The 72089-nt window shown below is 43.6% G+C and overlaps 2 protein-coding genes across 2 annotated transcripts; both read left to right on the forward strand.

The window, feature by feature from the left end:
* Positions 1–4494: 4494 nt before the first annotated feature.
* Positions 4495–18041, forward strand: LOC308135581 (oxygen-regulated protein 1; the record flags this gene model as incomplete). Its single annotated transcript, XM_080503632.1, has 5 exons — positions 4495–5151; positions 11049–11208; positions 12490–13624; positions 16817–17008; positions 17408–18041. 5 exons carry the CDS (start codon positions 4495–4497, stop codon positions 18039–18041), a joined length of 2778 nt encoding a protein of 925 aa, XP_080359758.1.
* An 8162-nt stretch (positions 18042–26203) lies between these two features.
* LOC308135606 (vimentin-like) lies at positions 26204–38605 on the forward strand. The gene is made up of 9 exons (XM_080503678.1): positions 26204–26768; positions 27025–27085; positions 35498–35593; positions 35816–35986; positions 36338–36463; positions 37644–37864; positions 37947–37990; positions 38072–38157; positions 38236–38605. The coding sequence occupies exons 1-9, from the start codon at positions 26233–26235 to the stop codon at positions 38275–38277; spliced, it is 1383 nt and encodes a 460-aa protein (XP_080359804.1). The 5' UTR covers positions 26204–26232; the 3' UTR covers positions 38278–38605.
* Positions 38606–72089: the final 33484 nt, after the last annotated feature.

Consider the following 72089-nt stretch of genomic DNA (forward strand, 5'->3'; position numbering starts at 1 on the left):
CACCATACAGAGTAATACTTTATATAAAATCGGTAATTAAATTGTTTACACAATAAAGAAAATGATTTGTAAAGTTTGATGAAGATCTCCTTGGAGCAGAGCTCGAATTACGGGGGAGCTAAGGGGAGCTGGGCTCCCCTGAAAGCCTAATTTGAAAAATTTAGGGGGAGCTCTAAAAACACTGGCAATACCTATTCTACAAACTTGAGAGGTCTGATCTGAAAATAGGGCTCCCCCGAAAGCCACGTTGTAATTCGAACCCTGCCTTGGAGTCTGTGGTTGTTTCAGGTGGGAGAACTCTTTATCTGAAGGTGCTGCTGCTGTGCTACATACCAATGATTTAGGTGATAGAAAATACCTTTAATGTTACCTTTTCATACACATTTTAACATGCGTTTAAAATATTTTGCTAACATCTCAAATGTGAGCCAGACATCAGCCCGCCAAGTGTTGAGACAAATTTCGCCCTTGAACCCCCAAGGCTTTTTTAAATCTATCAAACAATTTTTTTGAAAACATAATTAATTAAAAATCATAAAATACTTTAAACATGAATAACTTTATGTACTGTGTGTATGTTTAAGCACAGTTTCTCATTTTTTGTAAACATCAGCTGCACTGTCGGGGATCAAAAGATGTTTCTTTTTTCTTTTTCCTTAAGGAAATATACCAATTTCAGTAATAAAAAAAAAAAAAGAAAAACACCATTTTTCTTTATTAAGCCTTTGTGGAGCCTTCATTGAAATTGTTTGAAATTTAAAGTTTCTACTCTTCAACGGCTGTACAATATTTTGTTCACTTACTATATTGTACTTTGTACTGCAGTTATTATTTAATAGACTCATTAAGCGTCTGCCTTTTTGTACAATGAACAATCATTTTAATAAATCTAATTCATCACCAATGAATTCATCAGCCAAAATGTGGTTTATTAAATGTCATGCACTCAAGACAAATATTTAGTGAAATACATTCAGTGCTGTGGGTGTTCAATTCCTTGATGCTTTCAAGCTTGCTGTTGTTAAACCTTTTCCTTGAAATCCTTCTATCGAGCCAAGTGTTTAAGTTACAAGCCAACATCCACAATGCGAAGCATGATGAATCACTCGGCCATGAAAAACCAAAGTGTGTGAAACGGCTTCTGTTTGGCTAAGTACGTCCCTATGAGAAGTTCTGAAGGCTGTTGGAAAGAATCAAGGAGTGACCTTTGAGTGTCACGTTCTGGTCGCATTCTATTCATGTGGCAATGACTGACTGTTATTTTGGCTAATCCAGACAGATCAGCGTGTGAAGAAACCACCTGAAGACTGAAGGTCACACTCACTCCCAGTGATTTCAATCATTTAAAATCAACTGTAACACCTCAAAATAATTGAATTACAAGACATAAAATAAACAACAGAAACATTTTAAATGCCGAAATAATATTCACATTTTTCCACCATCTAATGAGAAAGCATCAACATTGCAGGTGTTTCTTACCTCATAAGGATCACTAGGAACCATTTATGTTATGGTTGGCTATCGATAATGATTAATAATGATCAAAGATAGTTATTAATTATGTTATTGAAAATTTAATCTGGTCTGTACCAGATACCTCGGAGCACCACCTGTCTAAACAGGAAATGATAGCCAATTCAGTTCTATCAGTCTCATAAGATACACTAAACATTTCATCAGGAATTTTAATTAAGGTCTGACCCTCGTGGTCGGATCAGCAGAGGAGTTGAGGAGTGAAGGCCCCTTGTTGCAGGCCTCTGGTGTTAGCTGTCTGCTAACGCTGGGTGAGCTGAGCTGCTCTGAATGCAGCTCCTCCCGGGTGTTCACAGGGGAAGACTCAGGGTAAGAGTCTCTGCAAGGCTGCTTTTGCAGGCTTTTTGTTGAAAGTTTGTGGATTTGAAGGCGTCAAATCCTGAGAGCTTCAACAAATCAGTGACGAGCTGAGTGCATGGGGGAAGTGTCTTGTGAGCAGAAAGTGGGGGAGGATTTGCATGGGTCTGCTGTGGAAAAAGGTCCCCCCACTGGGTGTGATGGTCAATCACATTCCTGGGTCCAAATTCATTTGTCATGACTGTGAATCATGACAAATGAAAATTGTCTTTCCCTAGAAGTGAACAAACTTTCTGTGATCTTGTGAGATGCCAACCACTTGCTGTACATGATACCAACATGGATGTTAACAGAGTGTAAGAATCAAATGAAACAGTGAACAGGGTTGACTTTAAAACCCTCCACAGAACTGTTGCACCGTGAAACAATGAAAGTACTTACTTTCACTGTTTCACTTTCATATTGTCACTTGGCAATTTGAGACTGAAGAGGAGTCGTGTCCTTCCAGGCTATCGCGGCAGTCGGGTGTTGGCACAGTGTCTGCTGCCTGCACTGACACAGCTCTAACCTCTTGATGCTATTTAGCCTTTTGTCTCTGTGTGTTCAGCCAAGATTCAAAATCTATCCACAATGCATCCAAACCTGGAGCAATCCTGTTCACTTCCCAGGATTTTCTCAGCATCAGTGTCTGGACAGAACCTCAAACTCTGACTGTGCCCTTGTGAAAACTGTTTTCCAGCCCTGCAAAGGGGTAAAAGTGCTGTATAAATCCTTTATTCCTCCTCCCGCTGTCAGCTCACAGAATCTTTAACCTAATCCCTATTAGGCCAAGACGTCTCAAATCTGATTACACCGGCTGCCTGCAAATTACAAATCGCCCTTCACCATCTGTAGGATCTACAGGGAGTTCACATCATTTCAGTTTCCTGAACCTTCACTAACACTCCAACATACTCATTTGACTGAACTCACTCACTCATGGCCTCGTCTGTCTATCCCTGACCCCCTCCTCTACCAGCAGGAGAATTCAGCCACGATTCAGGGATTCCTGGAGAGATCTGCATGTTTAATTTGTACTATGAGATTACCTGCAGGCAACAAATGGGCTTGCTTGTGATAAAATGAAGCAAATCTCCTCTGACTTAAAGATTCTCCAAATTGAGTATTTCCACGCTGCTGGCTGCGCCTTGTTGTCTCCTGTTACCTTATCTTGATATGCTGATTAAGTGTGAGCAAAGATTAAGCAAATTAGTGGTGATGCTGCTGGGCCTAAAATAGCCCTGAGACGCTGCTGCTGAGAGGCTTTGGCGAGCCGTCGAAGGAGGAGGGATACTTTCTGCTCTTTATTCTGCTCTTTTTGCCTGAAAATGTGAACAATTCGGTAAGTTTTTGTTCCCCTGCATGTTGTCATTTATTTCATTACAGGTTGTTATTTATCTGGTATCATTGAAGTGGGATCAAAGGCCTGAGAATACTGAGCGTTTGTTTAGAGACTGTTCAGCGAAAGTACGATTTACTTCTGGAAAAGCTCTCATGACCATTCAGAATAACTCAAATGCTTAACCTTTCAAAAGTAAATAAAACTTACAAAAAATTATTAATTGAGTTCATTCTAATTTGTCCAAACACCAATGTCTTGTATTTATGTTTTGATTATAGCTCAATTGTTTTAATATGCACGTGTTCTGCAAGTGTTTTATTACTAAATATGTGTATACTCACAGCAGATAATACAAACAAACAAAAAATTTTTTTTGAAAACGTTTTTATGGCCATTCAAATTTAATTCACTATCAATAAGGCATGTTTATTTTTTTACCTGATATCTTCAATGTGACACATGAACACAGAATTTAAATTATTTTACATTTGTTTTATAGTTCTAAATGTTGTGACTGCAGGAGGTCGCCTAAAAAAACCCAGAGATGTAGAAATCAGTTTCAAAGTCTTTTATTTTTGAAAATTACACGAACTAAAGGAGCGGGTCTGTCTGGCCTGTGGAATGAACTTAAAGAGTAAAAATGTGAAAGAAATCAACACCGCCTTCTTTTTCCTTTACAGATAGTCTGTTATTCCAGAGTGACATTCATGTTGTTGATTTGTTTTTTTTAGAACAGACTAGACTAGACTAGAATAGAATAGAACTTTGGTTTTTGATTGTTGATTTAGTTGTAGATATTTCAGGAAGGTAATTCTTTGCATTAAGACAAATAAAAAATGGTAAATGGTGAATAGATTTGACTTATATAGCCCTGTATAGCTGTGTGAGCAGCCCCAAAGTTCTTTACATAGCTCAACACATTCACCCATTCACACACCATTGAAGGCTGCAGCCATGCAAGGCATTGTCACTCCAATTGGTGAGATTACTGCTCTACCAACCCACCTATACTGCCCATTTCATAAAATATGAAATTGCTGTTATTATCATATCATAACTGTTATTTCTTGTTTAAATTTTTTTTAATCTATTTCTGGCCCAGTTGAGAGATGATGGTGCTCCATGTGGCCTCTGAGCTAAAATGTTTTGTCAGGCCGACTCAAAGGATGAAACATCAGTGAAGGCAACAAAGCTAAAGCCTTTTTGAGAAAACAGTTGTGTAAAAGTTGACCAATCTAATCAGAATCTGTTCTGCTTGTCGTAGTCCCTCGGTCCTCAGGATGAGCAGCACGCCTGTCCAGGACCCCCCTGTCCAGGGTCTGTCCTCTGACAGTGGTCAGACGTTACCCTCCAGACCTCTACAGCATGTCTCAGACCCCTCCGCCTCTAAACGGGTGTGCTTCTACAAATCGGGTGACTATAAATTCAGTGGGCACCGCATGGTGGTCAATGTCCGTATCTTCAAGACATTCGATGCTCTGCTGGACGCTCTCTCCAAAAAAGTGCCTCTGCCATTTGGAGTGAGGACCATCACCACACCCAGAGGGACTCACCCCATCAAAGCTCTGGACGACCTGCATGACGGCGGTGCCTATGTGTGTTCGGACCAGAAACGGGTGAAGCCTCTGAACCTGGACGAAGTGACCCGGAGGCAGGTACCCTGGAACACCACCAGACCTCTGAGTGTAGGCCAGGGACTCAGACCAGGTCAGTTCATCCAGAGGAACAGAGTCCCTGGCAGACCAGCCAAGGTCATGGAGAGGGTGGCGGTGCGGACCCCCAAGAGACTAACGGTCATCAAGAACAAGGACCCCACTGTGAAGCGCACCATTGTGTTACAGAGAAGAACGGCGCCCACGTTCGATGCTCTGCTGGATTATCTCTCACAGATTCTGCAGTTCCCTGTGCTCAGACTCTACGCCACAGACGGAAGAAGAGTAAGTCTTGTGCTACACTCAACATGGAGTCAGAAGTTTGACATGAATGAAGCCATTTCTGTATCAAATCAAGGATTACTGGCAGGAACAATATATTAAAGCAAATCAACTGTCTGAGAACAATTTTCTCCTCCAGTATTTTCACTTCTATTAAGGTTTTTACCCTATTAAAACAAATCTGAACTCTTTCACAAAACATTTTCACCTGGTTTGGTTTTTTACAATTAGAGTCACAATCAGAGTGAACACTGGAGAAGAACCGGGTCCTCATCCAAGATGGCGGCCATGCTCCATTGGTCAAAGTGTCTAATTCTGTATATCTGTCACTCTCATTTTAGAATTACTGGAAAAAAGACTCTTGGCATTACAAATAGTTGTTTTCACCCTGTACGTTGGTCAGTGTAGCAAGGAGGAGCCAAGTGGACTTTTTGAGTAGAACAACGCACAAGTTCCAAAAGAACTGGCCCTGACTGAATGATGAATCATAATTACTGTTGATTCACTTCAAAAATGAAAGAATTATGCAAAGATGTTTGTAAATTGGTATAAAAATGCTTAGAAAAATAATTTTTCTTTTACTTATTTTCCCTTGAACTGTTGAAAAAGTTACTGACAAAATAATCAGATGTGTTTCTTGATGGTTCAATGTTGAAACAAAGTGAGAGTTTTCATCCCTCGCCTTAAAAATATTTTCTACCATTTTAAATCTTTTAGTCCTGAAAAAGGACTTTTCCGTACCAATGGAGACACTGAAGGAGTGTAAATCCCCAAATGATTTCATTTCAGACCCCAGTTCAACCCAGGGAAGAGAAATTGAATCTTTCGCTTGCCCTTTAGCCTGAATGTGAGACAGACTTTAACATCCTTCTCCAGTGGAATTAAGTTAATCGACAACTTCAACCTGTTTTTAGAACTGTAAAGACCAGAGCGGGTTCATCCAAATATCATTGGATCCAGACTGCTCAGTGCCAACATACGTCATATTGATAACTCACGCCGTCACTTGTACCTGCTGAGCAACTGTATACATTGAATTCATGAGTGGAGGAGTCAGAACCTCCAGTCAACCCAGAGAAAACTGGGTTTTGTTCATTCAGGACAGCAGACATCTTAAATTCAAAAACCTTAAGACATTGACAAAAATGATCTCACTGCCATCTGAAAAATATTATTACAAGATTCAAAGATGCCTGTCTGTACATTGGATTATTGCAATGGTCTGATTCCTGGTCTCAGTAAAAAAATCTGTCAGCTTATCCAGAACACAGCAGCCAGATTCCTCACCAACACACTGAGGGTGGAGCACATTACACTGCACCAACACACTGAGGGTGGGGCACATTACACTGCACCAACACACTGAGGGTGGAGCACATTACACTGCACCAACACACTGAGGGTGGAGCACATTACACTGCACCAACATACTGAGGGTGGAGCACATTACACTGCACCAACACACTGAGGGTGGAGCACAGTACACTGCACCAACACACTGAGGGTGGAGCACATTACACTGCACCAACACACTGAGGGTGGAGCACATTACACTGCACCAACACACTGAGGGTGGGGCACATTACACTGCACCAACACACTGAGGGTGGAGCACATTACACTGCACCAACACACTGAGGGTGGAGCACATTACACTGCACCAACACACTGAGGGTGGAGCACATTACACTGCACCAACACACTGAGGGTGGAGCACATTACACTGCACCAACACACTGAGGGTGGAGCACATTACACTGCACCAACACACTGAGGGTGGAACACATTACACTGCACCAACACACTGAGGGTGGAGCACATTACACTGCACCAACACACTGAGGGTGGAACACATTACACTGCACCAACACACTGAGGGTGGAGCACATTACACTGCACCAACACACTGAGGGTGGGGCACAGCACATTACACTGCACCAACACACTGAGGGTGGAGAACATTACACTGCACCAACACACTGAGGGTGGGGCACATTACACTGCACCAACACACTGAGGGTGGGGCACAGCACATTACACTGCACCAACACACTGAGGGTGGGGCACATTACACTGCACCAACACACTGAGGGTGGGGCACATTACACTGCACCAACACACTGAGGGTGGAGCACATTACACTGCACCAACACACTGAGGGTGGAGCACATTACACTGCACCAACACACTGAGGGTGGAGCACATTACACTGCACCAACACACTGAGGGTGGAGCACATTACACTGCACCAACACACTGAGGGTGGAGCACATTACACTGCACCAACACACTGAGGGTGGAACACATTACACTGCACCAACACACTGAGGGTGGAGCACATTACACTGCACCAACACACTGAGGGTGGAACACATTACACTGCACCAACACACTGAGGGTGGAGCACATTACACTGCACCAACACACTGAGGGTGGGGCACAGCACATTACACTGCACCAACACACTGAGGGTGGAGAACATTACACTGCACCAACACACTGAGGGTGGGGCACATTACACTGCACCAACACACTGAGGGTGGGGCACAGCACATTACACTGCACCAACACACTGAGGGTGGGGCACAGCACATTACACTGCACCAACACTCAGAGGGTGGAGCACATTACACTGCACCAACACACTGAGGGTGGAGCACATTACACTGCACCAACACACTGAGGGTGGAGCACATTACACTGCACCAACACACTGAGGGTGGGGCACAGCACATTACACTGCACCAACACACTGAGGGTGGAGCACAGCACATTACACTGCACCAACACACTGAGGGTGGGGCACATTACACTGCACCAACACACTGAGGGTGGGGCACATTACACTGCACCAACACACTGAGGGTGGAACACATTACACTGCACCAACACACTGAGGGTGGAGCACATTACACTGCACCAACACACTGAGGGTGGAGCACATTACACTGCACCAACACACTGAGGGTGGAACACAATACACTGCACCAACACACTGAGGGTGGGGCACAGCACATTACACTGCACCAACACACTGAGGGTGGAGAACATTACACTGCACCAACACACTGAGGGTGGGGCACATTACACTGCACCAACACACTGAGGGTGGAGCACATTACACTGCACCAACACACTGAGGGTGGAGCACATTACACTGCACCAACACACTGAGGGTGGAGCACATTACACTGCACCAACACACTGAGGGTGGGGCACAGCACATTACACTGCACCAACACACTGAGGGTGGAGCACATTACACTGCACCAACACACTGAGGGTGGAGCACATTACACTGCACCAACACACTGAGGGTGGGGCACAGCACATTACACTGCACCAACACACTGAGGGTGGGGCACAGCACATTACACTGCACCAACACACTGAGGGTGGAGCACATTACACTGCACCAACACACTGAGGGTGGGGCACAGCACATTACACTGCACCAACACACTGAGGGTGGGGTACAGCACATTACACTGCACCAACACACTGAGGGTGGAACACATTACACTGCACCAACACACTGAGGGTGGGGCACAGCACATTACACTGCACCAACACACTGAGGGTGGAGAACATTACACTGCACCAAAACACTGAGGGTGGGGCACAGCACATTACACTGCACCAACACACTGAGGGTGGAGAACATTACACTGCACCAACACACTGAGGGTGGAGAACATTACACTGCACCAAAACACTGAGGGTGGGGCACAGCACATTACACTGCACCAACACACTGAGGGTGGAGAACATTACACTGCACCAAAACACTGAGGGTGGGGCACAGCACATTACACTGCACCAACACACTGAGGGTGGAGCACATTACACTGCACCAACACACTGAGGGTGGGGCACAGCACATTACACTGCACCAACACACTGAGGGTGGGGCACATTACACTGCACCAACACACTGAGGGTGGGGCACATTACACTGCACCAGCACACTGAGGGTGGAGCACATTACACTGCACCAGCACACTGAGGGTGGGGCACAGCACATTACACTGCACCAACACACTGAGGGTGGAGCACATTACACTGCACCAACACACTGAGGGTGGGGCACAGCACATTACATTGCACCAACACACTGAGGGTGGGGCACATTACACTGCACCAACACACTGAGGGTGGAGCACATTACACTGCACCAACACACTGAGGGTGGAGCACATTACACTGCACCAACACACTGAGGGTGGGGCACATTACACTGCACCAACACACTGAGGGTGGGGCACATTACACTGCACCAGCACACTGAGGGTGGAGCACATTACACTGCACCAGCACACTGAGGGTGGGGCACAGCACATTACACTGCACCAACACACTGAGGGTGGAGCACATTACACTGCACCAACACACTGAGGGTGGGGCACAGCACATTACATTGCACCAACACACTGAGGGTGGGGCACAGCACATTACACTGCACCAACACACTGAGGGTGGAGCACAGCACATTACACTGCACAAACATACTGAGGGTGGAGCACATTACACCAACACAAAGAGGGTGGAGCATATTACACTTGACCAACACACAGAGGGTGGAGAACATTACACTGCACCAACACACTGAGGGTGGAACACATTACACTGCACCAACACACTGAGGGTGGAGCACATTACACTGCACCAACACTCAGAGGGTGGAGCACATTACACTGCACCAACACTCAGAGGGTGGAACACATTACACTGCACCAACACACTGAGGGTGGAGCACATTACACTGCACCAACACTCAGAGGGTGGAGCATATTACACTCCACCCACACAAAGAGGATAAAGCACATCAGAGCCATGCTCCAATCACTGCACTGGCTGCCTGTGTGTCAAAGGATTGATTAAAAATCTTACTTCTGATCTATAAAGCTTTGAATGGTCTTGTACCAAAACAATCTCAGCTTGAATTGTCGAATATAAACCTCTAGACCTCTGAGGTCCTCAGGAAGAGGTTCCCTCAGTGTTCCTCCAGTCAGAAGAAACACTGTGAAGCAGCTTTTACTTCCTACCTCCTCACCTGTGGAACAAACTTCCTGAACACCTGAAACACTCACCTCTTTTAAATCAGGACTTAAAACATTGTTATTTGCACAGGCTTTCAAATGTACAATAGACTACTTAGTTTACTGCCTGCATCTTAATAAAGCTCTTACCTTATTTATTCTCATGTATATGCTGTTTTTAATCTCTTTAGCACACCGCTTGGAACAGTGATTGACTTGAAAATTGCCCCTTGAAATTAGTCATGAATACAATTTTGATGAGAGGACATAATACTTGTAGGTGATTTGTGACACCAAATACCAATGAAACGTAAAGTGGATCCAATGAAAAGGATGAGAGAGTGTGAGAGAGAATGGGAGAGGTGTTGAAGTATGTCATACTCATAATCACTTAAAATTAAGATTCTTAATTGTTTCCTTTAATGTATTTCCTTCATTTCTTTTAAAGCTTGAATTTTTTCTTTTACTTTCTTTCTAAATCTTTTATGTATTTCTGTTATTTCTTTTTCAAGGCCTGTGAATTGCTTTCTGTCCGAATGGTGCTCTATGAATAAAATTGTCTCACTTTGTCTTACATAACTACAATGAAAACAGTTTTTTTCTCCTATTGATTTCACAGTTTTAGTTTTTTTGTGGCATTGAAATCCTGCATATATTTTAAAGCTGGGACCGAGCTTTGTGTTTGAGCTAATGTCTGTCCTCCAGTGTCGTCTGTTTGAATTGTACATTTCAGCACCAATGAAAGTGGTTGTAAAGCGACTTGTTGCCTTTGGCAGAGGGTTCATGTGTGAAACAGGAACCTGCTGCTTCCTGTGACTTTGAAGCGTCCACGTGCCAGACGTGTTTGTCCTATGCCCTCAGGTGGATGGGCTCGCCGCTCTGATCCTCTGCTCTGGTGTCGTGGTGGCAGCGGGCAACGAGCTCTTCAGATTACGGAGCTCCAGCTCTCAGAGGCCAGCACAGACGGCGCAAACTACCTACATGGAAACTGTGGAACCATTCATGTTACAGCCAAGACTTCGTGAGTTTCTCAGAGCCTCCATGTGCACTGACACTGTTTCTCTCAAAGAGGCACACGCTCTGCATGGCGATGTTCAGAGTTACGCAGTTAGGTCAAAACATTCAATGGAGAGAAAGTGTTCAGAAGGTCATAAAGATCAGCGCTCTGAAACATTTATGACCAGTAGAGATGCTTTTTAAAACACCAAATAAAACAATTTAACCTTTAAAATCAGCATAATAAAACTCATAAAGTTCTATAAATGTCTTACTTCACCTTTTTGTTAGGAATTTATTGACTACTGTGACAATTAGAAGATCTTTTTAAGCAATTTTGACTCTTCATAACATTCTACCTGTTTTTCATACCATTTCTAATTACTTTAATTATTTGAGTAATTCTTTGCCTTTTCAGTCAATTCAGTGACTTTATCTACTTTATTACTCTACCCTTTTAGCTGTTGTACACCCTTTAAAGTCACTCTGAGGCATTTCACATGTTTTATCTTTCATTTAGCGTGTCCATTGAGTCATTAGTTTTAGGGCTTTCACCATGTTTTGAACACTTGTATGTGATTTCTCTCAACAAATCAAACATCCAGGTAAACCAATGAAAGACAATGTGCAGGTAACAGAGATTCATCAGACACAGATTTTACCAGATCAAATACTGAAAGCTTCTTTACTGCAAATGTCTTTTCTGTCACTTTAAACTGTGACTTAAAATGTGGGGTGTTTAAATATGATAAAAATAAGATTAGAAAAAAGGCCTATTTCCATAGAATGAAAGCTTGAGCCACTACAGTGGGGCTGTAGAGCCACATGTGGCTGCAGAGCTAGTTACAGACTTCTGATGCAGATCCAGTTGCTTTGGGAAGGACACAACATGCTAATTAATCTGTAATGATCCTAAATTGTTGATATTCAATTTAATTCAGAAGTTGCATTCTGTTAATCTGAACTTAAAAAAACGGTAGGAAAATAACTGTATTTTTCCTGGCAGCAAGCTCTTTGAGATAGTTTTGGTTTTATTTGACAAAACCTTTGTATATCTGCTATAAACTCTTTTTTCTGCTTGATGGTGTCTTTTGTTTGCTCAAGTCAAGTAAAACATTTCTACTGGCATTATTTGTAAGTGATAGAAAACTGTACAATTTCCCCCAATTGAGCCATCAATCAAGTACAAGTACAATTCTCATGATGCTAAGCAGTTTCAAACACAATTACTACAGAATGATATTAATATATTCTTCATTTCTATTTCTGTCTCCCTCATCTTTTTCACAAATCATTCTGACAAAAGAGAAGAACAAACCTCTCTCGAGTGGAAGAGGCTCGAGGAACTTCTCCTTGTCTTCAGAGCAATATATCATCAACCAGATAAACAAGTGTCAGACTGACAGTGTGAATCAACATGATAGGCCATTTGACGCAGAAGTCAACCACACGTCAATGGACTCGTATGGAAGCGGGAGGAGAGATACTGGACATCGTGCCTGCATCGTACCTCAAGAAGACGACATTGAAAAGTCATTCCGCATCAATCAAGATGGCAGCATGACCGTGGAGATGAAAGTTCATCTCACCATTAAAGAAGAGGAGCTGCTTCACTGGACTACAACCCTGAGCCGCTCCACTATGAGTAAGAGGACCGTTTGTGTTTCTGTCTCGGGGTCAGGCAACAGCTCACTGGACTCCAACAACATGCTTGCCAAGAACTCCTCCAGTCTGAGTGACGGCGAAACAAAAGAAGACAACTACAGTGCTGCAGCCGGTAAGGGTGTTGGCTTCAATGAAGAGCAAATATACGAAGGCGACTCTTCAACAGCTTTGGGAAAAGTAAAAAGCAGCTTCAGTCGCACGCCGACGCCGGGCCCTCAGAGGGTGAACAAGAAGGCCTCGGTGGAGAGTGTGAAGATGCTCACCGAGTCCGGGCTTCAGGAGAGCACTCTGGGACATTACTCCTACATGGAGAGGATGGCTGGCGGCGAGATGATGGAGGAATACTGCGTTGTGAGGCACAGTAGCAGCAGCAACCGTCGACCGATTCCAAAACCTCGGAAAACGGCATCTGCAGACAAAAGCAGCAAACACTCCAAGTCTTCTGTCAGGTCTTCAGGAAAAACCGAGGTCCTTCAGATCCAGAATAACGGAATAGAGGTTACAGAGACTGTCATGCATGTTTATGAGACTCAAGGTTGCTATGACAACTATTTAGCAAATGAGGAATATAGTGTAGATAGTGTTGCGAATCAGGGCTCCACTCCTGTTCCAGGAAGCAAACAATCCACTGACTCAAAGCCTCATTCACTGAGCAATGATGACATAGATTGTGGCTGGCAGCCACCTACTGCTGACTCACTGCAATGGCAGAAAGAAGAGATGTTATCGCTGTCTTCAGATCCTACACCTCTGACAGCTGAGATCACAAACAGCCTGTCTTCAAATTCACAAAACCAAGACATTGTGAAAAAAGAAAATACTACAAAACACCCAAAGAAAAAGCCCAGTAGGTCTGCCGGGAATCACAAGAATTCAACCTTGGCAAGCAGCTCAGATGCACTGTCCAGGGCGACCAAAATCAACCCTCCAAAGAACAACAAACATTGGTCCATTGAAAAGCTCAGTAGTGATGCCAGTGTGAAAAAAAAGAGTTTGAATTCATCAGAAAGTACAAAAAGTGGTCAATGGGCTAAACGAGGAGAGAAAAAATTAGAAAAGCCTCAATCAAAGAAATCACTTGAAGAAGAAAATATTCTCAGGAAAGATGCAGCCTCATCAGTTAGTGCTGCAAATATCAAAAGAACTCCTCCTAAGACACAAAACAAAACTAAAGCACATACGAGGGACAATGGACATAATGTAAATACTCCATCTGGAATGTCTACAATGAAAAAGAACATGTCAGATATTTTACAGATGAAAAAAACAACAATGTTGGGTAAAAAGACAACTAGCAAGCCAAAGTCCATGACAGAAAATAGAATCTCACCACCTGAAAATCCCCTTGGGCTGAGTCAGAGTGTTTCTATGCCTTCACTCAACCCCTCGCCTGCTGAAATCCACCAGTATGTTGAAAGCTGGCTGGAGAACGTCAGCGCAGATCAAGTGCCATATGCAGAGGAAATGGTGAAGACAGAAATACCAAAGGTTCAATTTCAGATTGGTGGTGATTCTGAATCAGAGGAGAAAAATGAAAGTCAGACTCATTTAGAAGTGTGTCAATCACCACTCAGTGATACTATGAAGAAGTCAATGTCCTGTTTGTCAGTTCCTTTTCACCGTGAAAGGCCAAGCTCACTGATACTGCACAGTGAAGCTCGAGGTTTATGTGTTTCAATGCCAAGTGTCAGAGTCAACTCTGACCATGTTGAGAGAACGCTGAGGTCGCACAAATCTGACGAGGCTATCGGTCCAGAACACAGCACTTCTTCGTCCCATGTTTTGAGACCAACAGCAAAGCTAAAACCTGTCCTGAAACAACTTTGTTCATCAATTCAGTGCATCAGAAGAGCGTCTGACATCAGCACGTCTAACCTGGAGAAGTCCAGCAGCCTGCCGGATTTCCCAACACAAGTAGCTTCAGTATTTGGCTCGTCATGCAAAGCTTTTATGTCGTTCCTGTCGGTCATGTCTCTGAGAGAAAGCTTAAAAGACTCCTCTCCTGGAGATGCCAGCCCATCAAGAACCACATCAGAGGCTATGTTAATGATGGAATCCCTCCAGAAGATATCTGCCATCGAGGATGAGGATGAGCAGAGAGCAAGTCTGAGTTTTTTGCAAAGCAGTGCATCATCTCAGTTCAGGGAGCGTTGGAGGGACTTCCTGATTCTGAGGGAGAGGCTTGAGAGTGAGCCGCTCTCACCAAAGGTCTCAGAAACAGAGTTTGCTCTGGATGTTGTATCCGATGGGGAGGAAGTTTTCGATGACCAGCAATTGCGCATTGGTGAGCTAATGGAGGAGCTGGATGTGCCACAAGATCTCAGAGCAGAGATCACGTCTACAATCCAGCAGGCTAAAAGCTTTTACCCAGTAGAGGAGAGCACTTTTCTGGAAACAGATAGAAACCAGTCGGACTCAGAGGAAGGAGTGGAGCACTTTGTCAAAGACTGTAGAGCTGGGTTCATACCACTGCCAGAGATGATTAGTACTTCCATAGGTGGAGGCATTGTTGAAACAAAGCATGTTTATGATGGAGACATAGATCAGTCACCAAGAGAGTTCAATCAAGAACCTGATAAAACTCAGAAGGTACAGGAAGCCAATGAAAATGAAGAAATAGAGGAGACAGAGGGGAACTCCAGGAAGCATTTAGACACAACAGAGATGAGTAATGATGAGGGAGGGAAAGAAGTGGGAGATGAGGAGATGGAAGAAGGGGTAGAGGAGGGATTTGTGGAGAATGAAGAATATACAGACAAAGAAACTAAGGATGAGGAATCTGTTCAGAAAGAAGAGGAGGAGGCAGATGATGAAGAATCAGTGGAGGAAGATGGAAAGACAGATGAAGAGACAGAGGGAGAACAAGGGGGGAATTATCATGTTGAGGATACTGATGAGAGAGAGGGTGCTGAGGAGTCTGAGGAAGAGGATGACAAAGTGAAAGATGAGGGAGAAGAGGAAGAGGAACCAGAAGAGAGAAAAGCAGAGATTAGTAAGGAAGAAGAAGAGAACAAAGATGAATATCACTCCTCCGAGGAAAACACAGAGCAGGGAAGTGAGGGAAGAGAGGGTGATCATGTTTCTGACTACATAGAAGAGGACGAGGAGGAGGAGGAAGTCACTGAAGAGGCAGATGAACAAGTGAAGGAGTCTGTTGAAGAAACAGATGAAGAAAAAGAACAAGAGGTCATTGAAGAGGCAGAGGAGGAAGAGGAAGTTATTGAGGAGTTCACTGAGGAAGAGGAGGGAGAAGAGGAGAAGGATGAGGAAGAAGAGGAGGAGGAAGAGGAACAGAATGAGAGGGTGGGGGAGGTGAAAGAAGATGAGGGGTATAATATGAACGTAGTTGAAGAAGATGTTGTCGGGGATTCATCTGAGGAAGAGGGTGATATGGAGGATGTAGTTGATGAAGGTAAAGAACAAAATGTAACTGAAGAGTCTGCTGATGATGAGGAAGATATTGAGAATGTAACTGAGGAAAATCAGGATGAAAAAGTTGGAGCAATGGATGAAGAAGAGGAGGATATTGAGGATTTAGTGGAAGAAAGTGAAGAAGAAGTTATTGAGGAGACTGATGAGGAAGAGGAGGGTGCTGAGGAGACAACAGAAAGGAGAAATTATATAAATGAAGCAGTTAGTGAGGAAGACTATGGAGAGGAGAATGAGGAGGAAGATGAAAGAGAACAGGAAGAGGAAGACATTGAGAGTGTTGTGGTAAAGAACATTCCAGAGAATTATGATGAAGATACAGAAAGCAGTAAAGGACCAGAGGAAATAAGGAATTGTGTGGAAGATGAAGAGGAGAAAGTGGTGGAGTCTGAGGACGAAACAAATACGAAGGCCGGCCAAACTGTTGAGGAAGAGGAGGAAGATCAGGTAGTGGAGGGATCAGAAGGAAGCAGCATTGAAAATGTAGATGATCCTGATCTGAACCATGAACCGCTCTGTTCACATGAGCTCACAAACAGCTGTGAGGAAGATCAGGTTGAGTCGCCAGCAAAGTCGTCTTCTGAGTGTCAGTGTGAGGAGGATAAAGGTGAAGGGAGCGAATCTGTGGACGATGGAGGAGAGCAACGTGAGGAAGAACATCCGGTGGAAATATCACAGGAGCTGCTGGACTTTGTGAACCTTGCCCTCAAGTCTTCATCTCTGATATTCATGTACGACTGTCAGGGAAACCTCCGGATTGAGCCTGATAACGCCCGGACTGTAAATACTAAACACATTTTGATTCCAAACAGCAGGAAGGACACCTTATATGGATCAAAATGCCTTCCAAGTCCCAGCACATCAGATTTATCTGACTACAGGCCAGAGACCTCAGAGAGTGGTGGATATAAAAGTCAGGACTCTGTGGACATTGTGTCAGACAGTGGAGAGGAGGGCTCAGAGAAACTTCCACCAAACAGAACTGAAGCAACACACTCGAAGCAGCTGAACTACAAGCTACTCATTGCAGGTGGAGCAGAAGCTTTGGACGGGACATTGAAACATGCATCGAGTTTCTCTTCCAGCGACTCAGGAAATAAAACCTCCAAAGATAATCTGTCTTATTGCAGTGCTGCCAACTCGCTGGGAGCAGAGGCTGTTACTCCTCCCGCCTTAGAGAAAGATTCACCTGAGGGAGTCCTGATCGATCAGGGGAGATGGCTGCTGAAGGAGAACCATCTCATAAGGAAATCTCCACCAGTTTCTGGGGGAATGTACGATAACGTGGACAGCACGTCCATGGACACGAACTCAGGTGACAATGTGGATGCTTCCCCACATCACTGCAAGGTGCAACAAAACCCTCTGTTGGCCATCTCCTCTTCAGAGCTCGAGGAAATGGCAAAGCCTTCAACTCCAAAGTGCACCTACTACAATATGCCTCATGGGAGTGACTCAGACCCCTTCCTGGACAACTCCAGCATCAAGAGTGGGAGACAGGACCTGGGCAATGTTAAAGGGAGAGGCTTCAGGGTTTCACCTGTCGTCGACACCTCCAGAACCTGGGCCAACAAGAACGGCAGTCTGTCCTCATTCGCTTCAGTGGAGTTTAAAATCCCGGACGGAAGAGTTCATCCTGAGGGCGAAGCATCAGCTGCAGGGCGGTCGGCAAGGACATCCAGTGGAGGAGAGAGAGCACTGCAGTCCCAGGACTCCCTGGAGGCCCTGCACGTCAAGTGTGGACAGTACTGCCCCATACTGTGACACACACACACACACACACACACACACACACACACACACACACACACACACACACACACACACACACACACACACACACACACACACACACACACACACACACACACACACACACACACACACACACACACACACACGGTGCCTCGTCATATGTTTGAATCCACAGACACACATAGAACTATCCTCACGCTGAAGCCTGCAGTGAAGGACATCCTGTTTTTTTCTTTTCTTCATAAATCCAATGTTGATTGTTAAAAACTAAAGGTTCCATGTTTATCCGTTGACATGTTGACATAAGTCACAAATATTCTGCAGATTTCACATCTTTTATGTTGCTGTTGCTGTCACTGTATTAAAACTAAGCCTCTGCTGAAATATTCATGATGGTTTGTATTTGTTGAATCAATGAACAATATCTAAAGGGAACAAAGTATTGACAAGTGAGCTGCTGTCCTTCTCCACCCTGATGATAAATGAAATATCTCCTTCTGCAATGTAATAATATGTATTGTGCACTTTCACAATAATCAATTACGATACTAGTGAATAAAACTCCAAATTGTGCAGTTGAATAAGAAAAACAATTGTATGATATTTGAAATACCCCCATCCTTTTTTTGAGTCATCTTGTTATCATGGACACAAATAGCAATAACAATGAAATTCTGATCAGAATGGAAAAGCTTCATGTAAATGTATCAAGCAAAAGATTCTGATCCAGTAAGATCTAGCCAGAGTGAAATGAAAATGAGGACCAGTTTTCAATTAACTTATCTGGTAAAATAAAAAACAATAAAAATAAATAAAATAAATAAAATAAATCAAATAAATCAAATAAATCAAATAAATCAAATAAATAAAATAAATAAAATAAAAACAATCTGTTGAATGTTGAGTCTGAGGAATGATTCTGTATTTAAGTTGAAGTTACATCAGGTAGTAAAAAGTGAAATGTCATTTGGTGTGTTTGAGTGAATCAAAATCAGATCTGTGCTCTTGTGGCGCAGCAGCACATCTAAGGCCTGCTAACATCTGCTACTGGAAGTCGGTGAACTGCAGGAGCAGAAACAGGCTGCAGGAAACAGTTTGATGAAGGTAAAAATTTCACCTGATCACCATCAACATGGCTGCTCCAACTGAAGCTCCACTTTCTCCACTCCTTCGTCTCCTTGCCAACTCGTGTGTTTGTGCTTCATTAGTATGTACAGTCGACAAAATTAGACTCTTACATTAAGTGAGGCTCTAAGCAAAGGCAATCTTCTTCCAGTCAGGACATTCTGGCCTCTACAGTGTGTGTTGTATTTAACTGATCTGTGTGATAATGACAATAGATTAATGTGTCTAAACTTAGTATAAAATAATTAAACTTTCAGATATGTTAGCCAGTTTTTGACCCTCATACTCTCAAGGTCAAAAACTGTACTGCAGCCTTCGAAGTCCAGACGTCCATCACTTTGTGTCTTTTCTAATTCAGATCATTTGATCACAGAACAACAACAAACCTCTTAATGTTTGAAGTCAATTGACTCTGTCCAGGAATCAATGGATCTTCATACAAGTGTGTGTGTGTGTTGAGTCTGTTCAAACAGTAAAATTGGGTCAATGAGACACATAAACAGTTTATTTCCTCTCTCTGACCGAGTATTGAGTCAGTCTGAAGGCGACTGTAACATTCATGAACATGTATTAATGTTTTTCACTTTCCACCAAATCAATTTCAACTGGAGCCACAAAACACATCGAACCTTTAAAAAAATTAGCCTGGCACAGCTCTTAAAAGTTTGATATATAGTTTGGATATATGAACATAAACTCTATTTTATGTTACAGTTGAGGAAGGAAAGCATTTCATGACATTTCCAGCTGACTTTAGAGGTTTCAGCCTTCTTTTTCAGCATTTCTGAGACAGATTAGACATTTTAGCATTCTTAAACTCTTCAAAAGCTCCATTTCTTTCAGATGAAACATCATGTCACAATAACAACGCTGAATTCAGGATGACTTGTGGAGAAACTCTTCAGTTCTTGCAGGTGTGTATTGGTTTATGGTGTGTGTGAATGTCATGGGCAGCTGTCGCTGTGTGTTCCCATGAAGAGGCATATGTAGGTGACACCAGACGAGGCGGTGCTGGCGGTCCAGCCTGAACTCTGAACACGGATATTATCCTTTAAATAAGCAAGAACTCAGTGACATTGTGGCTAAATTGCGAGGGATCTCATTCATCCTGACATGTCTGTGCCACCAGTTTGACGGCTGTAGCACCATAACTTTGCCTACATGCTGGGAACCTCTCTGTTTTCATGTGTGGGGTGTTTTACTTTACCCGTCCTCGACCCAGCGACTGCCTGCTCACACAGACAAAGCCAGAGGGAGGTCTTTACACACAAACCACTCTGGATTCTTTCCAAGGGTTTTGTCAGTTACTATGGAGACTTGGAAAGTGTCCCTTGCAGACTAATTCCTCTGTTGTTCCTGCAGTCCAAAGGTATCCAGTGGCTCTGCCCCCCACAGCCGGCCGTGGGCCTCCATCTGCTCATTTTGCTGATGGGACACGAAAAACAAATGAGAAACACGACTCCGCATCATTTCTCCTTGTTCACAGACATGTAATTAAAAAGTAATGCTACACAGAAGGGGTGTGTGTGTGTGTGTGTGTGTGTGTGTGTGTGTGTGTGTGTGTGTGTGTGTGTGTGTGTGTGTGTGTGTGTGTGTGTGTGTGTGTGAGAGACCCGGCTTCACACACTCTCAGTGGGATCAGAATTGAACTGATAGTATGCTGGTAATCAGATTACATACATGTGAAACCTGAGGACCTCCGTGGTCCCTTCACTTCCTCTCAGACTCCAGAGGTAGTTGGAGGTGACCACCACATGCTGTCACCGTCAAGATGTATTATATAAGCATGAGGTCAATAACAACACAACCAGAATTTGTTGCTTTACGTTTTCTGGCTGTTGTGCTTTTCACTCTGCATCACTGATGCGCTGTTATGCATCACCTTTGATTTTCTCACTGTATTTGACTTAACAGTCTCATGTCCATTTAGAATCATTTTAAATGAACAAAAGGGTGAAAACACATTTCTATAACTTGAAGCAGAAATGTGAGACTCTTTCTCTTAAACATTGTTAAAACCACTAATTTCCACATCAGTGCTCCCAGACAGTCAAGCTGTATTTCTAAAGAAGCTGAGAAAATGTCAACCAAAGAGCTTCTCTAAACTCTCAGATGTTTGATTTGCTTCATCATGAGTCACAGTGACACCAACCCTCATTGGCTCGTCGTTTAATTAAAACTGCTAAAGCTACTTCATTGTACAAGAACTGCACCAGACACCACTTCACAAATTTTGGATATGTTTCTCTTCTCCCACATTTCTCCATAATCCTTTGGATTAAGAACTAACTGGTCAGCATCATTAGTAGCAGCTGAAGTCACTGAATGAATTACAAATACTATATACATAAGAAAAATCACACCTGGAGTTTACATTGATTGATCACAACAAATCATGACGTTAATAAACAATAAACTGGAGCATTATGGAATGAGGGGAGTTGTACCGAATTGGGTGAAAAGCTATTTGGAGAAAAAAAGCTATTTTTGGAGGTAAGAGATTGTCACTCGGAATATTTAGATATTGTGTGTGAAGTACCCCAGGGGTCAGTGTCAGGATCGAAACTGTTCATTATGTACATTCATGACATTTGTAATGTAGCTCAACTCGTGAACTTTGTATTATTTGCAGATGAGAAATATTTAATGAACTGATAAGGATTTGAAGCAACAAGATTTAATAACCTCAGAGTTAAAGAAAATTAAACTATGGTTCAATGAAAATAAGTTATCAATCCATGTATGTAAAACAAAAACATTGATATTTGGAAAATATACAGTGTAAAATCGGTTAAAAGCACAAATGGAGGGGGTAGATATAGAAACTAATGACAAAAGTTGCTGGAAACGTCACATAAAACAAAAAACATGTGTAAAACAAAGTACCACCAAGCATCTTGGTCCTGGACAAAGTTGAGGAGCGGTTTGATAAGACATTTCTTCACTGTTTATTTAACTTGTGCTGTGGAGGTTTGTAGAAACAAATTCACTACAAAGACTTATTATCCTCAGGAAAAGAGCGATAAGAATCGTACATAATGTTGGCTTTGGCCAACACACCGATTCACTGCTCTTACTGTTGGAAAAGTTAAAATTCATTGACCTGGTAGAGTTTAAAACTATTCAAATACTATATAGAACTGTAAAGAATAACTTACTGCTGAGTAACATTCAGACGTTGTTCAGGAAATAGAAGATGTTTAGAACTTCATGGGAAAATGACAGTTTAAAACTCATAAAGTCTCATAAAGCATGTGAGGGGACTTCAGCAGGGAGGCGTGCCGAGGACGCACGGAGCGAGAAGCCGTGAAGGAACGAGGACCGCAGCAGGCGGAGGCGCTACACACACACGAGGCCGGTCGAGGACGCTCAAAGCGGAGAGCCATGGAGCACATGCAGGAAGCAGGTGGCTTGGATGACAAACACAATCTTCTGGCACCGGAGCCGCTTCACTGCAGGGCTTAAGAAGTGAGAAGAATCAATCAGTAAATGACCTGCAGGAGTGTCAGTGAGGGAGGGTCCGGTGCTGGAGTGAGGTGTGGATCCTCATAGTTCCTCACAGCAACGAGGGTTTGGAGCTCATGGTTTCACACAGACTGGTTGTGCTGGATGAATGTGGTCTGTTGTAAATGTCACTGTAGATACTTGGGTGTTACTGTGGAATGATATTTAAGTTAGATTGTAAACATAAACAGTTTGATGGCTACAAATTCTGGTTTGTTTGTAATCATATGAGCTTTGAGGTGATGGATTTGGGAAACGGCTGGTTGGAAACCAGTGCAAACGGGTGGCGTTAGTCTTGTTTGGTGTTTTGGTTTCGCTGTGCAGAAGTGAGATATTTTATGGGACGTATATTTCAAATATTTTGTCCGGTAGAGCAACTTTAATAAAATGAAGACGCGTGTTGACAATGGGCCTGATGGAAACTCTCAGAGTGAGAGGATGAATGTGTTCATCAGGATATATTGTCAGAAATGATTTCAGTCTGGGGCCAGAATGAGTTTTGTCACTTGGTCATTGAAATATACAACTAAAACCTGCCTCCATAGTCATGCTCGTACATTTACTAGGATGCTGCAATGTAAATATTTGAAGTGTCTGTGTGGTTCAGATGATGGTCTGACTCCACATCATGAGATGAGTCCGGGGGGAACACCAAGTTATTAATAGGATAAAAAACGAATTAAAACAACAGCTGGATTCAACATTGGCACTTTGGATTGTTGTTTTCTTTGGATTTTTTTTAACCTCTTCTTCATTTCCCAAACAGATACAAAGCCACTGTTTGATAATCAACCATTTATCTGAGTGAACTCACATTTAGTGCATCACTGAACAAAATAAACACAAACGTAAAGATTCATTCGAAGCAAGCCTGAAAGTAAAGTCTGTTTTAACCCGAGTGTCACCCAGTGATATGAAAAACGCTGTCTGGGGCCTTTTCTCCGTCTCATTTACATGCTGATGTGTGGCCCTCACACTGAGCTGCAGCAATAAATTGACTTTACACACAAGAATCCAGCCGTTAATCACAACACATAAAACAAAGGAAAAAGACCCACGTTATGAACAGACAGATTTGTAAACTGCTACGCCACAAACACATGTCTTTTAAAAATACCTCAGCTTGTTCTGAGGCTATGAATCTGCCTCTGTCTCACTTTCTGCCTGCTGAATAATATTTGGGATGATTGCTATGGCTACTGGGCGCATGCGTTTGCGATTTCTCATCATGGGGGCTGAAACAAAAGGCGCCTTTTTGCTTGCCAGCGCCTACGGTTTGGAGGGAACAACACCGAGAAACAGGATATAACTTATCTCATTACTGATGAGCCGACTGAACGATGTTTGTTCTTATTTGATCTTTGCTTTAGTGACCCCCCCCTTTCCAGAGCCGCTGCTCAGGCAACAGCAAGGCAGCTTCAGCCGCAACATCACAAGCACTGGATGATGAATCCACCAGGAATGGCAGCGATCAGGTCCAAACACTATTAGGGCCTAAGTGTGTGCGGTGCTACTGTCAGGTGACACACCAGCACGACACAATCCGGCTCTGTGAGGATCCCCGACCTCCACCTCCTCGTGCCTCCATAATGAGGCCTGGGAGCAGGAATGCTGGTAGCCTTGCCCCATTCTGAGTCCCAGCTCAGCATGTGAAGCTCCACCACCACACCAGTGTGTGTGTGTGTTTTAAGACCAACTATCTCCCTACTTTAATTTTTTCTTGTCCCATAAAACACAATGAAACGTCTTTTCGTCAATATTTTCACCGAAATTGTACATTTCTCTTTTGAGCATTTTTCTCTGTCTCTTTAATAAACTGCATGTATTTTATGTTCACCTGGGAATTAAACTTGCATTTATGTGATTGGCAAACCAATGTTTATATTTACATTTAACTACTCTTGGTATTGTCTTTTTATATTGATCTGGTGTTTGGAACGGTAATACAGGGTTGCCATGTTTTCAGGAATTAGATGCAAATGATTTCCAAGTTTAATCTTTCCTGGAGGTCAGGATCCAGAGGATCGACATTCAATTCAATTCAATTCAATTTTAGCTCCCTTTCCTTCACCATCACCCCAACACCCAATTACTCTTACCCCCAGTCCCATCACCCTCTCCCCCATCTCCCCATCACCCCCATCTCCCCATCACCCCCATCTCCCCATCACCCCTATCAGCCCCAACACCCCAACAACCTCATCACACTCAGCTGCATCATCCAATCGGCCTCTTCCTCCTCATCTCCTCCACCCTCACTCCATCACACACACACACACACACACACACACACACACACACACACACACACACACACACACACACACACGTCAGCCGCCACCCCCATCACCCTCACCCCAACATCCCATTGTCTCAGCCCGCCCATCACCCACTCCGACATCATACCTGAGGAGAGAAGAAGAGGAGGTGAAGAGGAGGTGTTGAGTATTGCTACCTCAGCTCTGCTGCTCTAAGTCTCCCTTCAGAATCAGTGGTTGTCCGCAGCTCAGCAGCACTGCGGCACTCAGCTGAGTGAGCTGTAGTCTGAGGACAGAAGACGATTTCACTGTCAGCTCAGTCTGTGGCGACGTCAGTCAGATAATAAACTACAATAAGACACAGTGACGTTACAGTAAAACACAGCCTTCCTGCAGTAAGTGAGTGTCATTTGAATCCCACGCCGTCCTCTCTCAGAGGATTACTGTGTGAGCTCACCAGATCTGTAAACCTGATTAAGAGTGTGAAGCTGCTGGTGCATTGCCCCACACTAACATGCACTGGTGCAACCAAACTATGGCTTTCAGTGCTAGCATCATTTTATCAAATAAAACCAATGGACACTAAAGTAAACACATCTGCAATGTTTAGATGAAGACAGAACCGCGTCGAATTGTCACGTCTCATAAGTCCTCAGTGTAAAGATATGAGGACGAACAGGTTGCTGTCACATCTGCACTGTATTGAACGTGTGGTGTTACACGAGGAAATGAGTGTCGGATGAAGTTATTCACATTTTAGGACCTGGATGAAGTCTGACAGCAGTAAACTGAGCACAGCTGGAGTATTGTAGTGTGTCTGTCACACAATAGCTGTGCTGAGTCAGTTCAAGGACGGTTTCACTCATTCATCTGAAGATGCATCCGTTACTATCCTTGTGAGGTTTTTTAGTATAATGCAGTTGTAAGCTGCGTTATTCATCATTTATTGTGTTTTCCCTGGAGGACCCCTGCAGGTCAGGCGGCCCTCTGAAGTGAAGTGTGATGAGACTTTTGTAATGATTGTAAATAATCGTATCAAGTTTTGGGTGGGAAGCCTTCAGTCCCTTGTTTCTGAGTGAAGAACTAAAGTGTGTGTTCATTCTGGTCAGCTGTGTGTGTGTGTGTGTGTGTGTGTGTGTGTGTGTGTGTGTGTGTGTGTGTGTGTGTGTGTGTGTGTGTGTGTGTGTGTGTGTGTGTGTGATTGCGTCACAGGGGTATTTGCATCAGGAGGAGTCTATAAATGTGGGAACCCTCAGACGCACCGCTCTGATGCTGTGAAGTCCGGAGCTCAGAGAACAAACTCAGCAAGCACGATGGCCTACAGACCCACTCCTCACTCCTCCTACAAGAAGATGTTCGGCGGAGACCGAGCCGCGGTCCGGACCAGCTACTCCAGCCGCCAGTACTCCAGCCCGGTACGTGCCCGGACGTCCTATGGTCTGTCCTCCGGTCTGTCCTCCGGACCCGCGGTGTACGCGGTGAGGACGCAGCGGCTCCGGAGCAGCGTGGCCATGCCCCGCCTGGCCTCCGAGAACCTGGACTTCTCCCTGTCCGAAGCCATCAACAGCGAGTTCATGACGAACCGCACCAACGAGAAGGCGCAGATGCAGTCGCTGAACGACCGCTTCGCCAACTACATCGAAAAAGTTCGATTCCTGGAGCAGCAGAACAAGATCCTGCTGGCGGAGCTCGAGCAGCTGCGGGGCAAAGGCACGTCCCGCGTCGGGGACCTGTACGAGGACGAGATGCGGGAGTTGCGGCGCCAGGTGGACCAACTGACCAACGAGAAGGCCCGGGTGGAGGTGCACCGAGACAACCTGGCGGATGACATCGACAAGCTGAGAGAGAAGTAGGAGGCGTGGCATCGCCGCGACCTGCGCTCCGTGCGCCGCGCCGAACTCCATGCGTCTTTTTACGCGGCGCTGAGTCAGATCCACTTCACTGTAAAGCATATTATTCCACACAGGCCCAACAAACCTGGCAATGCAGCTAAAACCCACACACGCTTTCTTTCACGTTTCACTCTGAGTGAAGTAGAAGAAGAGAAAAAAAAACCTCAGCTGTTTCCAGGAGGTTCAATCTGATTTGTGTGTGTCTTGTTTCAGGTGGCAGGATGAAATTGCCCAGCGGGAGGATGCTGAAGCAAACATGCAGAGCTTCAGACAGGTACAATATCATACCCACACTCCTGAAAGTCTCAGAGCAGTGGGAACTGTTTTGCTTCAAAATAATTTTGATTGACGTAAAACACCAAAACTTTGATCTCCTCAGGTTTTCTCTTGAGCCACTGTTCTAGATGTACTGTATGTTTTTAAATCATTCATCAACCCCATTTAATAAATACAGTTTAGAGGACAATGATTTAACATTTACTACACAAATTCAGCTTGTGTTCAGGAAACAAACAAAACAACACACACATCATGAACATGTTCACAATTAATGCACTTTTTACCAAACATGATAACAATGAGCAGGTTAAATCTTCTCTGTCTAAGTTACTTTCTTCAGACTTACAGCCAAGTAATAATAACGATAATAATAATAAGAATAAGAATTTTCCAATATTGTTACAGAGTGCTCACAAGTGCAATACAATCAGAGTACAAAGGTATAAAAATGAATTATATTAAGATAGATAATACAAAAATACAGAGAGCTAAATGTAATTACAATACCGAACAAATGATTTTAAATAACGATCAAAACATTAATGTCACACTTTGAAGTGAGGCGGACTGGACCTGCTGGTGGCCTGCAGCCACTTCTTTGTCTGTCTTGAAACACGTTTAAGAAGGATTATGATGCATGTTTAAAATTGAAGTGCATCTGTCTGGTGTATTGGCACATAAGATGAGCTGTTCATCACTGAGGTGTTCCTGGTAATCTGAGATATTCAGAGAAACATTGGACTCATGAGGAAACTACAGTGTGACACATTAGAGCTTGATGGGTGTTTCTGTTCAGGCAGGAGCAAAGACACCTCTATATTAAGGACACAGACAAAGCAAATCAGATGAAACTAAATTGTCTAATAGCTCCAGAGCGTGTGTGACTGCCCCGTCCGTCTCATGCTCATCATGACCTACACAGACAGGAATGCTCCGTCCTGATGGCACAACATGAGCAGAACCAGTCTGGGAGCTGCAAGAGGCCAAGTTGTGGCTGTAGAGTTAAATGAGGCTTGCAGCGAGCAGAGATCTTTTAAAGTCTGATTGGACACCATGAATGAGCCGGGACACAACAGGCTGGATCTGATGTGATTATCAGAGCGAGCAGAAAAACCACCATGTGACCCAGCTGTCTGGTTCCGGGGCCAAGCTCACAGAAAAGGGAGTTCGCTCCCTGTGTGATGATGAATGCTTGATGAACGGAGCAAATGATCCGAAGTGGGTAGAGCAGGACTAATAAGGCAAAAATACACAAGTTTCCAGCTCATCTTTAAGTGCAGGCCATATTTTTAGGGCTGTAGTTGAAGGTTAACATAGATTTTCCAGCGATTGCATCCTTTTAGGGAATGCTGTCAGGACGCGGCCGCACCAGCATTCCTGCATGATTGACAGGAAGGAGGTTTGTGGCTTGACTGCTGGTGGATGAACAACAATGGGGAGCCTCAGTTGGCTGTGGCTCCGTCAGGCACGCTGTCACTGCTCCGGCCGTGGGCTAGTTGGGAAACCTGGCTGAATAGTACACTTTGTTTGTGGTATTAGCACGGGGGCAAAGCTGCTTCAGTCTCTAATACCACACCGGTCTGCCAGCCAGGAAACAAAGCACAGCAGCAAGCAGCTACAGCAAGGCAGGGCAGTAAAGCACACAAGTGTGTGTGTGTGTGTGTGTGTGTGTGTACGACAAACGATTCTCTTTGTTTTAGTGAAAGTTTAGATTCTATTTTGTTTTTAGCAAAATTCAACAAGTTCGAAAAATCTGGATAATTTTTTCTTAATGTTATTTCTGACATTTCTAATTTCCTGGTGGAAAAAAAACAGTGAAATATTTAAAACCATGTCTTGCAGAAATATTCTCATTGATTTACATGAAAATGCTATAAATGACTGAATGTCTTTTTTTGTGTGTAAATCTATAAAAGATGTGACAAATTCACTGCAACAGTGTTTCTCCAATATAATGTTAAACCCTGACTCTTCTCACTACTAAACTTTTATATTTTATATACCTATGTCACCCATGAGTTTGGGATTGTCTTTTATTTTGGTTTTGGTTTCCTACTTTCTATTTTTATACCCATCCCTTGTTTTAATAGGAATGCATTTCCCCTGTTTTAACCACATTAATACACCACAATCCAACTGTCATGATATCACACACTCATATATCGGCAGACACACAATCCCATGAAATAAATAAAAATGTACAATCCCCTCAGTTAAAACTCAAAATGGTAAAATCACCTGTGACCCTCAAGAAATAAACAATACTTTCAGAGAATTTTACAGATACCTTTACTCTTCACAAATTGACCCTTCACAATCTGAAATAGAGAACTTTCTGAGCACAGTTGACCTCAACAAACTAAAAGATGAACAGATCCAAGGCCTAGAAGCTTCCATCTCAGTAGAAGAACTGCATGAAGCTCTCCAGCACATGCCTGATGGTAAAGCTCCAGGACCTGATGGATACTCTGCTAAACTTTACAAAGAATTTTGGCCTTTACTCTCACCAATTTTTTTTTAGATCAGTTGAGGAGATTAAAGAATCTTCAACTCTCCCCCCACTTATGAACTGTGCAAATATCGGTCTTCTTCTAAAACTGGATAAAGATCCTATACTACCATCTAGCTATTGCCCAAAATCAATGTAGATCTTAAAATAAGATCTTGAGAGAGGCACCAGGCAGGGGTGTCCACTCTCACCATCTCTTTTTGCAATTTTTATTGAACCACTTGCAGCAGCCATTAGACAGAACAATAACATAAAAGGAATACAAACAGCAAATCTAACCCTTAAAATATGCCTTTATGCAGATGATGTGTTACCGTTCCTGCAAAACGCACAGACCTCTCTTCCACAAACAATAGAGTTAATAGGCAGATTCTCTGCAATTTCAGAATATTCTATAAATTGGGAAAAATCTGTTGTCTTGCCTATTAACTCTATTTTTCAGCACACATCAAATACTCCACTAAAACAGGGAACATCAAATACCTCGGCATTAATATCTCAGCCAAACTGTCAGACTTGGTGCACTTAAACTACACCCCCCTTATTAAAACAATAGAAGAGGACCTCACTCGGTGGAGGACACTTCCTATATCACTTATGGGGAGAGTAGCAACAATTAAAATGATGGTCCTGCCTAAAATTAACGACATCTTTTCAATGATTCCAACAAAACCACCAAAAACCTGGTTTAACACGCTGGACTCCCATTTCTCAAAATTCTTATGGAAAAACAATCGTAGAAGTTTAAAAACACTACAGAACATCAAGGACCAAGGAGGCTTAGAACGTCCAAACTTTTATAATTATTATCTCACCAATAAATTACTTTATGTTGTAAAATGGATTAATCGGAAACCCCTAGATCAGGGGCTCCGGAGCCGCATGCGGCTCTTTCATCCCTCCACTGCGGCTCCTTGAGCTGCAATTCATCCCGGAGCGGGGTGGTATGGGAGGTAAGGCAAAGCCACCCAGAGTGGCTTGTGTTGCGCAGTCACGCTACAAAGAGTGGGGTAAAATGTAGGGTCGTGAACGACGCAGTGATGTAACGTCATTATGCAACAATAATGGCACAAAGAACATAGAATTGCGGCTGCAGGTCATGACAGCGACTCTACTGGTGTCTGAAGCTGGGAGCTTCCTGTACCTTTCAGAGTAAAAGCACTGCGCTGCGGAGCGCCGACAATTCCAGGAGGTTCATTGCAGACTTGTTGAGAGTGACGGCAAATTCTAGTGAATTCCACAACAACTACAGGACATTAAAGACACACCATCACACTCATGGTTCTAACAATCCACATCTCCCACATTTATCTTCCATTTAATAATGTGTAGCAATAAAGGAGCTGATAGCTGCAATGCATTATGGGAGTTTCTGTTTGTCGTGTTTTAAATGTAATAATTGGGGGTTATATTAGGTTTGTAGTGTCGGTAATAATTGTGTTGTGTTGTGTTTTTGTTGCTTAGTTCATGTAGTTTAGTTTATTAGTTGTAAGTTGTCAACCAGCAGTGAAGAAGGTTTTGTGTGTAGTGTCGTCCTGGCATGGTCTACTGTGGGACTGTCAAAATAAAAGACTGATGCGCACATCTGTTGGAAAGTATAAGCTTTTTCTCCAGTGTACTTCTTTGACATTACTCACCATACTAACAGTGATATTGTGAGTGACAATGGAGGCATGTGTGTGCATGGGCGAGTTGGAGGGTGTGTGGCTCTCTGGGTGTTGTGTTCAGTGGGAAATGGGACCAACTGGCTCTTTGACTGTTGAAGGTTGCCGACCCCTGCCTTAGATGAAGGCTGGCGAGACACTAAAAAAACCTTCTGTGAAGATCTCCATATCAGAGATCGTTCCTTCTTCAGTCCTGCCATCAAAAAACACAGCTGCATTAAAAGCATCAATATAAACAATCTCTGACAGCTTGGTGCGAATTTCTTAAAATGAATGGATCATCACTCATTCCCTGCAAATTCACACCTTCTGGAACAATCCTGACATCCTGCAAAGGAAGAAACCAAGAAACTTCCCAAGATGGCAAAACAAGGGAATAAGAAACTTGGAACACCTTCTCTCTAATAACTCTTTTATTCCATTTAAAGTTCTAATAGAAACGTATGGTATCAGTCAAAACAATTATCTGAATTATCGGAATATCTTCAGCTCCAGTCAATAATACAAACGACGTTCAAACTAGAAGAGATGAACCTAAACTGACCTCAGAGAGTGACAAACCTCCTGAAGATCTCAGCTCCAAAACCACTTTCTAAAATCCTTTAATCCTGTCATGTTCCAATACCACAATATCCCTTCAAGCTCCAAATGTGAAGAAGATCTAAACATTAACATAGAACCAACGCTTTGGTCACTAATCTGTAGAAACACATTCAAAATGAGCAGAAACACCAATATACAGCTCAGACAATACAAGGTCCTTCACTAGTTCATTACAGGACAAAGATGTTCAAGATGGTCTACTTCCTCTAACATATGTTCAAACTGCACAGCTGATCTCCCTGATACCTGTCTACACTGTGATCTCCTTGATACCTGTCTACACTGTGATCTCCCTGATACATGTCTACACTGTGATCTCCTTGATACCTATCTACACTGTGATCTCCTTGATACCTATCTACACTGTGATCTCCCTGATACCTGTCTACACTGTGATCTCCCTGATACCTGTCTACACTGTGATCTCCTTGATACCTGTCTACACTGTGATCTCCTTGATACCTGTCTACACTGTGATCTCCTTGATACCTGTCTACACTGTGATCTCCCTGATACCTGTCTACACTGTGATCTCCTTGATACCTGTCTACACTGTGATCTCCCTGATACCTGTCTACACTGTGATCTCCTTGATACCTGTCTACACTGTGATCTCCTTGATACCTGTCTACACTGTGATCTCCCTGATACCTGTCTACACTGTGATCTCCCTGATACCTGTCTACACTGTGATCTCCTTGATACCTGTCTACACTGTGATCTCCCTGATACCTGTCTACACTGTGATCTCCCTGATACCTGTCTACACGCACTCTGGCAGTGTACACCAGTCCAAGCATTCTGGCAAAAGATCTATGAAGACTTATTGTTATTCCTGGGCCCCCCCATTCCAGTCTCACCTGCACTTTTCCTGGTGATCTCACGGAAATGAAAAGAGAAAAAAACAAGTCCTTCATGCTCCTGGCATTGCAAAAAAGGCGATCCTCATGAACCGGAAATCCAAAAACCTGAATATAAAGTTATTTAAAAACCTACTTCTAGACCACATCACATTAGAGAGAATGTCTGCTGTGAGGAAAAATCATTTGGTACAGTTTGAGTTGTAATGGTCCCCAATAATTAAATACACCATGTAGCCCTGTGGGGGGGCAGTGGCTCCACCCTGGGGCTCTTGGGGCCGTCTGTGGCTGGGGCGTCGTGGCTTTGGTGGTTGGCGGCTCTGCGTTCTGGGGGAGGTCTATCCTGGGGAGGTGGCGGCCTGGCCTGGGGGGTGATTGTCTATGGAGGGGTCAGCAATGGGTTGGGGGTGGTCCCGCTGGGGTGGCGGTGCTGGGTGTCGGGCCTGGGCCTGGCCGTCTGGCCGGGGCGGGCGGGTGTGGGGCTTCAGGGCCCTGGGGGCTGGATGCCCTCCCCTTTCTGGTGGGGGTGCCCACTGCCGGAAATATGGGAGATGGTCCGGGGTGTGTGTGACATGGCCTAACTGCTGGCTTCCAGCCGGGCTCGTGCTAGGCTACGTGGGTCTTAGACTCTGCTCTTCAGCCGTTGGGTGGGGTTGGGGCATCCTGCCTGGGTCCTCTTGCGGTAAGGCAGGGTGTTGGTACCTGTGTTCCATCCTGGCCGCTCAGGGGTGTGGTGGGGCAGCATGTGGGGTCCAGCTGGGCCAAGGTCCTCGCGACAAGGGGACCTTCTCCCTCTCAACCCCCCCTACCTTACTTCATGCAACAATAGGGACCAGTGGGGGGGGGGGGGGCTAGGGTGGGGGGGTCCAGGCTACTTTACTGCGGTCTGGCCCCTCCCCCAACTTTGCACCACCCACAATTTTAACTACACTTAGTCATGTAGGGTCTTGAGGGGATAAGCTGGCTTTCGGGGTTCCCGAAACGCCCGGGCCCCCATGACCCCTCAATTTTATACTGCACTTTAGACACACACATTGCATCCATCTCTTCAAAACACACATACACACCTCTACATGCATCCAACACCCCACAGGGTGGGGGGCTCCCCCCAACACCTCCCGCTGTAGTTCCACCACGTTCCGGGGCGAGTGTGGCTAGAGTACGGGGGGCATGCTCGCTCAGTCATGGCACTCCCAGAGGGGGTTGGTTGTGGTTCTCCCTCCCTATTCGTGGTTGGCTTGGTGGAGGATGGGATCTTGTAGTGGCCTGGTGGGGGTCTGACGGGCGGCCTAGGGAGTGGGAAGCATCCCCCTCCCCCAAGTAAGTGTGTGTGTGTGTGTGTGTGTATAGGGGGGAGGGGTCTTCTCTGCACTCCCTGTCTGGTGCCTTCCGGGTTGGGGCGTGGCTCTCTGGGGTGGTTCGCCGAGGCCTCCCCGGGTCTGGGGGCTGCCGGGTGCTGGGGTCGTGGCGTCTGGGCCCGATGGCCTTGGGCCCTGGGGTAGTGCTGCAGGCCCCCCCCACAACAGTTCCAATCACACCCAGTGGACAAACCACACACACACACACACACACACACACACACAGACACACACACACACACACACACACACTTCCTCTCTTCATCGATGAGATTTGCTGCTGATTTTTCTTGTTTTCTGCTATTGTTCTTTCAATTATCAAAATCTTTTTGTTGTTGTTGTTGTGTTTTGTTGTATTGCTACTCTCTCTGTCTCTCTCTCTCTCTCTCTCTCTCTCTCTCTCTCTCTCTGCCTCAATCTTCTCTCTCTCTCTCTCTCTCTGAGCATTCTCCCCAGTCATGTACAGCAGCCATGCCAACTTCTAATAAAGCAGCAACATGGGGAGACTCTTAGTCTCCTCCTGTCGCGAGAGCAAAAACTGTTCTTACATCAGAAGCTCTCAATCACATCATATTGTCTGCCCAAGCTGCTGAACAGGACAAGGGGTAAAAGGACGTTTAAAAAAAAAAAAAATATATATATATATATATATTAGATATCTGTTATATTAACTAATCTCTGACTAAAACCACCCAATAAACAAGAAGTTACTTCTATTAAAATTTTACAGTGAAGGTTTTCTTTGAGACTTTGGCTTGTCCTCTGTGGGCCCAATAGTTTTACAAAATATAACGTTACTTTTTAAGTATTTGTCTTTTGAACCATTGTGCCAGTTAACCAGAAGATATGATGGAAAGACAGAGTAACTAGAATTTAAAAAATTCACGCCTGAATGGAATTAATTTTCAAAATAATCGAGCTCAGTTATAAATACTAAAAACAGCTTATTGAATTTTAAAAGGAGGAGAATTCAACAAGAACAATTAATTAATGTTTGAGTGACTGACAAGCACTGGTTCAGACCTGCAAGGATCAAATCTGTCAAAAGGAAAAGAGGCGAGGGCCTGTGTGGTCCAACAGAGCAGCCGCCATAGCTCCGCGGCTTCATGCAGGTTGGGATAGGAAGTTTTCAGCTCACAGTCTGTGGGCATCATGTCTGATGTGTGCAGCTCTTTGGTCAAACGCCGTGCCGCTGTCTCCGAGCCTCATCTTCACAAACTGAGCAGTGACACCTGTCGAGTCCCCACCGAAAGCTTTCACTGGACATGTTCATGACCTTGTCCCCGTACAACGGGGCGTTTGTGTGCGTGAGCATTGTCCCGAGGCTCTTCCCAGCGCGTCTCTGTGTCAGCAGAGACGTTCAGCATGATTCAGCTCGCTCTGACTCAACTCTCATTAAGATTCTCTGCGCAGGATGTGGACAATGCTGCTCTGGCCAGGCTGGACCTGGAGCGCAAGGTCGAGTCGCTCCAGGATGAAATCAACTTCCTGAAGAAGCTACACAATGAGGTGAGCTTCCCTTCATCAGTCAGCGTGCAATGTGTTACCTTAAAAGGCACCATCAGTGAAAGTGGGCCAAATCACTTGAAGCATGTTAATCTGCACAACAGGCACTGAATCAGGAGGCTTTACCTCACCAGAGCTTTTTGTTTGTGTTCAAAATCAGCAAGAGACATTGTGTATGAAAGCAGCTATGCTGTTTGCTCTTCCTGACTCATGGACTCTTTGAAGGAAATGCTGGAGCTGCAGAACCAGATCCAGCAGCAGCAGCAGCAGCATGTGCACGTCGACATGGACATGGCCAAGCCCGACCTGACGGCGGCGCTGCGGGACGTCCGCCTGCAGTACGAGAACCTGGCATCCAAAAACATCCAGGAGTCTGAGGACTGGTACAAATCCAAGGTACACACACACACACACACACACACACACACACACACACACACACACACACACACACACACACACACACACACACACACACACACACACACACACACACACGCACACACACAGTAAAATGGGTTGGAATCCATATTCTGAAACTTTAGAAAAACACACACAACTGAAGGGATCCCAGTCAAAGCTGCTTGAGTTTCAGGTGTGTGCATTCAGACCCTCAGCTTCAGACTGTCGCCTCCTAATGTGAAGAACTGATCAGCTCGTATATTGATTAGTGGTAGAACAAAGCTGTATTTTACTTTTTAATAACCTGTGCAGCACTTTGGTCAAAGAGATTTTCCTGATTTCCAGTTTGCTGACCTCACCGAAGCTGCAGCCAGAAACACAGATTCTCTGAGGGTGGCCAAGCAGGAAGCCAACGACTACAGACGCCAAGTGCAGGCGCTCACCTGTGAGGTGGATGCCCTCAAAGGAACGGTGAGCAGATAACGAAACACTTTAAACATGGACAATCCAGTGAAAACAGCCAAACAAATTATTTTCAGAGAACACAAACTCTTTGAAACTGTTCCTGTCTGTAACATAAAAAAGAAAATAACACAAACAACTGTCAGTTATTCATTTCAGGTATCTATTTAATGTTTAAAGGTCTTATGTTTATTCGAGTATATTGTAGAAATGTAACCTACACAGTAGAGAACTGAAGGAAATATTTCTGCTCATTTCTACCTTCTTACCCCCAAATATAGTTTGAATTCATCACACTTTCATTCAAGTCAAATACTTACTGTGTTTTATTCCTGTTAGAGTCACTCAGTTTGATGAGAAGAGCTGTCGTTTTAACCATGACTCAAAGCGCATTCAATATTCAAGCGTGCTTATCTTCCCCACTGAGTCAAAGCTGGTGTCCAAAGAACGTCTACACGTCTGAAGGGAAGTCACAATTAAAGTTTTTGTATAAATTCCTAGGACATTGCATGGACGTCTTGTCCAATGGGAGTCAAATACACATTAACATGCACAAAATAACCTGAAATACATTAACACGCATCAACAAACCAATAGTAGACACCAAACATGCATGACCATCAGAATTAGGAAAAAAAAAAGGTCCAGACAAGCAGAGATCCAGTCCTCAGCACCATGGTGAAGGAATTGCACTTATATAGCTTTATAGCAGCCCCAAGTGCTTTACATGGCTCATCACATTCACACACCATTGGAGGTTGCAAGGTGCTGTCACTCCAATGGGAGCAGATTGGGGTTCAGTATCTTGCCCAAGGACACCTCAGCATGTAGGCAGCTAGAGATGGGAATCAAACTTGCAACCTTCCAATTGGGAGACAACCGCTCTACCAACCGAGCTATATCACCCCCAACTTCAGATGAATTTATTGAGTGGATCAGTCACTGGCCCACACAGTCTCATTCCATCGACGTGAATTTATTGATGCAGGACTTGACTTTCAGTTACCAGTTACCAGTTTAGCAGACGAGTTACCAGTTTAGCAGACGAGTTACCAGTTTAGCAGACCAATGGCATGCAGCATTACTTCCACACGATAGCAAACACACACATTTGAATAATCACCAAAGAATGTTGAGAGTTTGCATGTGGTGTTGACGGGTTTGATGTGATGAACTGTTTTACACACAGAACGAGTCTCTGGAACGCCAGATGCAGGAGATGGAGGAGAACTTCTCCCTGGAGTCCAGCGGATTCCAGGACACCATCAGCCGCCTGGAGGAGGACATCCACAACATGAAGGACGAAATGGCTCGTCACCTCCGTGAGTACCAGGACCTACTCAACGTCAAGATGGCCCTGGACATCGAGATCGCCACCTACAGGAAGCTGCTGGAAGGAGAGGAAAGCAGGTGATGGAGGTGGAGCTCCTCCTAAAGATGGCCGCCTCATTTTGACCACATTAACATGTGGACTTTTGTTGTTCTCCTGCAGGATCTCCAGTCCTTTGCCAAACTTCTCAACTCTAAACCTGAGAGGTCTGAGCTCCACATGTCAAGCCAATATTGACAGTTTTGATTAATTTAATCTTAAATGACATTATTATCTTGTCTCTTCAGAAACAATGATGGACACGAAGCCCCATGTGGAAACCACAACCACCAAGAAGGTTCTCATCAAGACCATTGAGACCAGGGACGGTCAGGTGAAGATCTGCAGTCCATTCTGACTCTTTAGATCTCGCACACCTTATTTCAGCTTCCTTTCTCTGGTCCTCCAACAGGTGATCAACGAGTCCACCCAGAACCACGAGGACATGGAGTGATGGTGTCTTTGTCTCCGGCAGCAGGTGGAAGCAACACCAGGAAACACGCCTCGGCGGGGCTGCCAGCACAGCCAGCAAATACAAAAAGCAACAGCTCATAAAGTGCCTTCACATCTTAGTGAGCTGGTTAGTGGACACAGATGGTATTGGGTTTTATAGCTTTGTCACATTTGTTTAGATGCAATAATGAAACCAGCACAGTGTAGAAATCCTCCCTGAGGTCTGCCGCAATCTCTGTAACTAAAGTAGAGTTTTGGATGGATGCAGCATGCACTCTGCAGGAAACCTGCATGCTGACGACGTCACCACTCCCTGTATGCAGCAATAAACCATGAAGAGTTTAACTCAGCACTGTGTACACTGTGTGATGCTTCACCACACACTCACTGATGGAGCTGAATGGTAACAGAGTGTTACCGTGTTACTCAAAGAAAAAGAACAATTTAGTGATATTGCATTCAGATATTCATCCTCCACATCACAATTGGATCAGAGACGTCACCAGCTCTACTCAATGTTTTTTAAACCATGAAGGAAAAACATTTTGATTCATGTGGGCAGATCATTATTGTACTGTCCAGATTCACTCACCTTGTGTGAGAATACAGCTGAATGTTTGGCCTGTAGGACAAAACCGGCCATCCAGGGAGTTCAAATCAACCCGCAGGATTATCTTACAAAGCTTGAAGTTACTCTACCAGAAAAAAATCTACTTCCCATAAAAGGAATCACTTCTGCTCAGAGAATAAACCAAAACACCAAAAGAAGACCATCACCCCTCCTTTCCATTATAATTTCCAACCCGCAAATCGATCACACCAAAATCGATATTTTTACAAACAAACTGGAAGCCATCAAACTGTTTATGTTTCATTCAGTGACGTCATCTTGGAAAACCTGCCCCAAGGGTTTCTGGGATATAAAAAATGCAGCAGCAAGAGTGAAAATATCAACATTTAACTGATTTCGCTTGAGAAAAAAGAAAAAGCCAGACCTTATCAAAGAAAGAGCCTTCAAGCCACAAGATCTAGTCTGAAATGTTGTGAAATGGATTGTTAATTGTTTTTTCAGTGCGACTGGAGATCTCGTGAGATTGAGCGTATAAATGGAATCCAGCCTCGGGAATCTTTAAACGTTTCCATGGAAGCTAAAATGCAACAAACGCAGGGATGTTCCACGGAATTGAACGCGTTTGTAAGAGTGTAATGATGATGTACCCCACAACTAAAAGTGGCTCATCAATGCTTCATTTTTCCCGTGTGGATTCTGGTAGAGGAACTTTAAACATGTCAAAGAAAACATCAACTTTAGCTTTGACTAAAGTAATCGCTGTTTAGTAATCGAGTTTTTGTAAAAAGCAGCAGGCATGAAACGGAGCTGAGCTGAGAGTTGATTCTGCAGTGGAAGCGACATGACTGTTATCAAATTGGCTTCAGCTATACTGAGGGTGAAAACTACATGAGGGGCATGTCTTTATTTCACTGCATTGCACAGCCTGGTTACGTGTGACAAGTTGCTTAACTTGCTCAGGTTTATTGAAAACTCCATCCATTTTCCACACCGCCTATCCTTTCGCAAAACCCAATTCCACTTTAATTTTCAGCAGATTGCAGGATCATCTACATGGACGTTACAGAAACTTTACTTTCACTGAGCAGTTGATCACTGAACGTTTTTATTAGGAAAAAATGCATCCATCAACATTCCGGGAGCCATGTGGTGATATGAGTGTCTGTCTGTGTCTGTTTAACTCAGGCAGCAGATGTCAGTAAAGAGCACACACACACACACACACACACACACACACACACACACACACACACACACACACACACACACACACACACACACACACACACACACACCTGGGGGCAATTAAGAGTCACCAATTAATGTGACATGTTTGAACTGCAGGAGGAAAACGGACTACCCATAGGAAACCCAGACAACATGTAAACTAAGGGCCAGCCAGGATTTCAACCGATTACTTAGTCACTGTGAGAGCGCTTACCACTGCACCACCATGCCGCCCACACAGTGATCATGAACCCTGAAGCTGAGCCACAGTTTGGGTTGTGATGAATTTGAATCATGTTTTGGTGTTGAGACAGCGGCTGTTCATACCTCTGCGTCCGGGCCAGGGTAAACCGGCGGGTACCCGGCCCAGAGCTCGTGACTTGAACCGTTTATTATTATGATGTGAAAAATCATAGGTCTATACTCCAGCATTTTATTGTTTAATCTTTTATGAATTACATTGTTCATTTCAAACATGCACAAAATCAAATAAACAGTTCATAATAATCAAACAATATCTCACCAAACAAAGAAAGAAGCATAACTTATCAAATCCCACCCCATCCATAACTACTAGAATATTAGTTTTTATTGTATAAAGGCTGGTGATATGTACACTATCTCACAAAAGTGAGTACACCCCTCACACTTCTGTAAATATTGAATCAATCTTTTGATGGTGTCACGGCTGAGAGCCGGTGCGTGGAGCCTGAACCCAGAAGCAGACCTCAAAGCAGAGAATTGGTGCAAAAGTCCGTTTTTATTGTGCAGGGAGGAAAGGGGAGCTGGAACGGTGACGGGACCCGGGGAATCTCGGGCCTCTGGGAACAGGAACGGGGACCACCCCGGGGAGGACACTCACTCCCCGGGGAGGACACTCACTCTCACCTGCGGCAGCAGCCAACAGGAGGACCAGGCAGCACGGACTGGAGACCAAGAATCCTCTGGCCCCGGACCCTCCTCACTGCAGGGCTTAAGAATGCAAGGCAATCAATCAGCTGATTGCCTGCAGGAGTGCCAGAGAGGATCCGGTGCTGGAGCGAGGTGTGTGACTCCTCACAGATGGGACCCTGAAGAGATGGCACATTTCTTCAGTATTGTCCCATAGAAAGATACAAATGTTCACAGAAATGTGAGAGGTGTACTCATTTTATTAAGATACCTTATGATATATACGGCTCAAGTATAAATAAATTATAAATCAGTTTGAGGCCAGTTAGTTAAAAATGGTCATTTTCTTAAAATGACTTATTTTATAAGCCAACATGTCATAGCTATTGTTGTAAAGTGTTCTACCATGTGATACATATGATGTACTTTCACTGTTATCATTTAAACTGTATACACTATTACTTTAATGTATATTACTCCATTTTCCATTTTACCTTTTCTTTTGTCTTATTCAGTGTTAGTGGCCATTATTGATTAAGTATTGTGCTGCTTTGGTGCTTGTTCTGCTGGATCACATAGATTTACACCTGGAGGAATGTCAATAAATATCCTACTTTAGCTCTGTGTTGGGATCTCACAAGACCACAGAAAGTGTGTTACTTTCTAAGGAAAGACAACTTTCATATGTCATGATACACAGTCATGACACATGAATTCTGACCCAGGAATGTGATTGACCCAGTGGGGGGGACCTTTTGTCACAGCAGACCCTCCCCCGCTTTCTGCTGAAAAGACGCTTCCCCTATGCACTCAGCCAGTCACTGATTGGTGGAGGCTCTCAGGATTCGACACCTTCGAATCCACACACTTGCAACAAAAGCCTACAAAAACCAGTTTTGCAGGAGAGTCTCTTGCAGCGAGTCGACCCCGAGTAGGTGGGTTGCTGGAGGCAACTCACCCAGTGTTAGCATACAGCTAACACCATAGGCCTGCAACCAGGGCCTTCACTCCTCAACTCCTCTGCTGACCCACCACGAGGGTCAGACCTTCCCAGGACCCAGAGACCAGCACCCAGAGTCTGATCTCCCATCAACCAGGGAAAACCAACCAGTTCCTCCAGGACGGACCAGGGAAACGACGCCTCACAGAACTTCTTTGTGTTTTCCTCAACCAGCAGGAAAACCATCACAGACCTGAGCGACCAGCTCCTCAGTCTGGACAAAAGGGACAACCAGGAGCTGCAAAGAAGGACTCCTGAAACATCAACTTCATCTTCTTCTCCTCAGCCTGCAGAACCAGCAACCACAGTTAGCAGGAGGTGCTAACTACAGGAGAAGACACCAGCTTCCCTCCAGCAGGACAACAACTGAACTCCTTCAAGGAAGTGGGAACAACAACTGGGCTTTACCTGAGATTAGTTAAACCTGATGCTATGATAGAACTGTTTAACTTTATGAAGATGTGTTGGTTCTGTTACAGTGATTGAGTTCTATAGATAATGATATTAGGAGCCGTTATCAACCTGTAAACCAACGTTAGCTCTGCCACAGACACAGGGTCTGCATGCTAATCTTTGCTTTACTAACTAGTTAACTCACAATCCTACACATATCACATCAAAGACAACATCACACAGTAACTGAACACCATCTGACGACTCCTGACGTTTTACAAAACAAGTCTCATTCACATCAAGTCATTCTAGAAATGGTCCTTTAGCAGAGACACACAGGAAGCAGACGCTAAAGACTAGCTTCCATGTTCCATTGTTCTCCAGCACATGGTGGAGACCCAGGACAGACCTCCTGCTCTCTGATAACCTCCATTGGAATGGAGTTTCTTGTGATCCGCCATCTTGTTTTGTAGTTCCATCACACGTCTCTCTCTCACACACACACACACACACACACACACACACACACACACACACACACACACACACACACACACACACACACACACACACACACACACACACACACACACACACACACACACACACACACACACACAAACAAACAAACAAACAAACAAACAAACAAACACACACAGTTTTTATATTGAATTGATTTTATTACACTTTTTAACAGTTAAGGCATTTTTACATTTCACCAGTTTAATATATTTTAGTGGTTTAGTCGATTTTTAAAAACCAAATTTCATACATTGAATTTCAGAAACAGTTTGAACTCGTTTTAATCATTTAGCTGCACCGTCATTACAGTTTTTAGTTGTCTCTTTCTCTCCATATCAGACTTACAGACCAACATCATTGGCAGGGAGAATGAGTCAGTGCTTCCTGTTGTATTACATTAAACTCTATTTTTCCCTTGAGCTGTTTATTTTTCTAGGAACTCATTTATCAGCTGTAGTAAAACTATTGAACAAAATAAGTGTCACATTTTTCAGGCTGAGTCCTTTGAAAGATGAAAGGAAATGAGGTTGAAAATGTGAAGTGATCAGTGATTTCTGACAGGATAAGAACACCATGGACAACTTTAATGTTAGTGCAGGAAGCTCTATATCTCCTTAGTGACTCCCTCTTTAGTGACTCCTTAATGCTTCCAGTAAATTAAAAGCAAAGAAATATTTTCATATATTTTAACTTTATTATATAGGATATTTGTTTATATACAAATATCCTTTCATCACACAAGCCTGACTTTTCATCAGAAAGTTCAATAGTCTGAAATGATTTGAAATCTGGCTTCTAACTTTCACTGCAGCTCATACATTTCAGGTTATTACCAGAGAAACTAAAGAAACAATTCAAAACATAAATAAATTTAATAAAATAACTTTCATTCACTACTGGTTTTAATCTGGCAAAAAAGTATAAAAGAAACTAATAAAAATAGATGAAACTTCTAAAGAGGCTCGACTATTAGTTCAGACTGACTGAAGGAAAGATGTGCATTAAACAATAAAAAAGATTAAACGGAATGAATGTGAAAAAAAATCTGTATTTAGACAAAGCTATTACCTACAGGTTTTCAGTTACATGACATGAATTTCCTTTACAGATTGACGTTGTGCACATCTGCCTGATTTATAAATATTGATATAAGGCTATTTTATTCTAAGTTATGTAAATATGTCATGCTCCAGGTGTTGTGGCGCATAGTATTAAAAATGTAGCTTCATCTTAAGGCATTAAGGACAATAAAGTATTATAAAACATTTCTGTTTAATTTTTCAGGTTAAATATTTCCATTGACTGCTGTTCTAATAAAAACGATCAAATATTGAATGATAAAAAGGGTGATATACCTTTAAACGCCACTTTGATGGAAGATCCTCTTAAGTCATTCAGGAATGGTGTTCATCTTAAGGCTTATCAAAACGGTGTATTGTTCAGCTTTTAAAAATTTTGTTATTCTTATTCTTATTCTTATTCTTATTTCAGAATACATCCATGGTTTTTGTAATGTTCCACTTTAGTTTTTCAGTAAATGTAAATCTAATTTAGTAAATTCTCTGATATTTCCCCCCAAATGATATGGTGAATTCAACGGATGTTTTGGGATAAAACAAAATAAATGTTTAATTTACCCGTTTTCTCCCACATGTATTTATGATGAGCAGACAGTGGACAGATTCCTGATGCTGGACTCAGGTTATTAACCCGGGGTAGTTGCGGGGCAATTGTTCTTGGGGTTTATTACCCCGGGGTAGTTGTTCCCGGGAGATCCCCGTGTCTCCGTGCACGTAACGCCGCCTCTGCGCCAAGCTGCTCCACCTTTCCTCTCTCCACCTGCTTGTCAGGGAAATGAACGCAGGATGAAGTTTCAGGTGAATTGTCTGGGATATTTGACTGAGTGAAGTTGAGCAGGTTTTCACAGGACATGAGAGTGAGCGCGAGCGGCGCGCACTAAGGATCCGGACTTTGCGCGCTCGTTTCCAGCTCGGCGATGGGCTCGGTGACTTCTGCTCTCACGAGGACCCGGAACGCCCTGGTGAAGGTGGGCTCGGAGCCGGTGAACCACACAGACCCGGAGAGGAGCCACTCCGCCCCGGGCTCAGCCTCGGGCTCCGGCTCCGGCTCCGGCTCGGACTGGGCCAAGAAGAGGACGGCGCGCTTCAACGTGCCCGCGCAGAGCTCCAGACAGTCTCTGTCCGAGGTGCTGAGCCAGCAGGGGGCCAACAGACCCAGCGTCCGCAGGAGGGCTGCAGAGGACCCCCAGGCCGGTGAGTCCCAACACTGTCCGCCCACAACATCCACAACTTACGTTAAATGGTTTGTGCTCCCAATATGAACCCGAAACAGAAACTTTATTAAACATCCGAAGTGGAGGTTTCCTTGTAAAGTCGCACTTCGGTACTTTGGCCCACGAGCCTGATGTCTGACAATTTGACTGGGATTTCACTGAAAGATGTTTTTAAACTTATGGAGCTTCTGCTTTAAAAGAAAAAAAAAAAAATCAACATTGTGCTGTAAATGAATGTGACCAAATCTTGGTGACTCATATAATCCAGTTGTTTTCAACCTGGCTTCTGTGCTTCTCTCTGGGTTTCTGAGTAAAGGTGGGGGTAAAACAGCAACAAGTGGCTAAATTGTTAAAATAATAAATATATTATTAGATTATTATTGTTATTATATACCAGTGCTTAAATACATTTCATAAATTCAACATACGTAATTGTTTTGATAAATAAAGTGGGATAGTAATACAAATTGCAAGTGAAGGAGGAGAACAGCTGTCTTCTCTCCTGGTAACTACAGTCTGGAGGCTGGACCTACAGGTGAAACCTGCCTCAGGACACAGTAATGTCATTACCTGTTAGATGGGAAACACCTGGTTTGTCCTGTGACTTGGAAACATGAGGATTAACTGCTTCAGTGCTTTGACCTACATTACATAGTAGTTATGAATGTTGATTAAACTGAAGATCCTGTGCTGTGCATTAGAATAAAATCAAATCGCATTTTGGAGGCATAGAAGTATCTTGTCATGATTTTCACCGGTGATTGGAGGAGACCAGGAAACAGGAAGTGCCATGTGGAAGAGAAGGCTTGCATAATCTGTCTGGGATCTGGGACTCGACATGTAAAATTTTTAATTTGTGATGAGAGGGTTGTAGTAGAGAAGACTGTATGTTGAATAAAATGGTCAGTCAATTCATCTGAGGAGTGACCTCCAACTGAGAAGGAGAAGGAGAAGGAGGAAGAGGAGGAAGACGGGGGAGGATGTGAGTGGGAGAACTGGAGTTTGTCCATGACGGGACAGTTTGAGCATATCTGTCCTCCCTGTGCCAGTGGCTGGGACCCACCATGCCGATGTGGATGTTATCTGTGGTGTTGACTGTGGTGTTGTGCTGTTTTCTACCACAGGCAGAGAGGCAAGTGTCTGGTGGACTGCGTCTCTAAAAATAGGGGGGCAATAAGTAGTCTAGTCATTTCAACTCCTGGCTTCTTCTCAAATCATCAACTCATCAAGTTCGAGCAAAGCATTTGGTTTCATGTTATTTTTCTAAAAACAAAGAGAGACAGTGGTTTTTTTAAATCTTTTGTATCTAGAGCATAGAATGATCAATGCTGGAAGAACAACCAGCAGGAAAACAGAAGATAAATATTGTGATCACCTTCAATTTGAATGGTAAAACACACAGTAGATATTTGGTGTTTGAAGCACCAGCGTCGTCATGGTTGCAACAGACACCCCCCCGAACACCAGGTGGGACTTAGACGTTGTTTTTGAGTTAAATGTAGCTGGTCTGTCATATCCTTGATTTAGCCCAAATATAGCTGTTGAAATGAGGTTGTGATTGGACCGTCCAATGTGGTCCAAATTTAACTCCAATATAGTTTGATATTTTTGGGCTAAAAATTGGATGACATTGGTCGGTCTATTAACAAACCAATTTCAACGGGCCGACCAGAGTTAGCGCCAAAAACAACGTCTAAATCCCGTCGGGTGTTTGGTAGGCACGTGAAGTTGAATGCAGATTGCAACATGTCTGCGTTATGAACATTGTTTGCTTTGGTCGCTAGTCATTAAACTTTTGAAGCCTCTCTGGTGAAACTCGCCACTTTAATGACTTTTAATCTTGTGAGTAAAACAATGTGTACGTTTTTGTGAATTTCCTCATTCAGAGTCAAAGTTCAAAATCTACAGCATGACTTGATGACTGTCTTTGTATTAAAGCATATCTACATAATGAATATAAAATGATATCAATTTCACAGCTTTAAACGAACTTCTTGTCTCACAGTGGGAAGGTCCTGGGTTCAAATCCAGCTGGGCCTTTCTGTGTGGAGTCTCCATGTTCTCTCCTTGTGTGTGTAGGTTTCCTCCCACAGTCCAGTAAGAAGCATGTGAGGATAATTGGTGAGCCTACATGGCCCCTTGGTGTGAGTGTGTGTGGTTGTGTGTGTATGTCCTGCGATAAACTGGCCACCTGTCCAGGTGTATCCTGTCCTCCCCTGTAGTACGCTGGGATCGGCTCCAGTGCCCTGTGACCCTGAACAAGATAAGCAGTGTAGAAGTCGGATGAATGGATGAAAAAGACGTTTCACTGTAATACCAGAAAGAGACGTCTTAATAGAGACGTCTTGTCAACCACCTCAAAAAGACGGCTTTTCATTTTCTACCAATTTTCGATGTCGTCTAGACAGAAGGCAAAGGCGTCTTTTCAACGTCTTTTAAACCATTTTCTGTTGGGTGGGATGTAGAAACACAGTATTGATATTCTGGTATCAATCACACACAATACTTCCTGTTATTCACTGTGTCGACGTGTACACTTTACTTTTATATCAATTTGTTTTTTGAAAATACTTTTTTTCTTTTGTTAGTTTAAAGTGTGGTTGCTTCAACCCCATTCATGCAGTTTAATAGTGTTTTGCAGTGTTTTTCTCATTTGTTGCTCATCCTATTTGTCTTCACTCACTGCTGCTTCGCCTACTTCCAACTCCCTCATATACGCGTCTCAGAGGATGCTGCCCGTCCCTGGCTGCCATCTAAAATACCTCCTGTTCTGTGGCGTTTCCATGACCGTATGACAGAGCTGACTCCTGTTGAGTTTCCTCCCCAGCGGTGCTCCAGAGTGATGTGGAGTCTCCTCCCTGGCTCTCAGCTGACTGCACACTCAGCGTCTGTCTCCTGAGGAGCAGACACCTCAGCTCGCCGGCTTCACAGGAAGTTACAGAACCAATCCAGTTATTTCTATCGAGCATGTATTTATATGTTTGCGTAATAAGGTAATAAGGTAATAAGGGGAATGTTTAATCATTATCATGACCTTTCTATTTTTCTTTTACAGTCCAATAAGAGCAAATTCAGAACAAATGAATTAAAGCAGAATGGTTGACCAGAGAGTCCAGGACCATGAACAGAAGATCAGAATTTTGCAAGAGCAACAGGTTAACGTGTTAACTGACACTCCAGTGGTCAAAAATGTTATATATAATTTAAAAATGAATGGTTTCATCAACCGCTGAGCCAAATTGAACTGTTTGGTTTCCCGGGGGAAGGAGTCCAATAAATGGCTGTGGTTAGGGTCTGATGTTCAGCTCTCTGTGTTTTGAGCAGTTCTTTACTACAGAAAGATGAGAAGGATGTGAGCTGCAGACTGAGCAGGTCAAAGGTCAGGCTGTTGTGGAGGGTGAACATCACACCAGAGGGTGAGAAGCAGCTCCAGGAACTGGATGTTGTTACTGTTAGGACTGTATGATACAGAAGAGTCTCAGCGTGGTCGTATCTTTCCACCAACATCATCCTCAGTCATCCAAAGCAGTAGGTTCAGGAAAAGAAAATTGTTATTTTTATTTTTTTATTTAAGGTGTACAGGAGGATGTTCTTCTTCCGGGTGGATCATCAAGACTATTGGTCCTCCCAACTGTCAATCATTCTGGTGATGTATGACGTCAGGCCGTCGTACGTGCTCGTCCCCAGGTAGCGTGGATCAATTAGTTTTCACTTTCTGCGCATGCGCGCTTTCAGGTGTATATGGTGAGCTACGCCTTCAGCGAGCTCGCAGTTTTCACCGGGTACTTTGAAAATGGCAGAGGGTCACAAAAGAGAAAAAGTGTCTTCGAAGTGTATGAGAAGAAGAGAAAGGCTTCGGAAGAGAGAAACAAGACCAGAGTGTTTTTGGGAGATTCTTTCACACGATGGCGTGCGCTGAAAGCCCAGGTTGGGCTTCCCACTGATGCTTCAGTCGCAAAGTTTCTACTCGACAGGTAAAGTTTGGCATTCTATTTGGAGAAATCCATTTCAAATCACTTCCAGTAAAAGTTATCTACGTCTATATTGTAACTTTACAGGGTTGATTAGTTTGTTTTTGTCCTTTTGGGGGCCCGCTCCCCCGAGGAGGGACAGCTCGCTCCCCGTGTAAGGAAAATGGGAAACCACAGTGAGTTTAAGCACCAAACATGAAACTTGAGAATGAAATCAACACATGAGTTTTATTACAAAGCAATATATATATAAAACTTACAGAAATATTTCTGGGTTCGAAGAGCCGTTCACCACACAGGTGGATCTTGCTTCTCTGAACCAAAAACCGGACCCAAGTGGATACGGCGGAAGAAAATGGCAAAAGACCCCGGGCCCAGAATTACTGCCTCCTTTTCTCTATCTCCTCCAAGGTCTTCCTCCTGTCCCCGCCCGTGCTTCTCCAGTCACGGGACATCAAAATGGAGGAGTGAGCTGGTTTACACCGGTTCTTATCAATTCTAGCAGGCCCCAGCCAGGACAACTACAGCCCGAAATCAAAACAATTTTAACAATTTTTGTAGGTGGGGTCAATGGGAGCAGTAATTCTCAACCCGAGGCAAACACATACATCAGACCATCATTATTTTAATAAAACCCACACTATCACTAAGTCAGAGTAATCACACATTACTAAGACTACTTTAACCTTTTAACCTTAAATCAATATTCTTCGTGTTTTGTAGGTCCCTCTCTTGGAGTGATCCAATCAATCACTCCATAAAACCTTGTAAACACAATACAAACAATTTTTCTGGACACAGTTTTAATTAAGATATTGCCATGAGAAAATCCTTTGATCATAACATGGGCCTGATAAGTAAGCAAGCTGATTCAAAACACATTCTTCACGCGAATCAAAAAGCAGAAATATAAGATTACATAAATGCTGACCCACCCAATACCTCACAAAACCTGGTCTTCTAAATGCAAAAAATCAACTGTCAAAGGGATGATGTTCCGGCCATACGGGCCTTCAGACACTTTAATTGTGATCTTAATTTTACTTTAAAGTTTTGGACCTCCTGGGTCGGTCTTGCACCGTATCCAGGAGGGAAGGGAATTTTAACAATCCCTCTCTTGATGTGTGTCATCACACATCATATATGATCATCCTATGGGAACAAATCCGTTTCGTCTTCTGGGTCAAAATTACCAGGTTCGCCCGTTGGAGTTAATAGAGCCATGTTCACCACATTTCTTTTGTCGGGTGATATGGCAGTATCAATCAACCGAGTGAGAAGGGCTCTGATACATGGAATACAACAACAACCACAGAGAGTAAGAATGGCTGTAAACACTGCAACAGAAATCAAAACCGACATCACCAAGTCCTTATACTTACCAAACATGTCAGTCCAGCCATCCCACACGGAAGTGTCTACACCTGAATGATCCTTCATGTTTTTGTTGAGTGTGTACAGACCTTCCAGGGCCCTTGTTAAAGTGCCATCTGCTGCTGTGTTGTTAGGGATGAAAGTGCAACATCTATCGCCGATGTGAGTGTGTTTACGGGGTCTAAATACACTAAGGAGCTAGTACCTTTGTCTGTGGGATGAGTGGGCTGAAACATGTACCAAAACCAGGGTGACAGAACAATTAGCAATGCAAGTATGAGTCCACACAAACATTTCCATGATCCGTACATACGGGGCCCCCCAAACAGTTTCTCCAACCAGTCCATTTTCTGGAGAGTTCTTTGAAAGTTCTTTTGTAGAGTCTTTTTTTTTTTAACTTTCTATATCAGTGCTGCTCCTCGGAGATTTCGTGTTTTTGTGTGTTACGCGGAGAGGATCAGGACCACCCCTGTCCTCCCGTCTTGCCTTAACAGTGTCTCAGGGGTGGTGTGCGCCCCCTGGAGATCCCTTCTCCTGGTGCTGGTCCCGTGCAGGCTGTAGGCTCTTTACTGTCGCTGAGGTCGTCCTGGTCGTCAGATTCCCAGTTGTCCTCAGGAACGATGATCTCTCTGTCAGGTGGAGTCGCCTTGGCGCAGTGATGGAGATGGAACCACGCGTGATGACCTTCGATCTTCACGGCGTGTGATGTCTTTTCTGTCACCCGGAGTGGATCGTACCACCTCGGATTCAGCCAGTGGCGTTTGAACCTTTTCATCCACACCCAGTCGAGATCTCTGGTATCAGCACCTTTGGGTAGCGGACTGCAGTCCAGTCCAGTGCTCTCTCTTGGAGTGTCACAAGGTCATCCTGGGTCATCGCACTGGCCAAGCCATCATCAGTCTGTTCGTCAGTGTCAGCGTCCTTCGTCTGTTTTGTCTCTGCTAACAAAACATTGTAGGGAGTGAAGCCTGCTGCGGCCTTGGCTGCTATATCAGCTTTATTGTTTCCCAACGAGTCTTCATCAGTTCTGCCTGTGTGTGCTGCACATTTTCTTACTGCAAGCTCGGTAGGTAACATGATAGCGCGTGCAAGTCTTTGTACCAAGTCTGAGTGTTTGCATGGTGTTCCTGATGTTGTTTTCCAGTCAACCCTTACCATTTTGGTCAGTTCTCTCGTGCACAATCCATAAACATACATTGAGTCAGTTACGACTTCTCCTCTCTGACCTTCCAGCAGTTCTAATGCTGTACCCACTGCTTCCAGCTCAGCCCTTTGTGCTGACATTCTTTCTTTATCATCTAGACTCTCAGCAACTTACTGTTTTCCAATCTCTTCCTTCTCTTTCCACAACCGCAAAACCTGCTTTCAACATTCATTTCTCCATGTCCCTATGACAACAACCATCCACAAACAAAACTCTCCTATTGCCTGAGAGTGGCTCTGTTCTCAAGTCTGGTCTAAACCTCACATCTTCCTCAACTCGAGGGGCACAATCATGTATGGGAAACGATCTCACTCCCGACACTGCAAGGTCATCTGGGGCTTGGAATGTTATGTGTGGTTGTAGAATGATTTTTCTCAATCTTTGTGTCCGATGTATGCAACTACTCCATGTTCAGAAAGAACACTGCTTTACCATTCCCTCTCTGTTGAAACAAAACTGCATTCACAACCCCGTTTTGTTCAACAACTTCTAGAAAGAATGGTTTTCTTACAGGGAGCAGTGGTGTGTTGGACCGTGAATCTGTAGGAATCAATACTTCTGCACTTTTTAGGCCTTCAATTGTGTCTTTGATGCCTAAAGCAGCTTCTGGTTTCATATGGTATTGAGGTTTATAAATGTAGTTGTGAGAAAATGACAGTTCAACAGGGGGAACGTCAAGTATTCCTACATCAAAAGAATGTTTTTACACATGGGTCCTAAGTTTTTAGCCTGACTCTTTAAACGTACTGCTAGTGAACAATGAGGTACAGAGGTAGATGACATCATGTACCAAGTGATCTGGGAAGGAGTCAAATCAGCAACAGCAGCAACACCCTCTGGGTCCACAATAATGTCTGAAGTAGCTACAGTTAAATCAATAGTGGACGAACAATGGTCCCATCTCTCCTGGTAGGCCTCGTCAGGGTCTCGGCGGTAGTACAGGGTAATATGAGGCGGGTCAGGGGGAGGCACATATTGTCCACATGCATCAATCCACGGCTTCCACAAAAAATGCATTAGTCCCAGAGCGGATCTCTTCTCAGGTTCCAACAACAGCCAATAGATATGAGCTGGGTCAGCTGGCTCATCAGGCACATCAAACGGATGCAGCGCATACATTGTACAATCCGAGGCAGGGCTGGCTGTGTTTACAACTGTACCATTCGGCAAAGTCACAATAATTCCATCAGCAGAGCAAGAAATCAAAGCTTTCAATTTCACGAGCAAGTCTCTTCCACAAAGCGGCCGGGGACACGAGTCTGTGATCAAAAATGAATGAGTCAATGTTTGTCCATTGCACGAAACCACAGTTTCCTTTGACAGTGGTAACGATTGTTTTTGTGGCGGTTGCTGTGGATACTGTGGGGCCATCAATGGCGCTGGAGCCAAATATGGCGCCTGAGATCCTTGTGGATGGTTGTGAGGTTGGACTTGACCTCCAGTCCATGGACCAGGGGGCTGAGGGACATAGGGCTGATAGCCAACAGCTCCTTGAGGACAATTGCGAGCCCAATGTCCTTGTTGTCCACAGACATAACAACAATCGTTGTTGCCAGTGCGGGGGCCTCCCCTGCCTCTACCACGGCTACCGTGACCTCCTCCCTGACGAGGTCTGCCCTGATAAGGCAGTGGCTGTTGATAAGTCACAGGTTGCACAGACATAACCCAAGCGGGCATTGTGAGACTAGCTGTTGGAGCGGCGGCTGAGGCTGAGTTATCTGAATGTCTTGTTTTGAAATTGTTTTTGCTATTCCATGTGTTGAGATTATCATTTTTGCAAAGTGCTTTTGCTACTGTTACAGTATCTGGATGTTTTGTTGGTACTATTTCTACCCAATTAGAGAATGTGTCTATTTTCACTATTCTGGTTTTGGAAATTTACCTCCTTTTTTGTCTTCTGTTTTATACAGATTATACATACTGCTCAAAAAAAATATATATATTTTTATTATTATTTTTTATTTATTAGTGTGCCATCCCTCCTGTTGAGGCATGGCGAATACGCCATTTTGATACGAGTTGCTCACCAATCTCTATTCTATCACCACACCAATTGTCCGGTCATTTGGAATTACCCCGTCAGACTAGTTCTCTGTAGAAAATTCTATTTGGTCCAAAATCTGCCAAAATTCATTATCAATTTCAAAATGGCAGACTTCCTGTTGAGCTGTTGATATGAGTCCACGAGACTTTTTTGTGAGGCTTGGGGTGTTACATATATGGATGTGACGAGTCTGTCGACTTCCAATGCTCTAAGCAAAGCGGGATCTGGGGGCTGAATTTTTCAAATGTTCCAGGTGGCACAGTTGAGCCTTTTTTCCAATCACGTGTGATTCCTCCAAATCATCACATTTGTCTGATGACCATTGCAAAAGTTATGTATGTTGCAAAAAGTTATGTATGTTTAGCCCCTCAAAAATGCGTTTTCCCATAATGAAGAAAGCATAAGAGTTAATAATAGGTCATAATAGTTTTATCATTAATTCACAATTCACACACAAACATCACAACAGTGAATTCTAGAAGTCTCTTCCATCATAATCTAATATTTAACATTTTCAAAGAGATTCAGATTTCCACCTGCAACCATATCATCACCCTGTGAATCCACTACAATCCTGCTCTGGTGTCTGGTGTCTCCTCCTAGGTGAATGTTTTTACTCTGTAGTTCCTCATCATATATATATATATATAAAATACAAATGGTCCGTGCTTGAAATAGGTCATAAACAGATGGGGTGGCTTGTCTCTGGTCAGTGCAGCTCTGTGATCCTTACACAGTGAGGAAAAGAGAAAAAAAAAAAAAAAAAACTTTTTCACACACACACTCACACCCTTCAGGATAAGCTTTAGAGAAGACAACACATCAGGGAAGATGGTCTGGTTTTTAGGGCTATGACATTTGAACCATCTGTGTTCTTTTTATATGATCTATAAACATTCTATAAAATTTTTAAATCTGATTTTGTTAGACGGATAACGTTTTTGGTAGACAGTCAAACTGTCATGTCTCGCATGATAAGATAGTTTGTTTTGACGTAATATCACAGACACTGTGTGCAGTACTTTCAATGTTAGTGGGTGAAACAGCACCAAATGAAGCCTGCAGTGCTCCACCGAGGCTCCTCCCACCTTTTGTACACACAGACAGCGCATGTGATTCACTATCAAGTTTCATAAACTAGCCAGATTATGCCTGTTAATCATTATTTTGTTTATGCAAAGGTAACAATCTATTATCTTAAAAAAAATTGAGAGTAATTTTCTTAGTTTCTTATTTTTTAATTTCTTGTTTGAGGTTTTGTTTTCTTGTAAGCTGACTCTTTCCAAACTTCATCTAAATGTTTAGTCTAGTTTTAGTCACTACGTTTGTTTAGTTTAGTTTCACTAATCTATTGTTGATTTTATAAACCATTTAATTCCTGGACCTCTGTAAAAGGTCTTAAATTTCATTGCACACATCAAATTCTAATTTTGATCCTCAAACTCTCAAGTTTAAACTTCTGCCTCTTTGTTCCTACTGGAATGTTATTACCACTGTGTGTTTGAATCCCTTCATTCTCCCACTATGTGTGTGTGTGCGTTCTCATGGTACGACCTTGGCACGCTGAAGTGTATTTTACGTGGCGACACGGCATGTTCGTCATTACGTTGAGAGTTTCCATGTTTGTAGTCCAATCTAGCGCCTCCACAGCCTCTCATTCCTCCACCAGCAACGTCTGGTAGAAGCAGAATGGGATCGGAGCTGTGGATTCTGGTTCAGTGTCCTTGGTCTCCATAACAGCTGTTTGATAAGGAGGAGCTCTGATTCATGCATATACACCCAAAGTGTTTGTTCAAGGATTCCTTTGATTCATTTATTTCATCTATTTATTTTATTCAGTTAATTTAGCAATTTTTATTTATAGATTTTTTAAGTTTAAATTCCAAATATGATAAGTTTATTTCCTCACTAAACACACTAAAGTAGTCTCGAACATTACTTAGTTTTCGAGCAGCTTTAAAAGGTTGCTGTTTTGTTTTTGTGTTATCTCGTCTGAGGCCGTTCAGTGTGGAGACGTGTCTCCTGCACACACCGAACTGTCTCTGCTTCCCTCTTTCCACGTCCGGGCGTGCAGCTGCTGAATTCCTATTCTCTTTTCGTTTTTTTTTTTTTTCTTCTTTCTCCTGACTGTCTCTCTTGTACTTTAAGTTGTATAACTAATTTTACACACTCTTCTGATTGCAGTTTTCATTTAAATCTGTATTTCTTTTGCTTTACTGTTTTAGATATTGAGTCAAGCGAGGGTGACTTTTACTCATAAATTTGTATCACCAACTTCATCACTAATTAGTTTTTGTACAACAGCTTCCCATATTTAATTTATGTTGCCAGTGCGATCTCACTTCTTCCTTGAAAGATAAGCTTCTAGGGCACAGGAGTAAGAGCCGTTTTAGATTTTCCCACAATTTCACCTGATGAGTCAGCAATAAGAGATTATTTTTACTCCCCAGATAGAGCTCAGTTGACACCGTGATGTTTTACCGATCATCTGGGTTTCGAAAATAATTTCTCTTCATACACACAGTCCTTTGGTCAGTCACACAGTCACTCGAGTACTTTTTGTTTTTATTTATATAGCGCTTACCATTTTTGTGTGCTGTCATAACCTTTTTGCATCTTTTTAGGATCCTTTTTAGTTTTTTCTTTAATCGCATCTTGTAAAACTGTTATTTTATTTAATTTTTTTATTGAAGCTCCCGTCGAAGCCATATTTTGTAATCAAGTTATCCAAATGTTTTACATTTTCTTTGCTGCAGCGTTCTACATATTTCCAATCTTTACAATTTAATTTATCGTGCGGTTTAGATTTTTTGGTGTAAAAGAGGGCTCTAAATAAAGTGGTGGCTTGGTGTACACTTGCGGTGGTGCAGAGGAGGCTGGTGCTTGTGTGGTAACTAGGAGCTGCTTCCTTTTCTTTTGTGGAAGTTTCTCCGGAAGACGGTCCCTTATATACGGGTGTCTGACTAGGTGGAGGCCCCTCATCCTTGTGGGCTCCCTCCAGTTTGATCATTGCGTCTCTGATTCCTTTCAGTATGCTAATGTGAATCGCAGAGGTATATTATTTTTCCTTGGTATTTATTTTGTTTGGAAAATAGTGACCTTTTGGCAAGTTCTTTTTCATATTGGAGTTTGTAATGGTCCAAGGTCATTTGTTCAACAGTCAGTTGGTTTTTAAATCTCTTCAAGAATGGTCCAGTGTCATGTGCTTTCGGCCACCATGGCTTCTTTTTTTCTATTCCTTCAAAACATTTCAGTCTGTGTCTCAAGGTCTCCGGTCTCTGTATGTTGTCAGATGATGTCAAAAATCGCTTTACAGCGTCCCACATATTTTCAAAAGTTGCCATAATCTTACTTGTTGCTTACAATGTTATATTTACACAAATTACCACACTTCGCTGTCTTCGCAGGTAGAGGTCAGTGCCAGTAGTGTCCACCCCAATAGAGGAAGCTTCTACGCAGCCGGAGCTGTGCGCCTCTATTCTGGGGGTTATTTCCCGGAGCAAAACACTACTTTTTCTACCTTTGATAAAACAACGACAGAACTATTCCAACCCACAATTTCCCCACAGAAATGTGTATTTTTCAGAACATTAGCCTGATGCAAAAGCACAAACACACATGAACCTCCCACACATTTCCCTTGTCAATAAAACATATTAATACACTGCAGGTTTCTCTTTTTTTTTTTTTTTTTTTTTAGCGCTTTTCTAATCTAAGCATCCCAGATGCTGTGCCCCAGGCACTCGGTAGGATTATCAATAATCCTCCGAACTAAGTTTGGTAGTTCCCAGAACTTCAAACTTAGCGGGTCCCAGACCCTTGAGTTCCCAGAACTCCTGATTATAATGGATCCCAGATCCGGAGGTCCCAGACCTCGAGAGGGTTCTAATAACCACTCTCCTTCGGCGAACCCCAGGCTCCCGGTATGAAACTCCGTTATTCCACTCTCAAGTTATTCAACTTTTATTATTTTTAACGTTTATTCTATAAAATTTAGCACTATCTCACGGCCTCAACTTCACGTACCACAGAGCCAATTTAGAATCGCCAATGTGCAGTTTTCGATGAAACAGGAAAACTGCTTACCTTACCCGGGTGGTCGGCTCTGGGAAACGTTGGGCTGGAAACCGATACTCACTGGACCACTTCGTCCAAAACTTCCTTTTCCTTACGATTGAAGAATCCTGCCGACAACGCCAAATTGTCCTTTTGGGGGCCCGCTCCCCCGAGGAGGGACAGCTCGCTCCCCGTGTAAGGAAAATGGGAAACCACAGTGAGTTTAAGCACCAAACATGAAACTTGAGAATGAAATCAACACATGAGTTTTATTACAAAGCAATATATATATAAAACTTACAGAAATATTTCTGGGTTCGAAGAGCCGTTCACCACACAGGTGGATCTTGCTTCTCTGAACCAAAAACCGGACCCAAGTGGATACGGCGGAAGAAAATGGCAAAAGACCCCGGGCCCAGAATTACTGCCTCCTTTTCTCTATCTCCTCCAAGGTCTTCCTCCTGTCCCCGCCCGTGCTTCTCCAGTCACGGGACATCAAAATGGAGGAGTGAGCTGGTTTACACCGGTTCTTATCAATTCTAGCAGGCCCCAGCCAGGACAACTACAGCCCGAAATCAAAACAATTTTAACATTTTGTAATTTGCATCGTCAGTAGTTATTACGGCTTGTGACTTGTAAACAGAGCGTGCACGAGGACAACTGGGCTCGTGCACGTCTCTCGCACACGTTCTAGTAGGCGTTCCGTCTCGGGAGCAGGTAGAGCGTTGCGTATGTGCATTTTTTCAAAAGGTGGAGAGGGAGGGTCTTTCCTAAAATTCGGGAAAATCCTCCTGTACACCTTTAATTTTTAATTTTAAATTCTTTCACAAAGAAAAACAGAAAACAAGAAAACAACACTGTGTTGAGATGTGGTGAAGATATTTGTCATAGGCATCATCAGATGTGTTCACAAGAGGATCATTCAAAATACATTTGTGTGGTTTTCTTGGCTTGTGGATCCATTGAGATCATGGATTAGTTTAGCTTAACTGCAACATCTGATCGTGTCAAACATCCATTTGTCAAAGAGATAATATTTCATTGGTAATGGTGCAATAAGGCAGTTTACTTCTTTTTTTTAGGAGACATTTGATGCAGAGCACTTTATTAAAGGAGCTGTTTTCACCATCAGCAGGTGCACGGAGGTTTTTTTTAATTTAGTGTGAAGAAGCTGGAGATGCAGAAATTATTTTATGGCCAAGTCTCATGCAGTTTGTCTGATGTGGCATTTTCACAAATGGCAGGAAATTGCTGCATTTGCCCTCTGCCCATGTGAGGCGTGTGGCTGTAATGAAGAAGTGTACATTAGTCGGCCCTGTGAGCCGGTCTGGGCTCTTTGATGTAGATCCATGTGGGTGCAGCAGTCATTAACTCGCTGTGTTCGCTTGGCATCTCTGCAGCGTGATCCAGGCTCCCTGTTTAGTCAACTCCTGTCTCCCAGGTTCACCACAGAGGCTAACATTACCCTTAAAGGTGACTCTAATGAGCATTTAGCTGGGGAGAAGGTGCACCCGCTTCACCCTGTGTCTTAATTACAGGAGCGTGTCTCTGTGGTGACAGCAGAGCAGGGACTGACAGGGACTGTGTCATCCCACGGTCTGGGGGAGACCTCTAATGAGCTTGTTTTTCTGTCTGATTGCGTACTTGTTGTCTTCAATTGCGAGGTGACTTCAGGGATGGATTACACAATCAAAAAATCCTTGAATATAAATGGATCTTAAGTTTGGGACAATTTACAGAATAAAAGGAGCTGAAAACAGGACTATGAGCCAACACATTACATTTTGTATAATTCTGTATGCAGTTATTTATTTCAAAAGCTCTCCACAAATAATGCTGGGGATGTCTCACTGGAATCAATGAGGCCGAGGCTCTTTCTAACCCCCTCTAGGTAGACCTCACCTCCCCTTTATCTCAACCACTAATTCATGTCTATTGGTGATGGCCTGTCCTGGTGTTTGATGACCAGATCAAAGATTGAGCGACAGATCATCAGTGAACATCGGCTAAATCGAGCAGGTGCGTTTTTGTGGCAACTATGTATTGTAGTGCTGGTTTGTTCACAAATGACAACAAAAACTTTGTTTATTGTTTTTTCCAAAACCGGAGTATGCATCAAAGAAATCTGCTTGATCCATGAAAATGCTTGAAAAACATCCAATTAAAGCAGAATGAGTCACATTATCCAAACAGCCCAGATGTAGGTGATGAATACAGATTGGAAGAAACAATGACTTTAATTTGCAGATAAAAGTATATAAGTGGTCTGATGAGAGCCATTGTCTTCTCCAACCTATGTAATGTATGCAGTGTGTAGCTGAAAGGTCTCCTGGTTGCCTAGTGACAGTGATGTTGCCCGAGTAATGACCCCAGAAGAAAATGGATCCTGACCAAAGCTGAACAATTGTACTGGTGGAGCAGTGGTGCATTGATCACAATCGTCCGTTAGAATCCAGATTCCAGTGTGAATCGATCACATGAATCCGTCTCAGAGCATCAGCACGTCTCTCAATGTGCTCCAAACCATTCAAAGTGTCAGTCACACACTTTGAATCAGTTCATTCTGAAGTGTCTAATCTCAGAAGTGTCTATGAGCTGTGACATCACATGTAAACATAATAGAGGAGGTACACGTCACTGGTTTCCATGGCAACCCTTGAACCCATCCAACTTAATCACTGGTGATATCTCCATCCTACAGTTTGTGTGTGTGTGTGTGTGTGTGTGTGTGTGTGTGTGTGTGTGTGTGTGTGTGTGTGTGTGTGTGTGTGTGTGTGTGTGTGTGTGTGTGTGTGTGTGTGTGTGTGTGTGTGTGTGTGTGTGTGTGTGTGTGTGTGTGTGTGTGTGTGTGTCACTACCACCAGATGTGCAGGCTTTCCCTTCTCCAATGACAAACTGATTGTTTCTCCCAAAATAAGTTCATTTTCCTTCCATCCATCCACCCATCCATCCATCCACCCATCCATCCATCCACCCATCCATCCATCCATCCATCCATCCATCCATCCATCCATCCATCCATCCACCCATCCAAGAGTTTTACAGGAGTTTTATACCTTCCCAAGTCTTGCAATCTCTTCTGCTCTTCTTCATCTTTGACTTCCTGACTGATCATCTTTTTTTGTTTTCCTTTGATTTCTCTAATATCCACGGCATCACACTTTCTTTAGTGCTTGCTCTTCAGTACTCGATCATTGGATCGAGTACTGAAGACAAAAGACAATTGTTGCCTGCAACAATACATGCAAACTGTCATTGAAATCCATTTCAAGCCCATGTATTTAGTGTTGTAGTACCGCTGTGTTCCACAGGATGGTGTTGAGTAACTCCAGTATTAACTGTGTCGTCAATCCAACAAGCTGTGAATAAAACAGCAGCTTCAGCAGAGGGTGGATGAGTAAACAGTGTTTGAATGCCTGACGGAGCGGCACTGAGAAGCACCCGATGCACAAACAGCAAACACATGACTTCAGTCTCACATCCTACCTGTCTTAAATACAATAGAATAGAAATACTAAAGATCAATGCTTTGCTTGTGACATAACTTTAGACTGGAGACTCACTATCATTCATGGTTTAGAGATGTTGGTTTAAACATCAGACTCATTTCAGTTCAGGGCCTCGTAAAGCTTTATTTGATTTCAGAGCCACAATGTTAAAATGACAAATCATTGCACAATAACTTTACAAATATGAAAACATTTCTCATCACATCGATGAGAAAGTATTTGTATTTCTTCAGCGGAAACAGCATTCTTCATGACATCTTGACCAGCATTAACGTTTTACTGCTCCAGTGTTACCATCTGCTGTTCAACTTTAAGACTTTGAGTATAAATTATAACGTCAAGAGACTCACTCTCATTGAAGAAGTGTAATATCCTGTGAACAAACCAGGAACATCACTTACTCTTATCCATTAAATTGGAGATTTTCAAGGTCAATCCACAGGCTGGGTGGGACCCTCATGAGGGCTGGTTTTGGCCACTGGGCCACAAGCTTAACTCCCTTGATCTAAATGTCGAGATGCTGAACTGGAGTTTTCAGAGATGATGGTGCAGAGATGTTCATTGGGGGTGAACACGATTGATGGGACTAAAACTGAACAGATGAGGTGGAGCACTTGAGAAATCAAACTGGAGATGCTCCAGGTTGAGTGTGGATATTCAGTTACATTTGTCATGCAGGGACGCCTAAAATCCAAGGGCAAGTGTCCAATAAAGGCAGTGTCCAGCAGGTGGGGAGTTTGATTGGGGCAGTACACCTGTAAAATGGTAACGCAGGTGTCTAAGGCGAGCTGAGGGAGGACAGAAACCTCCTGTCGAGCAGAAGAGCAAAAGCTCGCTTGATCTTGATTTTCAGTATGAATACAGGCTTTACAAGCTCATGTCAGGAGGACAAACTGTAGCACCAGCTGATATTGAATGAAACAAACACCAAATATTTATATCTTATATATTTGGAAGGAACATATTTTTTATTTAAAAGTAAATAACTGAATCAATACAAATACATGTATGCACAATAAATACAAAATGTAATATGTACATAACAAAGGTAAAAATAAAGTGTTTCCAATAAATATTTAAATGGTGATATCTAAATATTTACATCAGAAAAAAAGACAATATTGTACAACAGTAAATCTGAAAAAGAAAAGAGACATTTTAAACAGTTGTCTAATAACTTAATGAGACAACATTGTACATATGTAAGCCTGAACAGAAAAGGAAAAGATTCCTGAAAAACAGTAACTTGCAAAAGAAAAAACAAATCAAAACCAAACATTTGTACTACAATGCAAACCATTATCATAGATAACATAAGAAAATGATCTCATTCAACATAATCCCAGATCTAAATTACATAGCAATGTTTTACAGTAACATAGGTTACATGGAGTTAACCTGAAATAGACACTTATGTTGATCAGTCATACATCCTGTTGCTCCACCTACCGCTGACCAAATAAGTCTATAATGGACAATATGTTTCCCTGGACACCAACCAATCAATCAGCCAGTCAATAGATTTACGTTTCCCTACTATATCATGAACTGTCGTGAGACCGGGTCACTGCACTGATGTCCTGGCCTGCTGTAGATGGTTTCGGCATTTTCCTTGTGCATTTGCTTGTCGTATCTTTCTAGATGGTTGGTGTGACATTAGATGAGGAGAGATGCATCCTGAAGGGATCAGCAGAAAGACAAAGAAGATGCCAATATTTTACCAACACAGAGAGTCAGATCATGTCACATTGAGTCTGAACCACTTACACCTTAATTCTGATTTGAGCAGCCAACAGCAGATCTGACCGCAGTCTGGCCTCTCGTTGCAGTGAAATCTCAGTTTTATCCAGCGAATGGAAGCGAGCTGAGCACCTCTGCAAACGCCTCTGCGATCACCGAGGCTTTTAACGGCGTGCTGTTTGAAAAGCCTGCTTTGCAACTTTCAAGGGTAATACATGAAGTCAAAGAACATGCTGTGGCCTTGTGAAGCATAATGAAAATAAAAGCAAAGGCTCACTCATTCAGTCGAGTGTTTTATATAATCTCCTCTCAAACTTCTGCCAACCCAGGTTGCATGAAACATGAAGCTGTGAACATGCAGTGGTGAAATGAACACCTCCACCCATGCAACACACTCAGGACTGTACATATCACCCTCTGTACTATACACAGTTTCCTCATCGCTTTTCAAGGATGGCTGTTATAATGCCAATAGGACTGTCATAATGTCACCTTAATCATATGTGCAACTTCTGTGTGTAGCTGTATGGCACAAGTACTTAATAACTACAGTACATCACAACTAGTCCAGCTTATAATATAGCATTGATATAATCATATGCTAACCCTGGAGTCTGCTGAAGGACTCAAAGAAGAACTAACCTGCATCATTAACACAGTCATAATCTTTTAATAAATAAGTGAAGGATTTAAAGTGATGAGGTTCATTTCAGTTCATACGATCATCCTGAAATGACTGAAATGTTCAGTGTGTTTGGTGTTGTATTATGCTAATAAAGGAATGAAAGGGTGAATGCAAATTTCATCGATTTGATAGAGATTCTAGAGCAGGGGTGCCCAAACTCTGTCCCAGAGGGCCGGCGTCCAGCAGTATTTAGCTTTCTCCCAGCTGCAACACACCTGATCGCAATGAGGGGCTCATTATTGCACTTTCACAACAAGGTTGTGAAATTCAGTTCAGTTATGCTGAAGCAGGGAAAAAACTGAAACATGCAGGACATCGGCTCTCCAGGACCGAGTTTGGACACCCCTGATCAAGAGGGCCAAGAGCTGGGGTCGGCTACCTTCAACAATCAAAGAACCATTTGGCCCCTTTTCCCACTGACACAACACACTGGGAGTGCTTTGCCTTACTGTACTGCCGCGCTCAGGGATGTACGGCAGTGGGACTGAGGCTCAAGGAGCCGCAGCAGATGGATGAAATAGCCCCATACGGCTCCGGAGCCGCAGGTTGCTGACCCCTGGTCTATAGGATGTAGAAGGTCTAGATCAGGGGTCGGCAACATTTAATGCTCAAAGAGCCATTTGGTCCCGTTTCCCACTGAACACAACACCTAAAGAGCCACACACATTTTATTTTGACACTCCCACAGGCGGACGATGCCAGGAGGGCACGACACACAAAACCTTCTTCACTGCTGGTTGACAACTTACAACTAATAAACTAAACTACATGAACTAAGCAACAAAAACACAACACAACACAATCATTACCAACACTACAAACCTACTAAAACCCCCAATAATTACATTTAAACACGACAAACAGAAACTCCCATAATGCATTGCAGCTCTCAGCTCCTTTATTGCTACACATTATTAAAATGGAAGATAAATGTGGGAGATCTGGATTGTTAGAACCATGAGTGTGATGGTGTGGCTTTAATGTCCTGTAGTTGTTGTGGAATTCACTAGAATTTGCCGTCATGCTCAACAAGTCTGCAATGAACCTCCTGGAACTGTCGGCGCTCCACAGCGCAGCAGTTTTACTGTGAAAGGTACAGGAAGCTCCCAGCTTCAGACACCAGTAGAGTCGCTGTCATGACCTGCAGCCACAATTCTACGTTCTTCGTGCCATTATTGTTGCGTAATGACGTTACATCGCGGCGGTGTTCACGACCCGCCTACATTTTACTCCACTCTTTGTGGTAGGACTGCGCTCTGGGGTGCACTTTGCCTCCTTACGTCCCTCCAGGATGAAGTGCAGTGGGACAGAGGTCAAGGAGCCGCAGTGGAGGGACCAAAGAGCCGCATGTGGCTCCGGAGCCACGGGTTGCCGACCCCTGACCTAGAGTTTCAGAGATTGCGAGAGCAGTGATGCCGGTAATGCGTTAATTAGTAATAAGTTGGTTACATGACCATCTTTTTCAGGAACTAGTAATCTAACCAGTTACTATTTCCAAACCAGTAATCAGGTTAAAGTTACTTATCCAAGACACTGTGCATTACTGTTAAAGTTTCCTGCAGGAGAAGTTTAATGTCTGCAAAGTCGCTTTTTAATTAAACAGAACCGAGCGCTGCTGTTATGGGTGAAGTGTGGACTGAAATGCTCGACACAGCTGGTTAAGAGATATAGTCTTTTATTTAGACACGGAAAAAGGGAGGTGTGAAAAACGCTGAAGCTAATCTGGAATCTTGGTCAGGCAGAAAAAGGGTCAAAAAACACCGTGAGACAAGAAACAGTAACAGGCTGGAGCAACTAGTGAAACAACACAGATGGACTGGCAACACACAGAGCAGAATCCCAACTTCAAGAGCAGCCACCAGGTGGAAACAATCATACAACCAGGCACAGGTGAAAGACATCAGGGCAGGTAACAGCAATTATACATGAGGGGAAGTCAAGGAGTCTGAAATGAGAGACAGCATGAACTACAAAATAAAACAGGAAACAGACAAGACAAATGTGTACTGTGACAGTACCCTCCCTCAATGGCCGACTCCTGACGGCCCAGGTTGACGTGCACGGGAGTCGGGGAAGTCTCTAATGAAAGTGGGATCAAGGATGTCCCTGGAAGGCATCCAAGACCTCCCAGTGAAATAGGCATTTGTGACCACGACGGCAAACCGCCAGCTGCTTGCAGACTGTGTAAGCCGGGCCCTTGTCCACAAATTGCGGAGGAGGGGGGGGGGGGAAGTCTGGAGGCAGGAACAAGAGGACTTTCCTGTGCAGGTTTGATCTGGCTCACATGAAATGTGGGGTGGACCCTCATGGTTCCAGGGAGCTTGAGTTGCACAGATATTGGGTTGACCGTCTTGTCAATGGGTAATGGGCAATTAGAACGACATAGTGCAGAATCCTCTGGGAGTCTCTACCCCCTCCTTTTGGACAGGCATTTATCCACTTGGATGGTTGGGGTGATCAGAGCATCCAGATCGGAAGGAAGGTCCATGGGGGCCAGATGGTCGTTCATGATGGAGGAGAGCCCGTTAAGGAAGGCATCGTAATGGGTCGAGGAATTCCACCCACTATCAGCAGAAACCGAGCGAAAGTCTATGGCATAGTCTGGCACAGACAGGGAGCCCTGACAAAGAGATACGAGAGCTCAGGACGCCCCTCTCCCAGGCGAGACGCGCTGGAACACCTTGGACACAATGCTGACAAAACCCCCGAATGAGTCGCACAGTGGTGTCTTGTTAGCCCACTCAGAAGCAGCCCAGGTTGTGACTCGACCAGGCAAGTGAGATATTACAAAGGAGTTCAAAATGTAGCTCACACTGTGTCAAAATCGGTCGACAATCCCTAGTCTCCAGAAAACGTCTTGGTGGAAGCCAGCGGATTCACAGAAGCAGCAGCCACTACAGGAGTTGATGAAGATTTGGAGAGAGTCTGAACCTGACCTATAAGCCCGGAGAGCTGAGCCCCATCGGTGGCAAGATGGGTCATTCCGAGCGGTGAGAACCTGCTCACGGTGTATCTCCACTTGCTGGCGATCCACCATATTCCAGGAAGCCTGGTGGCCAGAAGCAGTGTCAGCTGAGTTCATAGTGGCAAGTTTGTACTATCACGGGTGAAGCGTGGACTCAACTGCTCGACACAGCTGGTTGAGAGATAGTGTCTTTAATTTACACAATAAGGGAAAAAGGGAGGTGGGAAAAACGCTGAAGCTAATCCGTAGTCGTGCAGACAAGGGTCACAAATCTTGAGGGTCAAAGGAGGGCTGGACAGGAATCTTGGTTGGGTAGAAAAAGGGTCAAAAAGCACCATGAGACAAGAAACAGAGTAACAGACTGGGGTGACTAGTGAAACAACACAGACGAACTGGCAACAAGACATAGAGCAGAAGCCCAACTTAAAGAGCAGCCACCAGGTGAAAGACATCAGGGCAGGTAACAGCAATCACACATGAGGAGGGGAAGTCAAGGAGCCTGAAATGAAAGACAGCATGAACTACAAAATAAAACAGGAAACAGACTAGACAGAAATGTGCACTGTGACAGCTGCTACCTTCAAACTGACACAGCCACAGTGCATGCTGTTTCTGTACGCTCACCTGACCTGTCCTTTTCGAAATTAAAAGGTCGCATAGAGCAGGCAGTGCAAATAGATAAATAGTACAACAACAGACTACATCTCTGGGTAAATAGATACCAGTAATAGTAAAAATGTGATAATAAAAGCATGAGCCAGATATAAATACAACAAAGAATGAAGGTCAAAGGTTAAATATGTATCAGCAGGTGCAGGAAACAGGGATCAGCAGAGTTTTTGGCAAAACCAGTTGTCATTTTTATGTTGAGACCATGGGGGGTGTTTTTGGCAGCTGCTGAAAGTAACTAAAAAGTTACTTGTAATCTAACTGAGTTACTTTTAAAAACAACTACTCAGTAAAGGCCGTACCACCTTGTGGATGCCTGATCCCATCAGATCTTGGAAGCTAAGTGATGTAGGGCCTGGTCAGTACCTGGGTGGGAGATCATGAGGGAACACCGGGAAGCCTGGGGGAATGCAGAGTGAGAGTGAGGTGTTGGTGGTCATTTCCATCAGTCTGCCTCAAGGCAGCTGTGGCTACATATGTAGTTTACCACCATCGAGTATGGAGTGAATGATTAACGCAATGTAAACAGTCTTTGAGTCCCCAGAAAAACGCTATATAAAACCTATGTATTATTAAAGTACAGTACCTAAGTTATTTTCTCAAGGAGTAATTAGTCATCAGATTAATTTTCAAGGTAACTCTCTGGTCGAGAGATGAGTAAAGTGGGAAAGTGGAGCTGGAGAACATGCTAGCAGTTAGCGGCTGGCCAGCCTTGTTTTGTTCCGGTGTGCTTACGGCCCACAAGAAACCCTCTGTTTCCTCTAATAAAGTGTTTGAAGCAGTTTGAAGATTATTCCTGCTTCTTTCAGCTACAGCATCGATGTAGCAAAGCGTCAGGATGCAAAGCAGTTATGCTAACATTAACAGGTAACAGATGTGAGGATGAAACAGATGAGAGAACATTAGTTCACCCAGTGAATGGAAAGTTTGAATTTACAAACTGCAATGGAAGTGTGGATTAGTGCTCAGCTGTGTGCAAAATACCCCCAAAGAATTTACAGGTCACCAATAAATTCATGTCTTTCTATCACCTCAATGCTAACCCTAACCCAGCTAATACTCAGATTATTCCTACTGTTAGATTTAAACTACAATCAAATGCCCATATTAAGAATTGAATAAAACAGAACACATGATTTAGTTGGGTATCCATATATAAGTCTATTTATTGATCAGTCATCTGCGGAAGCATATTGCATTCACATGAAAAAAAATATCACCTCTGTTTTTCTGAATTAATGAGAGACTGTTTTCTGAAAAAATAAGAAAATGCAGACCTTGGATATATTTTCAGGACCAGTAAATAAGATAATGTTTCATGTGTATATCATCAAACCATGTTGTCTGGCTAAAACCATAATAATACAACCAGGATAAGACAAACTGAGTCTCTGCCCAACAAATCTTTCCTGCTGTGATTTTGAATTGGTTGGCTAACCAGAGCATGGAGGAGGGGCCTGAGCATGGAGGCCGAATCCAGCACAATCATTTAAATTAAATTGAAATTAAATAAACTCTGCAACCTAACCAGCCTGTTAACCTACGTATGAAGTTAAGAAGTGTAGTGGTTTGATGCAACTCAGTGAGAGTGTAGCAGGAAGAAGATGCTCCCAAATTGCTGGAGGCAGAATGAACTGGAGTGTGGGGTGACAGGAGGAGAACATAAAGAGGTCATATTGTAGCTCCCAAATAGAACGAGATGGAGGGTAATTATCTAACAAGTGCATGATGTGTCGACTGGAAGTGCAGCCGGAGAGTAAGAGCGGCTCTGTTGTGACCTGTGGCAGATGTCTTGATGGGGATCGATTTCCTTTGTTTCTCCAGAAGGTTCATTTAATTGATTCAATTTATTAATATGGCAATATTTGTTAAATTGTCCCAGCTTTGTCCATACAGAGTCATGGTGGCAGTTTATACAACAAAAAACCTCAGACCTCTCTTTCTCCTACAACCTTCTCCAGCTCTTCTGGTGGAGCCCAATCTCTTCCCACATCAAACCAGACTGCAGGTGCCTGTAGAGTAGACCAATTGATAAAATCAGCTCAGATTCACCCAATCTTGGGGGTCACAATTGTAGGTCTTCTTTAAGTCCATAAAAAACATGTGGAATTGGAACAGTAAACTCCAATGCCTTCTTGAAAATTTGTGAAAGGCTGAAGAGCTGGTCCACACGGTCAGGATGGAATCTGCATTGTTCCTCCTAGATCTGAGGTTCAACGACTAGTCGTGAAGGAAACTTCAGTTCGGGATGGAAGCTGGAGATAAAACAGGCTTCAACGATGCTTCTTTGTTTGTTTAAAAAATATTTAATTTCGAATAGGATGACATAAAAAAAAAAATCACAAGCTGATGACATGACAGGGTGAGAGAAGCGACTTCCAATATGCAACTCCGGCACACAAAGGAAGCTTTATTGCTTATATGGTCAGCAACACATGCAGCTAATTAGCACAATACAATAAGCATCACAGATGCCATAGCACCAGGTCTCACTTAAGACATCTCCTAGCCTCCAGAAACCCAAACAGAATATGATATGGCCTAACATTTGACTCTGTCCAGACTCTTTGGAGCTGGCCTGAATACTACAAAGCAGAACATCATGATAGTAAAACAAGGAATAAAACATATATGAGAAGATATAAGAAAATATACTTCAGTTGGCTTTCCAGTACATAACCTTTCCTCGGCAGGCTGAGAAGTATATCCTGATAAGTAGCACACATGCTGCCGTTCTTTGAAAATTGGGACACTACCCCAATCGGCCATGAGGTCCATGAGACACTGGTTAGGTGTGTCAACCATATCATTTTTGTGATTGTTTTGCTTTTTGCCCTGTTGTTGCTCAGGCTGGTTTAATCTCATGACAGTTGAACAATATTTGGATCACTGTGATTACTGTATTAAAAAAAAAGAAAAGAAATATATGTAGCACTAACAAGGGTATTGTATGTATCTCCCCACCAAGTCTATCTCTGTCTTTCCTCTCCTCTCCTCTCCTCTATCCTTTCATCCCAACCGGTCCGCAGAATGCCGCCACCTCTGAGTCTGGTTTCTGCAAAGGTTTCTCCCTGTTCTCCCTTCTATTTTCTCTATAAAAGCACATTGGAATTACTGTACTGTATTTAAAAATTTCTTTTTTTAATAAAAAAAAAAAAAAGTTTCAGAAATAGAAAAAAAAAAGGTGTGTAAACCAAGACAATATCAATATATCACAATATCTAGGGCCTCAAGCAACTTCGGGTGTGCCTCATACCCTCCTGGGGTTTTGCCCTCAAAGAGTTTTTTGACTACCCTGGTGACCTCCACCAGGGAAATGGACAAAGACACACCAGAAGTATGAGGAGGCTACCAATAACAACCTGAACTCTCAGGAAGTAGTCTCCGGGTGCAGAACAGGCTCTGAGAGACTGCTTTCAGGCAACAGACTGAGATGTAGTGCAGGACAGCGAGGACCTTGAGGTGGCTGTTAACTGCACCACGGACTACATCAACTTCTGCATGGACACTGTGGTTCCTGTAACAACTGTACGCTGCTTCTCCAACAACAAGCCCTGGATCACAACTGACATCAAAGACCTTCTGAACCAGAAGAAGAAGGCCTTTAAAGACAGTGATCAACAGGAGCTCCAGCATGTGCAGAAGGAACTCAGGGTCTGGCTCAGGCAGGCAAAATATCAGTACAGCAAGAAGCTTGAGCAGAAGTTGCAGAAAAAGGTGTGAAAGAGGTGTGGGAGGGGATGAAAACTATCACTGGTTGCAGCTCGAGGAGGGGAGTCACTATCGAAGGAGGAGTGGACCAAGCAAACCTGCTGAACGACTTCTTTAACAGGTTTGACCTTCCCCATTCACTCCCAAATCAGATGACTGCACCCCCCACCAGCACCTCTGCTGACGCCTACACAGAGGGAAGTGCTCCCCCGCCCAGAATAACAACAGCCAGGGTGTGTGGTGAGCTGAGGAAGCTTCGTCCCAATAAGGTGGCTGGTCCTGACTGTGTGTCCCCATGACTCCTGAAGGCCTGTGCGACGGAGCTGGCAGACCCTCTACAGCGCATCTTCAACCGAAGCCTGAAGCAGGGGAGGACTCCTCAGCTGTGGAAAACCTCCTGCATTGTCCCTAAAGCCCCGTCTCCACCGCACAGAAAGTACCAGCCTAGACGGGTTTAAACCGCTCCGGCTCGCATGTCACGACATGGAATGCAGTCTAAACCGCTCTAGACCGCTCCAAAGGCGACCGCTTTTCCACTACCCATCCGTTGGGGTGCCGGGGACCATGGAACGGGTCTGAGGTTGAGCTGCTGTCTGCTGATTGGTCAGTGATTTACTACACGCCCTCAATATTTTAATGTGCTGGCTGGATGAAGCCTCTGCTGTCAGTGTGGTCAGCTGTGCTCTGGTTGTTTTTATTTTCATTTTCTTTTCTTTGCTGCTCAACTTTAGTGTTTGTTGTGAAACAGCGACTTGAGTCAGGGGGAGACCGGGGGGAGGGACTTTGCATCGCGTTGGAGTTTTCTGTTTGCAGTATAGCGCTCGCTGTGGCGTGGATGCGCGTCCGGGACACTGGAATCTGGAGCTCTCGTCTCCGGCACTGAGACAGCTCCGCTTCCCAGAGGCGGTCAGCGTTCTGTTCAGCCGCGGTCAGTGGCGCTTTATCGCGGGAACGGACCGCGGAAGCCATGAAAAGGAGCTCGGAGCTC

This window comes from Blennius ocellaris (genome assembly GCF_963422515.1).
Source record: "Blennius ocellaris genome assembly, chromosome: 10".
NCBI classification, from domain to species: Eukaryota; Metazoa; Chordata; class Actinopteri; order Blenniiformes; family Blenniidae; genus Blennius; species Blennius ocellaris.

Coding starts and splice junctions, on each gene's coding strand:
- LOC308135606 (XM_080503678.1), top strand. CDS start 26,233: ATGGCCTACAGACCCACTCCTCACTCCTCCTACAAGAAGATGTTCGGC. Junction 35,594..35,815: donor TGAAGAAGCTACACAATGAG/GTGAGCTTCCCT, acceptor GACTCTTTGAAG/GAAATGCTGGAGCTGCAGAA. Junction 35,987..36,337: donor AGGACTGGTACAAATCCAAG/GTACACACACAC, acceptor CCTGATTTCCAG/TTTGCTGACCTCACCGAAGC.